The 71,612-nt window shown below is 39.0% G+C and overlaps 5 protein-coding genes across 7 annotated transcripts in view; 2 read left to right on the top strand and 3 right to left on the bottom strand.

The window, feature by feature from the left end:
• Nucleotides 1-3,348, bottom strand: part of zfyve16 (zinc finger, FYVE domain containing 16) — a 21,433-nt gene extending 18,085 nt beyond the window's left edge. The window contains exons 1-3 of the mRNA XM_036594380.1: nt 3,186-3,348; nt 2,244-2,342; nt 1-1,562 (exon numbers count right to left, since the gene is read on the bottom strand). The exon at nt 1-1,562 is cut by the window's left edge and continues 516 nt beyond it. Of these exons, the coding sequence (XP_036450273.1) occupies nt 1-1,562; nt 2,244-2,313 (1,632 nt within the window). The 5' untranslated portion in view covers nt 2,314-2,342; nt 3,186-3,348. The remainder of the gene's footprint in view (nt 1,563-2,243; nt 2,343-3,185) is intronic.
• A 15,317-nt stretch (nt 3,349-18,665) lies between these two features.
• On the top strand, nt 18,666-27,664 carry marveld2a (MARVEL domain containing 2a). Of its 3 annotated transcripts, none has more exons than XM_036594290.1 (8): nt 18,666-18,851; nt 19,429-19,483; nt 20,581-21,752; nt 22,082-22,117; nt 22,219-22,382; nt 22,724-22,895; nt 23,226-23,276; nt 26,898-27,089. In XM_036594290.1, the coding sequence occupies exons 3-8, from the start codon at nt 20,598-20,600 to the stop codon at nt 27,015-27,017; spliced, it is 1,698 nt and encodes a 565-aa protein (XP_036450183.1). In that variant the 5' UTR covers nt 18,666-18,851; nt 19,429-19,483; nt 20,581-20,597; the 3' UTR covers nt 27,018-27,089. The 3 variants fall into 3 exon arrangements, with proteins under 3 accessions (XP_036450183.1, XP_036450184.1, XP_036450182.1); XM_036594289.1 differs by having other exon boundaries at nt 18,667-18,851; nt 19,429-19,516; nt 26,898-27,664; XM_036594291.1 differs by lacking the exon at nt 19,429-19,483.
• A 1,383-nt stretch (nt 27,665-29,047) lies between these two features.
• Nucleotides 29,048-38,275, top strand: oclna (occludin a). Its single transcript, XM_036594292.1, has 9 exons — nt 29,048-29,150; nt 29,491-29,552; nt 29,847-30,471; nt 31,150-31,317; nt 32,660-32,781; nt 33,706-33,888; nt 35,965-36,136; nt 36,398-36,439; nt 37,492-38,275. Exons 2-9 carry the CDS (start codon nt 29,500-29,502, stop codon nt 37,588-37,590), a joined length of 1,464 nt encoding a protein of 487 aa, XP_036450185.1. The 5' UTR covers nt 29,048-29,150; nt 29,491-29,499; the 3' UTR covers nt 37,591-38,275.
• On the bottom strand, nt 37,215-54,416 carry erap1a (endoplasmic reticulum aminopeptidase 1a). Its single transcript, XM_036594287.1, has 19 exons — nt 54,351-54,416; nt 53,660-54,178; nt 51,905-52,043; nt 51,157-51,291; nt 50,949-51,069; nt 49,642-49,796; nt 49,428-49,541; nt 48,683-48,814; nt 47,421-47,552; nt 46,962-47,045; nt 46,622-46,779; nt 46,457-46,536; nt 46,182-46,365; nt 43,348-43,504; nt 42,889-43,073; nt 42,508-42,669; nt 42,245-42,385; nt 41,449-41,530; nt 37,215-39,110 (listed from the first exon to the last, which is right to left on the bottom strand). Exons 1-19 carry the CDS (start codon nt 54,368-54,370, stop codon nt 38,961-38,963), a joined length of 2,850 nt encoding a protein of 949 aa, XP_036450180.1. The 5' UTR covers nt 54,371-54,416; the 3' UTR covers nt 37,215-38,960.
• A 6,814-nt stretch (nt 54,417-61,230) lies between these two features.
• On the bottom strand, nt 61,231-66,363 carry LOC118824587 (transcriptional activator protein Pur-beta). The gene has a single exon (XM_036594854.1). The coding sequence runs from the start codon at nt 66,352-66,354 to the stop codon at nt 65,434-65,436; it is 921 nt and encodes a 306-aa protein (XP_036450747.1). The 5' UTR covers nt 66,355-66,363; the 3' UTR covers nt 61,231-65,433.
• Nucleotides 66,364-71,612: the final 5,249 nt, after the last annotated feature.

Below are 71,612 nucleotides of genomic sequence, written 5' to 3'. Positions count from 1 at the left end.
GGTGTCTGCTTTCAATGGACTACTGTCCTGAGATGAGGAGGAAAAATTGGAACCCTCACCCTCCTCTAAAAACCGAAGAGACCTGTCACTTTCAGGTGATGCAAACGTAGTTACTCGACAACTTTGTAACTCTTCCTCTAAATCCACATTGAACTCTGAAAAGCCATCATCAACAAATTTCTCTGCTGACATCTCAGGGCTGCTTCTCTGTGCCTGACCCATCAAATAAGCATCTAGTTCTTCATCAGTTACCATCATCATATTTTGCTCACTTTCAGGAAGGTAATCACTGGTAAAGACAAACTCTGAGGGGTAATCAGGGCTCCCTGCATAGCTAGGAGACTGGTTACTCTCAGGCAATTCTCTAGTGTTAAGTTTCTCTGGAAGAGATAAGGTGCATTCAAAAATTCTGTCAGAGGGAGGAGTTATAAGGGCTGCTGCCCCTTCTGGATTTGCCATTATTTGTACGAGTTCAGGATCATCCTCGGGGGAGGAATCTGGCTGGCTAAGACATATGGAAGTCCCAACTTCCTCAGAAGGAATAGCAAAGTTCTCTGCCTCTTCAGTGGCTAGTGTCTCTTCGGAGTCAGGGGAAGGTACTCCAGTCTCTTCTTTGGTTTCATGCACTGTTGTCTCTTGAGGTTCCAAAGAGGCCACAAGAGATCCACACATGGATACAGCCATGGGGAGGCAGGAGAGCGAAGATTCCTTTTCTCTGGGAGGAAGGGCTGAGGAACCTTCTTGTTCCCTGTTGATGTTGTCTCCTGAGTGCTGCATGTGTGTTGAGTTAGGCAGGCTTGTACTGACAGCACTGGATAATGTAACGTCCTCTGTTACATTTGAAGAAATTGCGCTGTTGGGGATTATTTCATCTTCTAAAGAGGATTGGGAGTTGCTATGAAGTTCAAAAGAGCCCGATGCCTCTGGACAGCTACTTTGAGGCATCTCCACTTCATTACTCTCTACAGGTTTTAGATCATTTGAAGTATTCTGAGGTTCACTAGTCCTCTCAACAGCTGCAGGCAATATAACATCTAGCAAACTAAGAGCGTTTGAGGAGCCACCGAGATGACCACCAGAGTCCAGTCCCTGCAGCTCATCATGACTGGACTTAAACACATCCCCTGGAAATGATATAACTGGACTATCAAAATCTACCAGCAGCTCATCCTCAAGCTGTTTTTCAGTCAACTCCAGCTGTTTGAAGGCATTGTGACTGTTTGTCTGAGGCAGATTGGCAGATCCTGTATCATTAACAAGGTCACAGACAGGTTTTAAGGATCTATCTGGACAAGGAGGAGTCAAACTTTTGGAAGCTCTGTTGTCAACAGAGGACAGGAGGTCAACACCTGTCAATACCCTCCCTTTTATATTTTGATCTCTTTGGTTCTGGATACTGCTAGGTGTAGATGGAACATAGTGCAGGGCATTGACATCAGGGAGAGCTTGTGAAACCGTGGATGGCTCTGGTATAAAGCATGGTGAAGTCAAGCAGTGATGAGGGTAGATGGTTGGGTCCTGGCATGCAGAATTCACAAATGCAGGTTTGCTCTCTGCCTCCTCTGGAAAGAGAACAAAATTATAGATGATACCATGAAGAAACGGAAATTTACAGTTTCATAAATAAAATTACCTTACTACTTTTTAATTTTAATTTAGGAAGTGCAAAAACATCTAATAACATAAACACTGTAATCAAAAACTTACATTTATTTATTGTTAGGTTTTCATCCATTACTTCCTATTTTACCATAGTATAAAAATGATCAACTCCTTCTGACATCTATCAATAGTAAGAGGGTGACAGCTCACTCAACAAAGACAACTGAGACAAAAAAAACTGTAAAAAAGATTTTGATCTTCATAAATCAGTTTGTAATCAGTCATTGATCTTTCAATGATCCAAAACACAAAATCAAGCTTTTGCTGTGAGTGATCTGAAAATACTATATTATATGTACATATACATATACATATACATATATATATATATATATATATATATATACACATATACATATACACACACACACACATATATATGGTCCAAGATGCCATATTATGTGTTCTCTCACCTATTTCACTACTATAAGAGACTCAGTGCTGTTGTCTTGAAGATCAAAGTACAATTTATTGGTGCAGATAACTGAGACTTAAGTGAAAATGAATTTAATTAAATGAGAAGCAGACTGTTTTTCATTTCCCATAATTAGACTACTAGACAAAAAAAGAAACCCTCTAACCTGAGTTTAATTCAAAGTCATCCAAAAGCTTGTCCAAGTCACACACAGCAGCCTTGAAGTAACTGTCCATCCTAGGGGTACAATATGATTCACTTAACCCTGTGGGAGAGATTGAACAGAGTGCTAGGGTTAGCTATGCTGTCGTTAAGTTAGTTAAAAAGCCTAAAGGAAAACACACAGCTAGCTTAACCATGTAGATACTGCAAATGACAGCTACTTAGCTAGCTAACCTACTTAGCGTTAGTTCTCGCCTAAAGAGGTCAGACTACCATCATTGTTTGTTACTAGCTAGCTAAGTGGCTACTGACGTTCAACTACCAACTGCATAAATGTAAACTATCAAAGCTTCATCACTGGACAAATTTGGCCTTTTTTTGTTCAAACGATCTGACCAACAAGCTTGCTAAACTGAGATAATCTTTTCCTCAATGAGCTAGCCAATCCGCAAGACAGTCCCTTGCTAATGTGTCTGCTAATAATAGAGAACTAGCTATAGTGTGTGATTAATTAACTACAAAATATAGCTAGTCAATAAATTTGCTGACCGTAGCTAGCTAGCTAGATTAGTCAGCTGGCTAAAATATTTCGCTAGCAAGTTTGTTTGCTAACTACTAACTTGGCAACAAACCGTTCAGATAAGCTAGCTATATATTTTATCAACATACATAATCGTTTGTTAAAAAATAACTTGTATGCAGTAGTGGAGGTTGAAGCAACATCTAGCGTTAACCTAGCGTTAGCTAGAGGTTTTTCGGACTGTTAGCCAAGTAGCTACTTTAAAGGTAAAGCAGTCTGGAGTCTCGCTAACAGAGCTACGTTAGCCTGGCTAACTTAACGCTAGCTAACCTAGCTGCTCACCCGCTTGCAATTCAGCTAGCTAGCTAAACATTTACAAAAACAAATCCCAGCAAGACGACTACTCATGGACTGTTAGCCGGCTACCGTGAAATTCCGCATAGTTCAACCGTCGGTCTTCAGGGTGTTATTTCGATTTAGTCGGTAGGTCCTCTTCTAAGCGACGCACTGAAGCTAACAATCCGTTTTTCCATATAAATTCCACAGTTGTCTGTTTTAGTTCTACGGCTTGCGCCGGTGTTCACGTTAGCAGGTTAGCTACACTCTTAAAGGCGCAGTGCCCCTTTCTTTCTCACAAACTCAGACGAACTCAGGAGGTGAGGACACGTCTTTTTCATGAGAACATGAGTATTGCCACAAAACTATTTACAGAACGGAAACAGATGACTAAAAGTTCCAGCGCTGCATTTCCTCTTTAAAGGAATCACATCACTTCACTTAAGTTATAATAACCCATTCGCTGAGAAGTTTAGTAAAATACCAGAGGTGGGTAGGTAGAGCGGCATAAAACCACACTCAGGAAAGAAAGAAAGAAATAAATGGTGACTCAAGTAGCGATCAAAACAAAACGAATCAAAAACGAACACAAAAAATGAGTAGAAGTTGAAAAGTAGCTGGTAACAAAAATTGCAATGAATTGCTATGTGACTTTGTAACTTAACCATCTACCAGCATCTGTCAGCACAGCAAGCAGTCCAGCTGGTGTCACCAACAGAACACAATGAAATTAAACACAAAAAGGGAATTAGAAACTAAATGTGAATGACTAAAGTGGAACTGGGTGAAATGTAGATGTCAAAAACTCTTGAGTATAGGTAAACATAGCATTCACCACTAATAAAAGAGGCAACTTGTGCTTTATTTTCCACCTTCTGTCAGCCACAGTCAAGCTGTACACAAGTGAAGTTTTTCTCTAATAACTCGTTCTCTACACAGCTCACCTCTTGACATTTAGCAGATGCTCATATCCAGAGCGACTTACAAAAACTACTTTGTTGTCTACTCAGAGAATGTTTCCTAGCTAGTACAAATAGGTTAGAGTCCAAACTACCTATGAGCTAAAACACTGCCAGAAACAAAAGCCAATGCTGAAACCCAGCAAGAAAGATATTTCTTTAGAAACAAGAAATAGAATTAAGATAAAGCATAAGTAAAATACAGTGCATTTCAATAAGTGCTTGCTTAAGTGCTGCACAAAGAAATGGGTCTTCTGTTTGCATTTGAAGACAGTTAGGGACAGTGGATGTTCATTCCGGTCAGAGAAGCCTTGAAGCTTATCTTCCATGGGTCTTAAAGTATGGTAGATCAAGCTAAGCTGTACTTGAAGCTTGGAGGCACAAGGTACAGATCAAGTTTTGACCAATTGCCATAAGGTATGGGAGGAGTGGTCCATTTTTGTCTTTGTAGGCATGCATTGGAGTCGTAAATGAGATGCAGGCAGCAACAGGAAGCCAGTGAAGGGAACGCAGCAGTGGAGTGAACTTGTGCTCTCCGAAAAAATGGTACAAAACTGTCCCTCTTGTCACTGAGGTGGTACCCTCAACGGTACATCTCAGTACCTTTAGTCAGGGAAAATAATTGTGCCATAATCCAATGAAATTATATTTTTAACTTGTATTGACTCCACACACCTGGTGTTGTCTTCTGGATCTTTCTATTTTTGTTGTGTTGTAAAACATTACGTTATGAAAAGGTACAAATATGTACAAATATAGGGAAAAAAAATATTTAAGGTGCACAATTGGACCTTAAAACCACTGTTGTACCTTTGAGGGAACATTTATATTGTACTTTGATGGATGAAAAATGTACCTGCCCAGTACCTTTATTTCTAACAGTGTAGAAAGATTGAAGACAAGCCATGCTGCTGCATCGTGGATCAGTTGCAAGGGCCTGATGGCCCACATAGGAAGACCAGCCAGGAACAAGCTGCAATATTTTACTTAAAAACATGGAATGGATAAAGTATGTGTAAATTACTTCAGGGATACATGTGGCCTATGTCATATCATCATTTCACAAATTGGACAAATAAACAACATCCTTAAATGACTGCTCTACCAGACTCACTTGTGTAGTTCTGCACATGGCTATACTAAATGTTCCAGTGTGTTTCTGTACATAGTTATATGATCACATGTAAAAATGTAATGAAACATAAAATTTCAAATCCAATTTGATACAATACAGTAACATTACCATATGATACATTTTCATGATACAGCAAAAATAAAAAGTATCTGAATATGTGCTTTGCATTAATGCTGTGGCAACAGCATAAAAGGTGATAGGTGAAAATCACAAAAAGCACTCTTTTATTTACACTGGCAGAAAAGGTACATGCAACTCAGCTGGGGAGCAGGCAGGTCACTTCTAGCCATACATTTCTTCTGTATGGTAGATACAAGAACACTCAATATCTCACCCACAGCCCATCACAAAATAACACAATCAACTCTCACCCTATTGAAAGTAACTAAACAACAACACAACAACAGCAGCAACAATTGTCTCTTCTAATGGAGGGGACGTGGCACATGCGGCACAGCTTTGCATACCATGCCCCCTGAGCTCCTCTTGGTACGTGGAGCATGTGGTGGACACCGCAATATGTTAATGTTTGCACCATGAGCATAGCTTACATGCATGTGCCCTAGGGGCACAACAGTGCATATATGTTTTAAAGTTTGATACAACTGTCAATTCTGAGGTTACGATTCAATTCGGTTTCCAATATTTTGCATGTTAAAAATGTTAAAAAGTATTCTACAGAGCTAATTATATAGTACCCAGATGGTTTAGCTCAAATAAATACAGGTTCTCCAGTAGAACTTTTTCAATGCCTTCTGCAAAAACACAACCTTTAGCATAAAATAAGCTCCTCCTCCCTCCCTGCCCACTTTACTCTGATATGTTGTATCCAGATGCCTCTCTGACAGTGGTTTTCATGAAAGATGATGCATGAGAGACCCTCAGAACAGACCGTGGAGCGTATTAGTGATGCTCATTGAAGACTAGCAAGGCAGAAAACAACCAAAAGAAACATCAATGCTTGTTGCACACCTGCAAAAAGCACCTGGACAATACCTAAGCCTTTTGGGATAATGATCTATGAATAGACCAGTCCAAAGTCTAATGTTTTGGACAACACAGGTCCCCTATTTGCCATAAAGCAAATTCTGCATTCTACAGTAGGAACATCATACTAGCATTCAGGGTTGGGATAGCTACTGAAAAAATAGTAGTTAGCTACTTTATAGCTACTTTCCCACAATTTGTAGCTATCTACAATTTAGCTACTTTTCCAGAAAAAAGTAGTGGCTACTTTTTAGCTACTTTTTGAAAAGTAGTGCTCTACTTTTTAGGTACTTTCAAAGCGCGATTGTCAGAATGTTTGTGTATCTCCACCTGACACACCAAACAAGCCCAACTGTGAACAAGACACTGCATGTAATCCTGTGCCAGAAAGAAACATTGAAATCTGCAAATATACAAAAAGATCACCAAAACATAAGTTCAAGTGTAACCAACAATCAAACTTATACAAAAAAAGGTGTGATATCCAACAAAAATTTAGGCTAAGTAAAGGCAAAGTCAATCATTCAGGTTTTTCCTAACAAAAATCAACAAAAATAACCAGATACAAACCAGAGAATTTTGTGCAAAGCATTGTCAACTGTGGAAATAAAACTGCTCCAATTCAAACATTTCAGCAAGATATGTACAGACATGATATTCAGAGTCCTTTATTAAACTTAAGCAACACTTTTGCCTCAAAATTCTCATCAGTGACTCTGGCTCTGTTAGGGGTGAGAATCAGGCCTGAATAATCTCTCCACTGCTGCAGAGCTGAACTAGATTTTAGGTAAAATAACATAATCCTCCTTTGCTGTAAAATCGTTATAACACACAGTTGCTTCTCATTCTCCAGCTTCTTGTTCAAATTATTCTGTTCCACTTTAAATGGTGCAGCACTACAATCTGGCGCCTCAGTCACTATTTAAGGTGGAACTGGACAATTCGTACGAGAAGCTGCCGAATGAGAAGCGACTTCAGCCTCATAAAAAGTCGAACATTGAGAGACATTTTACAAGAAACCCGCGGAGAAGTTTCTTGAGATGCGAGAAATGCATATATAACTGAGCTAAAGCTTAAAGCAGAGCAAAGTAAGTGAGTTTTCGTTTATATTATATTTTTATTCTGAAATAGCACATCAGCACATACTGAGTTATTTTTACAGCCAAGATGGTAAAACGGATATTAAATGTTGTGGCTCCCAACTGTCCACGGCTTAGTCAGGTTTGCACAATCGCCACCAGCCCAGTTAACGACCGCGTTCTGTGGTTCAGATTTTGTGCAGATTACCTGAAGCCTGTAGTGAAATTGTAGCAAAAATTATTGCTATAGCTACACAAAAACTTGTAGGTGCTACAGCTATTAGCTACATCTCATAAAACTGTAGCCGCTACAGCTATTAGCTACAAAAATTTGTAGTAAGCTACAAAAAGCAGCGTGCTACTTAGCTACTGCCCCATCCCTGCCAACATTGAAACATGGTGGTGGTAGTGGAAATGTGAGCGGATGTTTTGCTGCCTTGGAACTTGGACAACTTGCTATTATTCAAGGAACCATGAATTCTGTTCTGTATCAGAGAATTCTTAAGCAAAGTATCTGTTCATTTGTTCTGACGCTGAAACATAATTGGGTTATTCAGTGAGAAAATGACCCAAAACTGTAAAACAAATACACTTCTAAAGGGCTAAAACAAAATTAATGTTTTGGAGTGGCCTTCTGACTTGAACCCAAAAAATATGCTGTGGTAGGGCCTAAAACAATCAGTTAGTGCTCAAAAACCCTACCAATATATCTGAATTAAACCAGCTCTGCAATAAAGAGTGCATCAAATTCCTCCACAACAATGTGAAAGATTAAAATCAAATGATAGGAAATGTTGGTTGCATGCTAAAAGTTACGAAACCTGTTCTGTTTGTGTGATATTATCATTTTGTTTAAACATCTAAAAGCATTTACTGTGACGCAGTGATATAGAAAATCACCAAGGGGCAAATAATTTTTCATAGCACTGTACTTTGTTCCAAACTGCAGTTTGGTGGAGGGGAATGTAGGTCATATTACTCATGATCGAAGACTGAACTCATGGCCAAAATGACAGACCTCACCCAAAATGAAAAGTCTAACAGTCTGCTTGCTTTAACTGAGCTTAATGTTTTATTAAAACCTGCTTATTCTTTAACAGTTCCGAGAGTCAAATTTAAATGGCCCATATCCTATATTTTTGTTGCATTTTATTTACGTATGATGCTTTTGAGAGTTTCTTTACCACAAAAAGTCATGATTCATTTTTACATGACACCTTTTCCACCTCTTTTTTTGTTATTTAGAATTAAACAGGCTGATTTTGTTACCTTGTAGCCTTCAAGACAAATATGTAAATTACCTCTGTGCTGATTGGCTGCCGTGTATGGTGTCTCATTTAAAAAGCAGTACAGCTAAACTGCCGTAGGTTGAACAGGCAGTTAAATGTAAATTTACTGGTTTTTTTTTTGCAAAACAATGATATTGGATGCTCAATAATTATACAAAACTCCACAGCTATAGAGTAACCTTTCTGTGTCTGGAATACATTAGTAATCTGAATCTTTAATTCTGGGCTGAAACACAATGTTAAATACAAACATTCTGGGATCATATAGTGCAACAGCTGTTCATATTTCCTTCTACCTCTAAATGAACATGTTGACTATTTTAATCACCAGCAATAGCTGCCCCTAGTAGGCCAATTTTGGCACTGTAACAAGGCAAAGTTCACCAATTTTTCAAATTTTCAGCGTAATTGAACTGTTGACATGTAAACAAGGCTATTCAGAGTGGTTTGGTGTGACAATATGGATTGTAGAAACTTTCTTTACTGGTGGAACTAGGGGTAGCGATGTCTACAACACAAATATAGCATGTATATTTACCATCCAAAATGTCCAGTGAACCTACACGTTTTTATCTCATTTACATTACAGTTTGAAAATGTAATGTTGACAATGGTAGTAGTAAATGATAAATATCTCATCATGTCTCCATATTGTTTAGACCAAAACTTTGTTTTAAAACTATTGTTAAACCATGTCTTGGGCATGAGGCAATGTATTTAACCATTCCATGTGATAACTTTCTGTGAGGGAGCTTTCAGAGTCGTTAAATGTTTTGGACATCTAGTTCCTGTCACCACCACTGTGAACAATTCTGACTCAGTAAGTTTCTGTAGAATTGTAGATTTCACATCTAACCACACTGAATGACTTTGTTTATGTCTTAACCTTTTAATTATGTGGAGAAATTCCGAGGAATACCTGCCAAAACTACTAAAGAAAGCCATAATCAGGACCTGTAACAAACTTGAAGAATGAAGGTTTATAAGAGACAGGCAAAGTAAGCTGAGAATTACTCTTGACAACACACCTTAAACAAATATGACTCTGAAATAGGCACTTCTGAGTAGGACTTCTAACAATAAACCTGTCCACCAGGAGACAAACAACTGTACACTCGCTCACAGAGAAACTGGCCTAAAATGATGTTGACTGGCACTTTGTCTATTTGTGATTTATTTTTACTGGACTACATGATTTTGTGCTTACATTCATTCACCAAAAGAAAAGCAGAATAAGTGCTGTTGGAGATGGCCAAATAATAATACATTAGAATAATAAAAATATCCATTGATTGTTTAATTTTTTTGCATAATTCAACTATTGCAGAGTAAACAAAGTCATTCAGAATGGTTTGACGTGAAATGGTTTATTGGATAGAAACTTACCATCTCAGATGTCTTTACAGTGGTGGTGATAGGAACCAGGGGTTGCAACATCTCCATGCAAATAGAGCTTTGAGAACTTTATTTACTTTCCAAAAGCACCAGTGAACCTACATGTCTTCTGAGTATGTATGTTAATGTAATGTTGCAATGTTAATAATGGTAAAATAGTGGTACATCTAAAAAATAAGTTTTCTTGGGGGGACTATTTTGCCTTACAATGTCCTGCATGTACCTCTCTGCCCTGAATGGATTTTTTAAAATAAATGTGTTTTAGGCCAAAAGTTTTTCTTAAAACTGTTGTAAAACAATGTCTCAAACATCAGGCAGCATATTCATAATTTCATGTAATAGCTTGTGTTTTAGATGCCCTAAAATGCATTTAGGTGTATCAAATGCCTGGTTCCAATCACCAAAATTTTTGAAAAATCTGAGGAATCCCTTCAAGCTTTCCCTTTACTTAAGTGAGCTGTGTAAACTCTCTTCAGATAAATGTTTAAGTGGACAGTAATCTCTAAAAATCTATAATTGTAAATTCAGTTTCAGACCCTAACCTTTCAAGGGTTCTCTACAAGCTTGACACTATAACAATAGAAAAACCCTTTGGGTGCTATATAGAGCTATTTTCAAAAAGGTTTTATATAGAACCATCTATAGCCCATTCTCTATTAATCTGAAGAACCCTTTATGATGGAAAGAATCCTTTAATCATGCAAAGGTTTCTTTGAGTGTCTAAAAAAAAAACCCTTGAAGCACAATCTTTCTAAGAGTGTTCAGTGTGAATAGTGAATGATTAAATGAGTGAAGCATTCCAAATGCAGCGTATGTTACCCAAAATGTTTTTCAGTGACACTGACTTACGTCACAGTATAGCCTCTTAGCTCCAGAGGCTCCAAAACTAAAGAAGCAGACTTCAGACGCCAAATGTGTCTCAGTCATGACTTTCTTTTGTGAACCATTGCTTAGCCAGTGCTGCTGCTAACATGTTATTACACTACTAAACTTCAGTATAGGACCAATCCAACGTCTGACAGTATTGTGCGTGACTGAAGTGATTTTGCAGCACAGGTAGGAAAGCAAGTTGATGCCCCAGTCACGATAAACCTACTTACAGATACCAATATGCCCAGAGTTTCATTAGATTATGCTCCTGGTGCATCATTAGGCTGTGGGGGTGTCCTGTACACTACAGCTACAGGCTGATTTTTCTGAGCTGCAGGTCAACAAGCCTGAGAGCCCAGAGCTGGGATGCCACCAATGTAGGTGGATGAATTACCACATCCAAGCCATAACAAAGAACTGCACGATTATATAAAAGTGACTCATAGGGCTTCAATGATATTTGTAAATTGTTGTCTATCTGTCTGTCTTTTTTAATTCATGAAGAAAAAAGGTGGATAGTAGTCCTGAACAAGAAATAAAACCAGAAACAGTGGACTTCATTGTCTTCCTTATAACTGACATTGAAATTTTGCTAAATTGGAGTCACTGCCTTCAAGTAGCATGTTTTGCTAATTGAATGTATTGATAAACTACACTGCTCAAAAACATAAAGGGAACACTCAAATAACACATCCTAGATCTGAATGAATGAAATATTCTCATTGAATACTTTGTTCTGTACAAAGTTGAATATGCTGACAACAAAATCACACAAAAATCAATGGAAATCAAATTTATTAACCAATGGAGGCCTGGATTTGGAGTCACACACAAAATTAAAGTGGAAAAACACACTACAGGCTGATCCAACTTTGATGTAATGTCCTTAAAACAAGTCAAAATGAGGCTCAGTATTGTGTGTGGCCTCCACGTGCCTGTATGACCTCCCTACAACGCCTGGGCATGCTCCTGATGAGGTGGCGGATGGTCTCCTGAGGGATCTCCTCCCAGACCTGGACTAAAGCATCCGCCAAGTCCTGGACAGTCTGTGGTGCAACGTGACGTTGGTGGATGGAGCGAGACATGATGTCCCAGATGTGCTCAATCGGATTCAGGTCTGTTGAACGGGCGGGCCAGTCCATAGCTTCAATGCCTTCATCTTGCAGGAACTGCTGACACACTCCAGCCACATGAGGTCTAGCATTGTCCTGCATTAGGAGGAACCCAGGGCCAATCGCACCAGCATATGGTCTCACAAGGGGTCTGAGGATCTCATCTCGGTACCTAATGGCAGTCAGGCTACCTCTGGCGAGCACATGGAGGGCTGTGCGGCCCTCCCAAGAAATGCCACCCCACACCATTACTGACCCACTGCCAAACCGGTCATGCTGAAGGATGTTGCAGGCAGCAGATCGCTCTCCACGGCGTCTCCAGACTCTGTCACGTCTGTCACATGTGCTCAGTGTGAACCTGCTTTCATCTGTGAAGAGCACAGGGCGCCAGTGGCGAATTTGCCAATCCTGGTGTTCTCTGGCAAATGCCAAGCATCCTGCACGGTGTTGGGCTGTGAGCACAACCCCCATCTGTGGACGTTGGGCCCTCATACCATCCTCATGGAGTCAGTTTCTAACCGTTTGTGCAGACACATGCACATTTGTGGCCTGCTGGAGATCATTTTGCAGGGCTCTGGCAGTGCTCCTCCTGTTCCTCCTTGCACAAAGGCGGAGGTAGCGGTCCTGCTGCTGGGTTATTGCCCTCCTACGGCCTCCTCCACATCTCCTGGTGTACTGGCCTGTCTCCCTGGTAGCGCCTCCAGGCTCTGGACACTACGCTGACAGACACAGCAAACCTTCTTGCCACAGCTCGCATTGATGTGCCATCCTGGATGAGCTGCACTACCTGAGCCACTTGTGTGGGTTGTAGAGTCCGTCTCATGCTACCACGAGTGTGAAAGCACCACCAACATTCAAAAGTGACCAAAACATCAGCCAGAAAGCATAGGTACTGAGAAGTGGTCTGTGGTCCCCACCTGCAGAACCACTCCTTTATTGAGTGTGTCTTGCTAATCGCCAATGATTTCCACCTGTTGTCTATTCCATTTGCACAACAGCATGTGAAATTGATTGTCAATCAGTGTTGCTTCCTAAGTGGACAGTTTGATTTCACAGAAGTTTGATTTACTTGGAGTTATATTGTGTTGTTTAAGTGTTCCCTTTATTTTTTTGAGCAGTGTATATGACCAAAAGTATGTGGATGCCTCCTAATTACAGAGTTCAGGTACTTCAGCCACACTCATTGCTAAGAGGTGTATAAAATCAAACACTGGTAGTAGAATGGGCGGTATTGAAGAACTTAGGGACTTTAAATGTGGTTCTGTCATAGGATGCCACCTTTGCCAAAAGCCAGTTTGTGAAATTTCTGCACTGCTGGATCTGCTCCAGTCAACTGTAGGTACTATTAGTGTAAAATGGAAGTGTCTAGGAGCAACAACAGCCCTGCCATGAAGCAGTAGACCATACAAACTCACAGAGCAAAGCCACCAAGTGCTGAAGCACATAGCGCATAAAATCACCCATCACTCACCAAACTGCCTCTAGAAGCAACATTAACACAAGAACATTGGCAGCTTTATGAAATGGGTTTTCATGGCCAAGCAGCTGCACATAAGCCTAAGATCACCATGTGCAATGCCAAAAGTCAGCTGGAGTGGTGTAAAGCATGCCACCACTGGACTCTCAAGAGCTGTGATCATGCTCTTTGGAGTGATGAATCATGCTTCACTATGCAGTCTGATGGACAAATCTGGTTTTGGCTGATGCCAGGATAACACTACCTACCGGAATGCATAGTGCCAAAAGTAAAGTTTGGTGGTGGAGGGATAATGGTCAGGAGCTGTTTTTCAGTGTTTGGGCTAGGCCCCTTAGCTTCAGTTCCCAGTTCCAAGGGTAATATTAATGCCATGACACACAAAAGATTTTAAACATTTATTTGCCAAAAGTTGTTATTGTGTGTTGCGCTGGTCTGAGTGGATCAGACACAGCAGTGCTGCTGGAGTTTTTAAACACCTCAGTGTCACTGCTGGACTGAGAATAGTCCACCAATCAAAAATATCCAGCCAACAGCGTCCTGTGGACAGCGTCCTGTGACCACTGATGAAGGAATAGAGGATGACCAACACAAACTGTGCAGCAGCAGATGAGCTATCGTCTCTGACTTTATATCTACAAGGTGGACTGACAAGGTAGGAGTGTCTAATAGAGTGGACAGTGAGTGGACACAGTGTTTAAAAACTCTAGCAGCACTGCTGTGTCTGATCCACTCGTACCAGCACAACACACACTAACACACCACCACCACATCAGTGTTACTGCAGTGGTACCTGCTCTGTGAGGGTCCATGGGGGTCCTGACCACTGAAGAACAGGGTAAAAGGGGGCTAACAAAGTATGCAGAGAAACAGAGGAACTACAGTCTGTAATTGTAGAACTACAAAGTGTACCTATATAGTAAGTGGAGCTGATAAAATAGACAATGAGCATAGAAACAAGAAGGTGGTCATAATGTTATGCCTGATCATTGTATGTGTGTGTGTACATATATATATATATATATATATTATATATATATATATATATATATATATATACACACACATATATATATATATGTGTGTGTGTGTGTGTGTATATATATGCATGTACAACCCCATTTCCAAAAAAGTTGTGACGCTGTGCCAACTGTAAATAAAAACAAAATGCAATGATGTGAAAATCTTGTATTTAAACCCTATAAACCCTATTTGTCATTGACAACAGTACAAAGACAACATATCAAAGGTTGAAACTGAGAAATTTGATTTCTTTTTGAAAAATATATGTCCATTCTGAATTTTATGCCAACAACACGTTCCAAAAACAGTTGGGACAGGGGTAACAAAAGGCTGGTAAAGTTACGTAATACAAAAAAAAACTGGTGGTTGACTAGCAACAGGTCAGTAACATGATTGGGTATAAAAAAGAGCATCTCAGAAGGGCTAAGTCTTTTAGAAGTAAAGATGAGGAGGGGTTCTCCAGTCTGTGAAAGACTGCACGATCGAATAGTGCAACAATTCAAAAATAACGTTTCTCAACATAAAATAGCAAAGACCTTTTGCTTTTCATCATCTACAGTACATAATAACATTAAAAGATTCAGAGAATCTGGAGAAATCTCTGTATACAAGGGACAAGGCCAAAACTTTGGGCCCTCAGGCGGCACTGCATTAAAAACAGACACAATTCCATAGTGGAAATCACTGCATGGGCTCAGGAACACTTCTGAAAACCACTGTCTGTGAAAGCAGTTTGTCTCTGCATCCACAGATGCAAGTTAAAACTTTAAAATGTAAAGATGAAACCATATATAAACAGGATCCAGAAATGCTGCCAGCTTCTCTGGGCCCGAGCTCATTTAAAATGGACCGAGGAGAAGTGGAGAAGTGTCCTGTGGTCTGATGAATCAACATTTAAAATTCTTTTTGGAAATCATGGACACTGTGTCCTCCGGGCTAAAGACCACTCAACTTGTTATCAGTGCACACTTCAAAAAGCCAGTATTCATGATGGTACAGGGGTGCATTACTGTACGTCATGGGTGATGTGCACATCTGTGAAGGCACCATTAATCCTGAATGATATATACAGGTTTTGGCACCATATGCTGCCATCCAGACAACATCTTTTTAATTGAAAGCCTTGATTATTTCAGCAGGACAATGCCAAACCACATTCTGCATGTGTTACAACAGCATTGCTCCGTATTAAAAGAGTCTGGGCGCTAAACTGGTCTGCCTGCAGCCCAGACCTGTCACCACTGATAACATGTGCTGGATTATGATATGAAAAATATGACAAATGAGCCCCCAAACTGTTGAGCAGCTAAAATCCTATACCAAACAAGAACGGGAAAACATTTCACTTTCAAAACTACAGCAGTTGGTCTCCTCAGTTCCCAAACGCTAACAGTGTTGTTAAAAGAAGAGGTGATGAAACACAGTGGTAAACATGCCCCCGTCCCAACTTTTTTGGAATGTGTTGTTGGCATCAAATTCAAAGTGGGCTTATATTTTTCAAAAAACAATAACATTTCTCAGTTTTAACATTTGAAATGTTATGGGGATGTAATATGAACATACACATAATCTTACTATTATTACATATATCACTATATAACACATTATAGATTTACAGATTTAAAAGAGAAAGCTGACTAAAGTGAAGAAACACAATGAGTGCTTCCAGGCAGTGTAATGCATGATAAAATTAAGAAATTGACATCCTTCCAGTTGACCTCAATTTGGACTAAGATAGCAAGAATAAGATCTAAGTGACTTTAAAAACTGGTCCATTTTTGGAGCATGGATGGCAGGAGCTTCAGTCACAAAGGCTTCTCAAATGGCTAGTGTTGCAATAGGAACAGTGTTTAAAATGACATCTCCATTTAGGTCTATGTGACAGAGGCCAGTAATTATTTTGGAATCTGTGGTCGAAAGCACATGTTCAATGACCATAGTGCTTTAGTGCGATATGTAAGGAAAAACAGAAGAGCAACTGTTCCTCAAGTAACTGACTATGTCAATGCAGGAAGCAAGAACAGCCTGCAGACAGCAACATAGAAAGGGATATTATAGTAGGGCTGCAGTGCATAAAACCCTCAGTACAAGGACGAAGGCACATTTGAGAGATCAGTGGTGCCAAAACCATAGGCACTGGTCTACAGAGATATGGAAAAAGTGATATGGTCACATGAGTCATCCTTTACCACATTCTTCACAAGTGGCTGAGTGCTTGTGCAGCAAACACGAAGAGAACAGGCCTGAGTTATTGACCCCTACAATGAGAGGGTCAGTGGCTGTGTTATGCTGTGGGTGGCATTTTTCTTGCATGGTTTGGGTCCACTTGAGGGAAGGGTCACAAACGTATCAGTACAAATCAATATATCAGTACAAAGTTATTCCGACTGATCACCTTTATCCTATGATTAAATATTTCTTCCCTGAGAGGAGTGCTCTCTTCCAGGATGACAATGCACCCATTTACACGGCACAAGATGTCACTAAAAGGTTTGATAAGTGTGAAAATTATATAAATCATATGCTTTGGCCTTTGCAGTCACGAGATTTCAACCCAGTTGAACACCTATGGGAGATGGACTGACCTTAGACCATGTAGATCATTGTCCTGCACTCAAGGCCTAACTGAGCTAAGATGAGAACAGCTGAGATGTAATTTACAAAGACAAGGAAAAACATCACAGCAAATGTAAAAATCTAAACTTAATCATCGAAGACAGTGGCTCCCAAATAAGTCCTCAGCTTTTGTGGTTAAAAGGTATTGTAAGTAGCAAAATTGCAGGACACTGATGACAATGACATTTTTTAATTGTTTTAGGCTTTGAATGGGTAGAAAATGATATACTCCATCAAACACAGGATCTCACCTTTACAGCTCCCACAGGTACATCTTTTGACCACATTTGGAGCCTCAGTTTCTAACACTGGTGAGCATATAGCCAACAGAAGGCTTGAGGCAATGTTGGAAAGTAACTGTTGCTAAGCTAAGAAAATAAGCTGGAGCTTGTCTGAGAACATAATGATTTTGATTGATCATAATACTATGACAGATTTCTTTATGTTTAAAAATGTAGCTTAATAAATACTCTCTCACCTATTGGGGAGGCCTGTGAGCAATGCAGGCATTCCCAGGCCTACACATGACAACATGCCAGCCATGTACTGTCAAATACAGTTTTTCTCAGTAATGTAACACAGTAATGTAACACAGTATTCCTTCCTTCTGTTTTCTTTAAACAGAAGGAAGGATCCTCATAGCAAGGATGTTACCAAAGGGAATCATTAAAAGGACAGAAACTGAGAAATCATGTGTATCATATGCATGTATACTCAATTATTTTAATATTCATTGTATGGACATTTCTTTTAGCCTCTTTGCTAATTTTTAACTATATTGATTTTAAAATTATCAAAATGTCAATCTAAACGTATGGTGCATTAATGAGTATAACTGACATGATGTTACTGTTAAATTAACTTACTTAAACCAATTTTCAAAGATTAAGTGAATAAAACAAAGAACTAATTAACTAACTAAATAACTAACTAAATAAATCTATAAAAGAAACACAGAAAGAAAGAAAGAAAGAAAGAAAGGAAGGACGGGAGGAAGAAAAAAATAGTAAATTGGATTGTGTGTGGAAAATAAGTAGTGGATAAGCAATATTTTCAAAACTCTGCTTAACTGTCGTCAATTGGCCAAAAGTAGCCTCTTACTATCTGGATGGCAATTATAATAATAATTTAAACAAAATCATACATTTATTTTTACTTCATTGGACAGTTAAACAGTTTATCAAACAGTTTTGAATATGCATTTACACATAAGGTCAGTCAGAGAGAGACAGAGAGAGAGAGAGAGAGAGAACCAACACAGGCTGCGTTCTGAGATTAACAGACATCTGCAAGGTGAGAGCTCAAGAGGCAGCATAACCCTTTTTAAAATGAGTATGCCTCCAAAATAGCGAAATCGGTTGACACCTAGGCTAGATTTTTTTCTTTATTTTGTTACCCATTTGTCTATATTGGAAACCGTTAAGCAAATTCCCATTAGAAAGCAAAACCGTTAGGTTTAAATTCTAATGGTTTCTAATGGTACGTTTTCAGCAGGGTAACATTTCACAACACTTTCCACCTGCCGTCCACTGCGCTTACTGCACTCCAAAGGTATCTCAGATCTGTATGAACGTCATCATGACACACCTCTAAATGTAGACACCAAGGCAGACATACACGCGGAATTTAATCAGTTTCAGCACTTCTGAAACCGCCGGCCTGCTTTACTTCCCTCATCAGGTACATCTCCGAGTTTCAGTCTCTGACGTCACAGTCAGGGATAGGCTGGTCACGTGGTGTGAATTTCCAGACCGCTGGCTTCAGGAGAAAAAAATGAACAGAGGCGTAGCCAAACAGTTTGACTTGAGAAAGGAAAGGTAGGACTGCATAAACACATTTAAGTCGCCTTTTCCACGTTCACGTCGTATTTTAAGCAAACGAACCGCTTTAAGCCAGGATTTCTATCAAAGTTTTACCTGTTTATCTGCTCTGAAAGTGACCGGAATGATAAGTTTCGGCTAAGTCGATACAGTGCTGCTACCCGTAGTAATTTGTTTAACGTAACGTGCCTTGCATGCTGGCTTTGGCTGTCTCCCGCTTTTTCTTTCTGTTGACAGACGATAGTAAAGGGCTTTACTTTTTGTTTTGAAGTAAAGATACTCCTGGACTCTTGTATAGTTACACTCTAAATGTTTCAAATGTTGTTTACATTCTTCATGGAACTGTTAGTCATGTCATACGTTGTGTGTGTGTGTGTGTGTGTGTATGTGTGTGTGTGTGTGTGTGTGTATGTTTGGGGGGAAGTCACTTGCTTTACAAACACAAAATGTTCACATGCAGTTACATTTTTCATTGTGAATTCTGTGTTTTTTCATAGGTTTCAAGGTGGGTCTCTTATTAAGTGACGTTATTCCCAGTTTAGGCAAAAAGTTTATAGCCTTTTTGTTCCCTCAGGTCACTGCGTTAATGAATGGCCAGGCAAGGTATGCCCAATGAACTGCAAGCCAATGTAAGTCTTGCTGAGTGACTGCGTGTGAAAGAGGTATTCTGCAAAATGCTGTTTTTTTTCTGGAAATAATTCTGTTTGTTTTATTTTACCAGGCAAATTCTGCTTAACTAAGGAAAAAGAGGTCAATGACCTCTGTCTTTAAGCTCTTGCCACTGAAACAGCTAAACCAAAGACGTCCTCAGATCTGACATAACTTGTATGGGCTTGTTCTATTCGCTGTCTTGGCAGATAAACATTTTTCTAGATTCTGTCTGCCTAGAAGAACTTTGGGTTGTGGCATTTTTCTCTGCAGGCTTGGAATCAACAGCCGTTTTCTCTGTGAGAGACCTGTGGGGTTTGGTTACAGTAGTATCAAAGATCTGTTCATGTTACAGACCTTGACAGCCTGTCCTGGAGAGCAACTGTGTCTGGTATAGGCCTATTGTCTTACAGCTGGTCCTCAGAGCCCATTCCTTTACATTCATCACATTCTGTATAGATTAACTTAAAAATATATGGGGTTTATTTTATTTGGTGTGTTTTTTTTTCTAACTAGATTCTCTTATGCTGCCTTCATGTGGTGTCAGAACATTTGAAATATTATGAGCTTCTGACTGGGGAAGTCCAGATAAATACAAACATGAAGTACCTTTGCAAAATGATTTTTAACTTCCTATCAGTTAAACACTCTGAACAAATGATCATGGTTTGGCAAGTGGAAAATAGAAGCTCCTGAGGAACCTGTGAAGGCAGTATTAGACTCCATCGCTTTCAAAACATCCTGGTGTCATGGGCTGGACTTATTGCTAACTAATCCAATGATCTCTTCCATGGTGAACTTTGGTTTCGCATTATGTCTCTGCTTGCTTCCTTATGGTGTCTAAAGCTTGTTGACTGTCTATTTTTACCAAGGCTTTAGAAATGAGGAAAAATAATGTAGTAACACAACACAGTACAATATTGACACTTTTGTACATTCTCACAGGGCTTAAAATATGTACTGATTAGCACTGCACCTGTGCTATTTTCTAAAATGGTTTAAAAAGGCAAATATTTTCCCTGTTGTAAAAGTAATGAGGTCTATTGTGTGATTTTATTCCGATTTCACGTCTGTCCAGGGCAAACTCTATTCCCCATGTCCTCTGGAAGGGGCTCTCCCGGGCGCTTTGAGCGTGTCGGAAACGCAGACTACTATGATGAAGTGCCTCCAGGCTCCTTACACAGGAGTGAGGGCCTCAATGGTTTAAGGCGTCAGGGGTCATCGGACCTGGCTCTGAGCTCAGACCCTCTTCCACCTCCTCCTCTGCCAGACCAGCCTCCTATCGGGCCTGAGTTTGACCCCAGCGAGAGCGAAGACAACGAGGAACCAGCCGTTGACATCAAACCTGTCCATCGGTTCATCCCAGACTCCTGGAAGAACTTCTTTCGTGGAAGCAACAGGAGCAGCAAGAGTTCAATGCCTGCATCCAATAATTACAACACTACCACTGAGGGTGTCCGGTGCTCTCCTCCTCACTCGCCCTCAGTCCCAGGCTCATACCGAGATCAGTACGGGGGCTCTGGTGGCAGCTATAACTCTCGCAAGGAACGAGAGGCTATGCTATTAGGAGACCATATGGACTCAGTAGATGGTCGCACTGCACACACTGCTATGACCTATAGTGAGAGAGTTGAGGAATACCACCAGCGTTACGCCTACATGAAGTCTTGGGCAGGACTCCTGAGGATTCTTGGTTGCGTCGAGCTGCTGTTAGGGGCAGCAGTTTTTGCCTGTGTGTGTGCATACATTCACAAAGACAATGAGTGGTATAACATGTTCGGATACTCGCAGCCACAGATGTATGGTGGATATAGTGGTGGTTATGGTGGAGGCTATGGAGACACTTATTATACTGGACCAAAGACACCATTTGTTCTTGTTGTGGCTGGTCTGGCATGGATAGTGACTGTTATCATGCTAGTTCTAGGCATGACCATGTACTATCGTGCAATCCTTTTAGACTCAAGTTGGTGGCCTCTAACTGAATTTACAATCAACCTAGTTCTTGCTGTACTTTATATGGCCGCTGGCATTGTGTATGTAAGAGACACAACACGTGGTGGACTTTGTTATTACCCTGTCTTCAATAACGGCATCAATGCAGCTTTCTGTCGCACTGAGGCAGGGCAGACAGCAGCTATCATTTTCCTTTTTGTGGCCATGCTGGTATACCTGATAGGAGCTATTGTGTGCCTAAAGCTGTGGAGGCACGAGGCTGCACGGCGCTACAGAGAGAAATATGGCCATGAGGTAAGGCTGACTTGCTCAAGTGCTTCTAAGCTGCTGGTTTAGTGGATCTGTGTTGGACATCATCAGTTATCTTTATTTATTTCATACTGAATTTCTTTTTTAGTTCATGGATGATTCCTGATAGAAAGTACTTTCCTGCCTTTACATTTATTGTGTGTAGTTTAAGGCACTTTCACAAAAATATCAAATTTCCGAGTACATTCATCGGAGGAAATGAGTAAAATTGATTCAACATGCTGAAAAGTTTAAGCTTAAAATATTTAAAATTGATAAGTTGTTGATATTATATTTTTATTATATTCACGTCTGTTTGTTTTTTTTCTGCTCAGATGCAGCCATCAGACTTGCCAGTGATTCAGTCTTCGGTAACCAGTGCATTGCCATCTTTTTTTCAAATAATGTGTATTTATCGTCTTGTTCCTCATTTGTCACATTCAGATTGTCACTTTTTTCTCTTCTCTTGCAGACAGTGGCTGGACTGAGGATTCCTGAGCCAGCTGTCATCTCCTCTGCAGCACCAGCTGAGAATGCACATTCAGCAGGCCCCACATCTTCCAAGCCCAAGCTGGTTAAAGGGCCTATTCCATCCGGATACATTCCCAAACCTGTGATTGTGCCAGACTACCTATCGTGAGTACTCTTTTTCTGAGGTTATTGAAGGTAGGGCTGGACAATATGACAATATTTGTCATTATCATGATAAATTACATCACAACAAGTCTCAACTTTTCTGTGCATATCGTGGATGTTGTCAGTACTTAAAGAACATTAACCAGCTGTATATTTAGTTACAAAGTGAGCATAACTAGTTCTGTTGAACTGGATTTAGTACAGCACAGGTTGTGAAATGTTGAACAAAATCATTTGTGCTGAAATTTTTTTTTAAGGATGGTTCTTTTTGCTTATACCAACATATCAGATGTCACGTGTATTAATTTTATTGTTTTTGTTTGTTTTTTTTCCACTTGTAGTAAATACCCAGCCATTCGAACAGATGAAGAGCGGGACCAGTATAAAGCTGTTTTTAATGATCAGTACTCTGAATATAAAGAACTGCATGCAGAAGTTAGTGCAGCGCTGAAAAAGTTTGATGAAATGGATAGCATGATGCGCCAGTTGCCTCAACATCCCTCTAATCAGATGGTCTGTAATTCTTTTCACTGATGCTAACGTTGCATACTGTTGAATTTACTTACGTTGTCTAATTTTTCCACACAGCTAGGTTGGAATCCAAACTGTGCAAAATGATTACATATGCTACAAACATTAACAATTACTTGTATGCCTAGTAATTTCAAGGTTACACTTTTTTGAGAAATGTAAGGGAAAAGTAATTTCACCCAGCAGTATTCATTCATGTGTTTTAATGAAAAAGTATGTACGAAGTACAAACTTCAAATACTTAATTTACAGCCTATGTTTTCTCAGCCTGACCTGAACTGTTTTAACATATTTTTTTCTTTGTTCCCTTAGGAAACTGGCCGCATAAACCGTATACTTCAGGATTACCAGCGGAAGAAAAACGTACGTTTTAAAATTTTATTAAGGCTACATAATTTGTTTATGTATGCTCATTTTTTTGTGCCTACTTTTGCAAAGTTGGACAAGCTTTTTTAGAACATTGACAAAAATCCCATTCAACCTAATGAGAAAATGCAGCACACTCCACACATCACTACAGAATTTATTTAGAGTTGCTATAGTTACTTGGGTTTCCAATTTAAAATTCTATAATTTTATGCCACAAGCTGGACTGTGTCATTGTAGCTCAGTGGTTCTCAGTCCTGGTACTGGAGTACTGTTGTCCTGCAGTTTCCCATGCTCAACACACCTGATGCAACTATTGAACTAAATAACAAGCTCTTCCTGATGTGTATTAGGGCAGGGAAAACACCACAACATAAAGGGCGGTGGTACTCCAGGACCAGGATTGAGAACCACTGTTGTAGCTTATTGAAACTCAACAGGTTGAATATGATGACAATGAATTTGCCACCATCAGCGTTAAAATTACTGGGGAGCTGGGTGAACTAAGATACTTGAGCTCCCTTAAAAACAGTAAAATATGAAGTTTAGGAGCTTGCGGACACTGATTTATTAACCATTCCATTATTTACAACAATGTATTTCTACTCTTGCAATGGTTCATGTAATCCAACTCCAAAGAGTCCATCTTTTCTGCATATTTTTGTTCAGGTTCTTCTCCACCAACACACAAGTGTTGCGTTTCCAAGTTGAACATAGAATAATGGCAAGCGCTATTTGAAGTTCTCCTGCGAGGGCTCCTTGGTTTCTGTCCTCTGGTTTAATCTGTGTAGAGAAAGGAAAATATTTTTTTTCTCATGCTTGTGTTTATATGGGTGTGATAGTTGGTACATGCTGTACTGTTTATTATTGCTCAGTGGTCATATTGTTAAGCTTTGGTTGTTGCCTCTGAATTCAGTTTTGGAACAAATACGTGTGTATGTGTGGGGCTTTGAGTTCACATATTTATATTGTAAGCACATGTTGGTCAGTTCACAATTGCAGCGTCCAGGAGCCATAATGTAGAGCTCAACTGATATAGGATTTTTAAGACCAGTGCCAGTTTTGAAGATTTAAATATCTGATCTATTTAATATATCAGTCTTCATTTAGGCAGAACAAGTTAAATGCTATAGTTTAACCACTCATTAATGTTAGTTGTTTTCCATTAATAAACATAGCATTAGCTAGCTTTGTAGGTGACCTAATTTAGCAGTGAACAGTGTTATAAGCTGCTGTAAGCGATATTGTCAGAGAAGTGATTATAGGGAGAAAAGATAGAACCATTACTTGTTTACTCGCTAGAACTGACACACTAACAACATTTACATTCATCCTGATAATCCGTTAATGATCCAAATCGTGTCTCAGTCAGAAAAGAATATGTATATGTATGCACCCCAATCAGAATACACTTGTCTGATTGAGACCATTCTGAATACAATTTCTGTTCAATCAGACCAAACAGGTAATCCTGTAAATAATTAAAAATAAACATACATTAATAATAAACACCTGTATCTGATTATATTCCCAAACGGAAAGTTTAAGTGTATTCTGCATGTGTGCATTTGCGTCATAACGGAAATTTATAACATTCAACATGGCAGGAGCCTGGAACTGATCTGCAGAGGATGCAAAGATTATGCTTCAAACTTTAAAGGACTCGAAAATAGTTAGCAGGATGGATTATCAGTCTACTAAGAATCATGTCTCTGTTGTGGAGTACTCTGCTGATTGCTGCGATTTGTGTCACTCCAAACGTGAGTTGTCAACAGGGAAGTTGCAGGTGGACAAACTATGCAATGACAACACTCATAACATGGTTGAAGGATCTGTCTTTTATCTCTGTACTTCTTCATTAATAGAAATTTGTCGGCCGTTATGTATGCCAGTACTGATTTATCTGCAATTAACTCATATCGGTGGTTAATATCCACATGCCAATTTATTGATTGGGCTCTACTGTTTTGTAGCCTAATGCAAGTAACTGATTTATGTATTATGGTTGTGGGGTAATCTCATATAATACCCTGTTGTATTTGTTGATCTCAGAAGGAAGTGTTTGTTTAGGTGTGAGATGAGCTGGCCAGATTATGTTGTTAATGCTGTTGCTACACCTATGGTACTGTGCAAAAGTTTTAGCTACCTGAGGAAAATTAGAATTGCAAAGCTGTTTATCGGGGCAGTAAGGGTCAGTTTGCTCAGAAACACTAATATTTGAATAAATATAAATAAACCAAATACCCGAAACAGTAGTGATCTTATGTTTGTCTATGAGTTTGTTTAATCATTTCCCGACCTCTCCCCATGGCAGCCCAGTGTTATTTATACTTATCATCCAATACCTGATTTGGGTAATCAGTTCTTCATTGTGTTAAATCAACTGTGCTGGTGATAAAACTTAATAAACACATACAATGGCTGGGTGTTCATTAGAAATCTGGAACCAAAGTTTGTTCTTCAACCTAGCTTACAAGATACCAACTACTTTTTTGTATAAATAATAATTTAAAGATATAATTTTGTATTTTTTTTACTGTGTTTGTTTATTTGCATCTGCACTAATTATATATAATGCTTTTTACCTGCAAAAAAACACTAATTGTCAAAATAAATGGTTGTAAACAATGTGTGCAGTTGCAGGACTTGCAAAGTACTGTATACCAAAATGTTATAGCGTAATTAGGCATGAGTCATTGTGCTAAATAGCCAGTTTCCTCTTACTTTGATGTAGCACTTGATTTGGTTCATGTTATTTAAACAGGCAAATTTAAAATGCCAGTTTGGCTCATTATAGAGCAAATCGTGTTATTTATATTGCAGCTTTGGAATCTGTCATGAACATTCATGATTGTTGCATCCCTGTCAGTAACATATGTGACTAAACAGCTTTTTTTTAGTACTTATGCGTACCATCATAAGTACCACACACTCAATATGTTTGCCAGGGCTAAAACTTGAAAGCAGTACCAAAATTTGGACCCTGTTCAACCCTAACTGTACTATACATTTTTTACGTACTCTCTAATACCCACAACAATAATGTGTGGGGGTACATTAAAAGAGACAAAATCTGGGTAACGTCTTATGTCACACTTTTCTTGGGGGGAATTATCCCAGCAGTTTATAAAGCTTGTCCTGTTTTTTGGTTTGCTTGTTTTTTGTTTTCCAATTTTCTGGTAATATTTGTTCCATTGTCAAGGTCTTATCAAATTTAGGGAAATTGCCAAGTTTATTACCAAGTTTACACATTCAGTTTCAATTACCGTGACATAGGTTAATCTCCTTATGAAAGGTTTTAAATTACCCAGGATGCACTGGTTTACAATATAGTGGTAGATCCCCTGGTATTTTTTGCCTCTTGAATGAGTGCTTTGTGTTGCATAACTGTCTGAATGACCGGAGGAGGAAGGGTGGAATGATAGGAAAAGGGGCTGGCCCACTTTGCTTCCACAAAGGAAATGGCAATACTTACTCAGGCCTTCTTCGCCTTTAGTCCCCTTACACTGCATTATGTACCCTGGGTTTCTGTTATTCGGGCCAAATATTCAGAGCACCGAATCTTAGCATCAAGTTTTATTACAGACATAATAGATTGTTGTTTTTTTTTCCTTACAGGATCCTACATTTCTGGAGAAGAAGGAGAGATGTGATTACCTGAAAAGCAAACTTGCTCACATCAAGCATCGAATTCAAGAGTATGACAAGGTTATGACATGGAATGATGGCTATGGTTGAAATAACTCTTGAGCTGAACACAGTGCATGCTGCAGTAGTCCTTTATTTTCATTTCTGTCTGGAACATCTCATTATACTGTGTGTGCAGCTACAAAGATGTCAGATGATGTGCGTCAAAGACTTTAGAGAAGGGAAGCATGACCAATAATTTTACAAATTTATCCCAATATGCACAAGATTGGGGTACTGACAAAAATAGAATGGTTTCCTTTTCAATCCTGTAATGGAATATTGATGACTAAACTGATCATGCTGCCTGTTTTTATGTTAATTTAATGCTATGGTTGATTATGTTCAACTTATGCACTTGCGTGCAGCTACTGTTAATTTTCTTGTGTTGTTCATTTTTAAAACCACTTTTAAAACTGTGATTTTCCATCATGTATTTCATTGCTTCATCCCAGAAATATGTTGTGCTTAGGTTAGCAATGACAACTAAGCTGCACTTTGATTAAAACTGTAAGATTGGACATTGTCCTCATATTTTCAATTGTCTCATTTTAATATGGTATGTAGACAGAGGGAGTATTTTCTTTTACTGAAAAGAAATGGCTCTCCCCAAATTCTTCTTGTTTAAAAAAAAAAATCTGCTAAGCAAACTTAAATGTGTGGACAGTGTCAAGTGTTTTCTCATGTGTTTATTAATTAAATAAATCCTACTTGTGCATTTGTTTGCATGTAGAAATGTATTTTAAGTGTAACATGAGTTATACGAACCCCACTGTTTGAAGATAAAGCTGCTCTTTGCATCTTGTTAGCTTTCCTTTTCAGAGATGCTAGATTTTGTTACAACAGTGACCATATATAGTAACATTGCACATAGTCTGCAACAGAGTCTTCAAATCTGGACCTTGAGTTCCTGTTCGTGGATATTGTATCACTGGTAGGTATGACACTAAATGGCCTTACGTCAACAGTTAACCAATAAATATGAAATCCACAGCCTGAAACTAGATTCAAGGTCTGGATTTAAAGAGCTTTAGTTTACAGTCATACATTCAAACCACTTATGCAAAATTGATGGCTAATTGCATAATAGTCTAGTGGTCTAAAAAGGAACTGATGAACCAAAAAATGACCTTGCCTGAAATAGCGTACACACACACTGTTTTGTGATGTTGGTAGATGTGCATTTCTTCATTTGGGGTAGTAGAGTGTTTGAGGGGGTTTAGCATGATGACCTAGTTTAATATGTTCATTTAAACCCATTTGTGCTCATATTGGATATTTTGAACTTTTACTTCAAATGTTCTTAGGGCTTTATTGAGCACAAATCTGAAAACAATTGAAATGGGTCTGGCTGCTTTGGCAACAGTGTCCAATTTTGCATTTTCACATGAAAACTAGAAGGAATTTTGGTACCACCTTGTTTGGAACAAGTGAAATTACAATAAAATAAGAGTAAATTGTGGATATATGTGATATTTTGAACTGAGAAATTATTGTAAGTTATTTTTGCAATTTTCTTGTCTTTCAAAAATGATATGAAACATGTAGGTCATGAAAAATTTTCAATGGTGGAATCTGGCTGATTTCTTTACTGTCTTTTCAAGTTTTGGGAAATAAATACGTAAAGAGTACAATAGCTTATTTTAGAACTTGGTAGTTTTAAGGAAGAAAAATCGGATCGTATAGTTATCAGACAAGAAAAAGTAGTATCGTGCCATCACTAGAACATGTACTTTTTTATACTGCAGACCAAAGTATATGACTTCAAATATACTTTTACTCTTTTACTTAAAAGATGTAAAAATGTTTTTCATTATATCCGCTTTACTCGAAGTGCCGATTTCAGACCCATATTCCGACAAGCCCTCTGTGATTGGCTGGTAGCTCTGAGGTGCACGAGCTACAATGAACTACTAACCAATCCTAGTGCAGGAGTGCGGGAAACACTAGCCAATGCCAGAGCGCTAACCCAGGAGGCGGGGCTTGTCGGAATACGGGTGGAGAATAAACAATACTTTGGGTGGGGAGCTGAACACAGGCGGGTTCGGAGGCTGACGCTGACATCTTGATTTGTGGGCGGGGCCAGTTTGGGCGTCGCAACGCTTAAACCACCTGAGGAAGAATATGTAGACCACAGAGCGCGGAACATAGTGACAGGAAGGAGTGAACTCTCCGTCCAAAGAGGTGAGTTTCTTTTAGTTTACATAATAACATCACTTTTAGATGACTCACAATAAGTTACAGGTTTAGAACACGTACATTTATCTTGATGATTTGTTACTTTGCCGTCGAGTCTAAAGGATGTAGTGGCTTTAGGCTTCACAGAACACGAGACTCAAATCACACAATTTAATCAGTTTTTAGTTACAGGGCAAGCTTAAGTTTCACAAAACACATTTCCGTTAAGATGTGAAAACTAGATAATGATGGTGTAAATTCCAGTGTATCTGCGATACTATATCAATTAATAAAGAAAAAAATTCCCTTCCCTTCGTTTTCTCCTCCCTTTGTTTTTCTGCTGTAGAAATCAAGAATGTCTTCCAAGCCGAATGGAAGCCCACCTCCCTATGAGTCCGAAAATGAATAGTAAGTCATTGTAGCCCTGTGTTTTGCTGCTGTTAATTGCATTGCTATTTGTAATGTTTTTTTTGTTGTTGTTGCTTTTGTATAGTCTGCATATTGTGTCCTATCAAACTTATTGCAATGTAAGTGGTCTCACTAAGCCTAGATCACACAATACCTACTTTTAAATAAGTTCAAAACATTCTTCCAATTTGTGTTGACCTTACTTTGAGTTTATTGGTCTTAAGGCAGATTTTGAAGTTGCTCACTTCTTACCAAAACAATTATTTGAAAATGTCTTTTTGAAATGTCTCACAGTAATGTGGTACCCCAACCTGCACACTCCTATTACGCTGACGATGAGTTACAGCACTTCTACCGCTGGACCTCCCCACCAGGTGTCATCAAGATTATGGCGGTCATCTGCATTGTGGTCTGTGTGGGTATTTTTGCCTGTGTGGCCTCCACTTTAGCCTGGGACACTGCTGGAGGGGTGACTGGGTTTTCGGGTGGCTACGGAGGAACATATGGAGGAACCTATGGTGGAGGCTTTGGAAGCTTTGGTGGAGGTTACGGTACCGGCTTCGGCTATGGCGTATTGGGCTCACAGAATGACCCCAGGAAGGCAAAGGGCTTTATGATTGCAATGGCTATCATCACCTTCGCTGTTCTTCTGGCCATGTTCATCATACTGATCTCCCATCGGGCACGCACCAGAAAGTTCTACCTGATCCTCATTATCGTCTCTGCCATCCTGGCCCTGTTCATGCTTATAGCCACAATAGTCTACTTGGTTGCGGTTAACCCAATGGCTCAAACCTCAGGCTCTATGCAATATAATCAGATAATAGCACTTTGTGGCCAGTACCAGGACCCTCAGATTTCAAGTCAACTGTTGGTCAACCAGTACCTGTATCACTACTGTGTGGTGGACCCTCAGGAGGTGAGCACTTTGCCCAGATGCACTTTCTTCTTCATGGTGACTCTCGAAACTATCATGGTGAATCATACAGTGCGCTCTCCCCAATGGCTTGTTTTAGAACTAGTTTATCATTTGGTAGCTTTTCATATTTATGGCAACATTAATTGGCACAATTTTTTTTTTTTTTCATTTGACTGCAATTTTATGGCAACATTTTGATCCATTTTCATGGTCTTAAAAATGTAGAAAAATAACCAAGTTTATGCTTACATATTCAGCTTTCATTTCACTTAAAGTCCCCATGAAAGTATCAGTACTTGAATTTGTGGCAAATGTAAAGAAATAAGGAAGTTTTTTATGCTTACACATTCAGTTTCAATTACCATAACATAGGAATGTATTACAATCAGCATATTCCAGTTATTTTCACCATTAATTGGAGAAATCATAATTTCACAAATAAGGCCAAACATAAAAATTGACTTTTAACCGAACAATAAGTCTTTCAGAAAATCCTTGGGGAGAAATGACGAACTTAAAATGTGTTATCATCAAACATATTTCCAGTTAATCATTGCAGATTTATTCACAAGGTAGATTTTAATCAATGATATTTTTTATTCGAGTTCAACCAAGGAATCATGACGGTCCTGCACTGAATGTCCCATGACCTCTCTCGCTTGTCCTTTACTCTTTCAGGCAGTGGCCATTGTTTTTGGGTTTCTGGTCACTGTGTGCCTCATCATCATCATGGTGTTTGCCATCAAGACCCGTCAGAAAATCAACTATTATGGGAAGGAGAATATTCTGTGGCGTCGAGAGAAATTTGTTGAAGATCCTAACCCTCCCCAAGATGTAGAGGATTGGGTATGTAGGTTTTTTGCCAGTCATCTATGGAGCTGCTCACAAAATCAGTCTTAATCTATTTGATCAGGTTTGGTTTTGATTTGTTGACTATTAGCCATTTAAAAAATATCTTCTACACACCTGATGGGTTTTAAGTGTTTGAAAACGCCATTAGCCTTTGCCTGTAGCTCTGATGGTGAAACAGCAGAGGAATGTTCTTGGATGATGTAGTGAGACCCAGTGGTATATCAGCAGGAACTAGGTTCATTTCCTGAATTGTTGAACCATGAGCCTTTCGAGTTCTGTTCTGAAGGCTGTAGCATGTGTTGAGTTGCTCGTTGATAACGTTGCAGGTGGAAAGACGAGTTTCTGTCTGCAGTGGCAAGTGGGGGAGGGGAAGTCACATACCTGGTTTCTGGGTGTGGTTTGTTGTGACAGTTTCACTCTGATGCTTTGTTGAAACAGTTTGAGCATACTGTGAAAAAATAGGAATATATTATTTTTTAAACCACTTGGACATCATCAAAGGGGCACTCTTGAGTATATAACTCTGGTTGCATTTTTTGATTGTATAGCTTTACATTTTTAGCTAGAAAATGCTATGAATGTATTTTGCAATGCTAATGTTTTATTAAAAACTATTTTTTTTTACCTAACTGAACATATATATGTTCTTTGTTTCATATGAGTTTCACCTGGTAATATTGCCTGTCTGTTTAGAGACAGACAGGTCAAACCAGTATCTGGAAACTATGTTAGGAAAATAGGCCAGAACTTCAGTATAGCACTGCTTTTACCAGTGCTTAGTGTCTGTCTCAGAAGATTCCTTTAAGATTCCCTTTTTCAGGGAAAAGGTTTAAAATAATAATTACTGAATTTTCTGATGTTTTTATATATATATATATATATATATATATATATATATACACACACACACATATACATATATATGTGTATATGTATATGTGTGTGTGTGTATATTATAGCTTATCTAGCTGCTTTTTGAGCAAGTGCAAAGCAGAAGACATGTTGTGACTTGCATCAATCCAAAGGCACAAAACTAGCACACACTAGTCTATGTATGTATGTATGTATGTATGTGTGTGTGTGTGTGTGTGTGTGTGTGTGTGTGTGTGTGTGTGAAAGTATGTATGCATGTCCACAGCAGCTTACAGAAGGCAGGTCATACTTTTTGCTGTTTTATAGTTTGCTTAAAGAATCACACTAAATATTGTTTACAAAAGATAGTGAAGAGGAAGGGATGGATACATAGATACATACTGACATACATAAATACATAAAACTAAACTCACAGTAAACTGAATATTCCCTATCTCTCTGTCTTACTGTCTTTTTCTCTTAGGTGAATAATGTTTCTGGTGCCCCAGAGCCTGCACTGACTGAGTATCCTGAGAAGTTTGGAGGCTCAAGGAACTACCTGGATGACAACAGTTCAATCTATGACAAACCTCCTGCCAGCCTTGTGTGAGTACAGCTCTCTTGTGACATGCAGACACATCCCCATTGTGCATGCATATGTGAGTCTGTGTGTTAACTGTGACTTTACATTAATAATGACATTCTTATTTACTTATCTCCTTAAATTAATTATCAGCTGCACCCAGTCAATACATTTTTTCAAATCTTCACTAGAATTCATTTGTAAATATCCTTTTTTGGAATTTTTTTTTTTCTCCCCAATTTTCTTCCCAATTTAGTCATGGCCATTTCCACCCACTTGATAGGTCTCCTGTCATACAATGCTATCAAGCTTCCTCCAAGCCAGCCACTGCATCTTTTCAAATGTCATTGGACAGATTATTGTGCTTGGAGGAGAATGCTAACTGCAAATTGTATTACGTCAGCTAACAGACATGTTGGCTTGTGTTGCGCTGGGTGATGGACAGCAGGAGGAACAGTCATCCTAGCCCCTCTGAGAGAGTGAGGCCAATAATGCTCTTTTGGACTCCCAGTCACAGGTGGCTGTGAAATTGCCAAGGACCATATTTGCGTTCTCCTGATTATTGGAGCAATGCGTAGACTGCTGCACAACATCTTCAGAAAATGTCTAGACCATTGATATCCTAATTTGACAATGGAATGGCCTAAAATTACTTTTATATGGACCACAGAAAATTAATAACTTTAAGTAAATTATTCTTCAAATACAGTGTGCATTTGCACCACATTTTTACTTTTTAATTTGTATTGTTTGTTGCTTATATGTTGCTCTTTTTTAAACTTAATTTAATTTATACTTAAAGTGAGTTGCCCTGTGCCAGAAGATTCTAGAAATTAGTAAATCCTTGAGGTAGATACAGAGCTATGGAGCATAGTTGATCACAATCATCAGTAAACAGTGAACTGTGGAATGCTATAGTAGAGAACCTGTGTTTTTGGCTGGTTTAGGGGAGTGGAGCATAATATTCCGGTGCAGAATTCGGCTCCCTACTACAGCAGCTCTGACGTGGCCAGTTCAGCAAGTCGGCCCAAGAAAAGACGCGCTGGACGCCCCCGTCGTTCGGATGGAAAGGACTATGACACGGACTATGCATCATCTGGAGACGAGCTGGATGATCAAGACTTCTCTAGGTAAGCTCATGCACCTGGCCTGCAACCCTTGAAATTTGACTGGAACATGTAGCTTGTTTGATGCCAGGGGATCCCATTTTTTAGTGCCGTAGTCCTCAGTTTTGGTCTTGGAGTGCCACTGTCCTGTACATTTTAGAGTACCTTTGATGCAACTAATCTGATTGACTGACTAACAAGACTTTTTTGAGATGAATTGAGTGTGTTAGAGCAAGGAAAACACCATAACATGCAGGGCACTGATGCTCCAGAACTAAAACTGAGAACCACTGTTCTAGTGTAGTGTTTCCTAATGTCCTAATCCTTGTCCTGGAGTACTGTAGCACTCCACATTTTGTTGTTTGCTGTAACACACCCATTTTATGCTTACAAAAGGGTTATGAGTTGATTGTGAGTTTATTTATTATATATTATTATATATTAGTGTGTGTTGTGTACCAGTGAATCAGACACAGCAGTGCTGCTGGAATTTTAAACACTGTGTCGACTCACTGTCCAGTCTGTTAAACACACTTATTTTGTTGGTACACCTTGTAGATGTAAAGTCAGAGACAATAGCTCAGCTGTTGGTCATCCTCTAGTCCTTCAGCAGTGGTCACAGGATGCTGCCTGCAGGACATTACTAGCTGGATATTTTTGTTTGGAAGACTATTCTCAGTCCAACAGTGACACTTGGGTGTTTAAAAACTCCAGCAGTACTGCTATGTCTGATCCACTCATACCATTGTGACACACACCAACATGGTGCCACCACCATGTCAGCATCATTGCAGTGCTGAGAATGGTTCACCACCCAAATAATACCTGCTCAGTGGTGGTCCTGACCATTGAAGAACAGGGTAAAAGTGGGCTGGGCTAAAAAGTATGCAGAATAACATACTAAAGTCTAGTATGGACTACAGTCTGTAATTGTAGAGCTACAAAGTGCACCTATATAGTAAGTGGAGCTGATAAAATGGACAGTGAATGTGGAAACTAGGCGGTGGTTTTAAAGTTAAGGCTACCTAGTCTATAAATTAAGGTTTTTTGTTTATTTTTTGGCACCAAGACAACCCACACATTCACTTTTTCTGGCTTGTAAATACACATAGGTGTTTGGTTGCTTCTGAGTGGTCTCATCTACAGGCGCTTCAGCGCTTCACCAACTCTGTGTTATTAGGTTAAATTTCCTTTAGACAACGTTGTTAATAACTTAAGCTCCATTTAAAATTGCGATTTGAAAATTGCACTCTTTTAAATTCAAATTTGGAATAAAAACGATTGATCTTTCAGCCCTAACCATTTCATTTTTTCCCTGTTCTAACTCACCACAGGAAGGGTTTGTTTTAGTTCAAAAATTGCATCAGGTGTGTTGGGAGTAGAGGAAAATGAGGGCACTGCATTTGATTTTTAGACATTGAATGCAGAATGTATTTTTAATGCATCAGTGACTTGACTGGTTTTATTCAAACTGACACACAGTTAAACTAATTGATCATGAAGAAATAGAGATCAAGTATGGTTCATTTTTATTACTCTGTGATGCATCTTACCTATGGTTCTCAGGCCTCAGCAATGCATAAGGATAAGCAAAAACATAGAGATTAACTGTCTGTATTTACTTGCAAACTAATAGGTCGGATCTAAATTATATTAAAAATATGTGAGAGACTTACTACTATGATAAGTTAGTGAAGGTAAAAATATAAAGTGGGTCATTTATTTAGCCCTAATAAAGGTAAGCATGAAAGTAACAAAGCAGTGTTCCTGACCATTTAAAGAACACCCAAGTAAATTAATTGGTGTGCTTTTGCCACTGCAGTATGAAATCAGCAGAATCAAATTAAAAAAGATAGAATGCCACAAAAATTCTTGTGTGGAATTTAGCAAACGAACTAGGTGTGAAAATGGCCTAAAATGTGGAAAATGTGATATTCCAAGAGCAGAATTGAAAACTACTGCCTAAAGGAATACTCTCTTAACCTAGCTTCTCTCTGCTGTGTCTGTGTCACATGGTTGATCATCGCTGATGATAATTTTGACATATTTGACAAATATTTTTTTTTCACATACAAACTTGTTTCCTTCCCCCTTTCACAGTGAATTTCCACCCATTTCCTATGATGAGGAGAGAGAGAACTATAAGCGCCAGTTTGATAGAGAGCACCAAGAGTACAAGAGCCTACAGGCAGAGATGGATGAGATTAACAAGCGGCTGGCTGAGGTGGATCATGAGCTGGATGAGCTCCAGGAAGGGTCTCCACAGTTCCGGGTAAGAAAGCAAGATTTTCTGGACTGTGTTTTTGTTTTTTTTTTGTTTTTTTTTCATTTATTTTGTTGAGCTGAGTCATGCGTGACATGAAACTCCTTTGTTTACCTGTACATATGTCTTTATCTGATTTGCCCCATGGAGGCTGTACTGGCTGTATAATTGCTCTCATTTTATCGTACCTGATGAACAGAGTCATGATAAATCTGCAAGAAATTGAAGTCTCTTATACTTTTTCACTGACCTGTCATTGTCCTGTAACAGGATGCCATGGATGAGTACAATGCGCTAAAGGACAAAAAGAAGGTAGGAGCAGTTTGAACGTTTCTCACAGTTTTGTGTAAAAGTGCAAAACTGTTTGAGAGCACTTGAAAAAGTGCTGACCCAGTCACTTGTTTTGCTGGAGGAAACCTTTCAAAGTTCTCAAAATTCATAGACAGAGAAGTCTTTCCTTAATAAATAATGCAACTGATGTAAAGAAAATTGTTTAAATACAGTGAGGGAAAATTAAGTATTCAGACACTTTTGTTTGTTATTTAATATACTTCCAGTGCTATATCCATTTCACATTCCACATATTTTTTGACTTTCTACTTATAAATATGAAAAATTCATAAGCGTTAAAAAGGATATGTAAAAAATGTAATTGGTTGGGGGGAAAAAGTATTCAGGGTATTTAAACGTCTTGTGTTCCCCAAGAGTACAGGTCCCTCTGATGGTCTCATAATATCAAAATCCTCCATCAGTTTTAAATGAGATTTAATTCAGGAGTTTGGTTAGGCCATGCAAGCAACTTTTAGAAACCAGGCTTGAGCTACTTGACTTTATGTTTGGAGTTGTCTTGTTGAAATGTCCATCTTCTTCCCACTCTTGGCTGAGACTAAATTCTCCTTTAATATCTCCCGGATCATTGCTCCAATCATCTTTCCTTTGATGACGTATGTTTGCGGAGAAGCAGCATCATAATCACAATGCTCCTAGCTTCATACTTCACTGTGCGTATGATCTTCTTGGGATCATATGCGCAACCCGTCCGACAAGCTGAATCACTGCCAGAGTTCTTTTTGTTTCGTCTGACTAGTTCTCATTTGTCCAAATGCTTGTGTGCAAATTTAATCTTTTTTTTTTTTGGATGCTTCTTTTTTAGCTGAGGAGTTTTGCGTTGTTCATATCTAGAAGTACAAAGTCAAAAGGCATTGTTTTTACATCTATATTGGATATATGCACTAGAAGAATATTAAACATCAAAAGCAAAAGTGTTTCTCCTCACTGTGTGAAATTATAGCGACATTATGTGACATGACCTGTAGACTAATTTACTTTTTTTTGATTTTTTTTTTTTGTTAATGTATCAAAAGAGTGCTGATTACCAGATGAAGAAGAGAAGATGCAAGTATCTCAAGGCCAAGCTAAACCACATCAAGAGGATGGTCAGTGATTATGATGCTCGTGCATGAGGGTCTGGAAAGCCAGGCCATGCTACATTCCAAAGGGACAAAGAGCGTTTGGATAGAGTAGTGTGGCCAAGATCTGGTGTGTTGGTGCAGCATTAGGGCTTGCTGTATGTGAGAGAGGCCATCTTCATTACTGGATATGGGTAAATCCAAGTAGATTTACTTATATTCCTGGTGCCTCGATCATATTTTGTTCTTTGTGCTTTTATTGTTTTTTTAAAGTGGTCAAAGCAGCTTTTGTCAGTATGGGACAAAGTTCACCTCTGAATTTTAGAGAACCATGTGTCTGTTGACATTAGCAACTCCAGTTTCTTATAATGTTACATGTTGTGGTTACAGGGGTTCTTTGAAGAGTATAGAATATTCTAGCTGTTCTAGATTTAAACCAATGCATCATTTTCATCTGTTAACTTATTTATTCGTAATTATATTCCTGTTTTCTGGTGAAACGGCAATGTGCTGTATTTTCACTTAATAGATTTTTTTTTGTTTGGGACTCAGGAAAATCATTTGGGTACAAACTGCTTTAAGTTCATAATGTTTAAGACTGTGAATGTTGTAATGTCATTGTTTTTCAGAATCCGTTTATATCTGTAAATATGCAAATCTTATGTCTTTTCTGAATTTCCTGATGAATGATTGATTTAAAATTTTTATTAGAAAAAATAAAATGTTTTTACAAAATTCATTTAAGGCTTTTCCCCAATTCTTTTATTTTGATGAATTCTGTGCTTTGCACATTGCAAATGTAAAAGACAAAAATGGCAAAATACCAGTTAAGATCAGTAGTTTTGTTACAAACAGTGCAATCTGAAATAAGCAAAAGAAAGTACCTACAGAGTTTTATGGAACATTTTGCACACAAGTAAACTCATGAACTCTCTTGCTGGATGGATGAATTTGTCCAGCTGGGGACTTGTACATACTGCGCTGATGATCAGGTTGACAGGCATACATTAAGGAATATATTTAGGCAGTTGGATCTAGTATTTTAGCATCTGGAGAAACTTCAGTTCAGGGCCTTAACCTAAATTTACATCGCTAGCATATGAGTTGCAGTTCATTGTTCTGACTGGATCTGAGCCATCAGATAAAGGGCAGATGTTTCAGCTTTAGGTTGGTTCTCAAGGTTTTTTTACTGTTCAGACAAGGGAATAACCTGACACAAATAACATGGAAAAAAATCTTATCTCGATGCTTATCAGCTGACATAACATAATAACCTGCGGGATTCTCCAGTTACGTCACATCAAAAGTTGTTCAGCACATTGCATAGTGGAGTCCAAAGGCACTTTTGGATTCCTTCACTTTTGTTACACACTACCATGAGTGTCATGAACTTTGCAGAATCAGCAGTGGTTCCGTGTCCTCAGTCAGGTGCTGTGGCTGTTGAGCCAGTCTGTGAGAAGTGGAACATTCTTCTCCATCCAGCGGATGTTCTCCTCTATGTTCTCCAGGGCCTGCTGGACACTGCGCAATCCTGCACCCATGCCCTGTTCCAGTGAACTAAAGAATAACTGTACCTGTAGAAACGAGGAACATACAATTTTTTTTTCCAAAAGCTAAAAAAAATCAATAATTTAACAAAAGATTTTTATTCCTTGTCCAAAATGTAGTTAATCAGCCAAAACATGACTGGTGTCTAAAATTTGCTTCTTTTATTTTGCACTGGATCTGAGCCTGATGTAGTTAACTAATACGTACAGAAAGCTTATAACTGCTGTTTAGCATTGTGCATACTTGCCTCAAGCCGTGCTGAGTTGTTAAGTAATCTCAAACAGACTTGGTTCAGGGGTTGCACTGTAGAAGTGTATCAAACTTAAAAATGAAAATGTAATATACAAAATGGCAATGTAATCCTGTTTGAATTTAAATTTTCAAATTGCAATTGTAAAAGGAAAACAGGGCCTCTCTTTGCAATTGCATATTCTCACCTACTGCGCTCATTCTGGGTCAAATTCTGGACAGATTTTTCTGATATAATAAGCGGCCACAAGTTGTCATTATTGTCTGTGTTAGCCAACCATAGGCTACAGATAGAGATGACTCCATCATTGAAGTTTATCATCTTATGTACACAGTGAGATTTGGAAATAGTGCTGTGTTTTAATTTATGTTACCAATGTAATGTACTCATAAATGATGTAGTTGTAACTGTGCTGTATCTACACAACCACCTTGTCACAGTGGCTGCTGTACCGTATCAGTACCGTGTTATATTTCAGCTGAATTCAGCAAGAGGGTCTCTAATATCCTGCTTTTTAGAAAATTAATATTACAAAATGGCTGGTATATGTGTATAACACAGTGAGCTGGATCATTTAGCCAGCTGGCAAAAACAGCAGACAGGAGCTTTGTTTGGGATTGTAGCATCAGCTAGCATTAACAATGGCTTTTAGCTAGCTTAATTTTGCAGCCCTCCACAATTCACGCAGTGCATTAGCATGTGAGGTGATGACAAAGCAATATATCAACCTCTGATGCTCACTTTGCAGAAGATATTCCTGCATGGCATTAACTGGAATCTCTATTTTCAGCCTCACTTTCAGCCACCGCTCTCAGTTGATGTAATGTGACTGAAGTTGCAGTGCTGGGCACCAGAATGCAACGGCTGCACTGTTTAAGGTGGACTAGAAAATTTGAAAAAGAAGCTGGCGGGAAGGAAGCCAATTCAGCCTTCTTTTTATCAACCAGATCAACACTTTCTCATGTATAAAGACATTAAGCATCACAAGTGGCTATATTTCTCTTCTTCACCGCATCTGCTAACATAAGAGTATAAGACTATAAACTCTTTGGCCACCATGTTTTCAGACAAAACCTTTTCCACTGAGTGTACCGTTGGCCCCGCCCTAATGGTATGACTGACATGTTGGGATATCTCTATAATTGAAAATGCAGTCTGGTCGAATGCATGTTCAAAAGCATTTTGACACAGAATGAGCGCAGTAGGTGAGAATATGTGACTGCAAAAAGTAGAGGCGCTGTTTTCCTTTTTCATTGGAATTTTGACATCTTTGTAGTTTGGTGTTCACATTGATAATGCAATTTCAAAAACATTATTAGAGAGTGCCAGTGCATATAAGTTAATTATCAATTTGAAACCGTTGTTGCATAATTACATAAGGCAAGAATATGTAGTTATATGTATGCAAATATTTGTCATTAACATGTTAAAAAATTTGAGCGTTCCAGGCTTTTCCATTTTTTTTCTGATTTTGTTAGTGGCTCGCTATTAGGGCACAGCTACAGCAAGACACAGACTGTCTCATGTAAACTGCACGCTAAAATCACAGCTCTGGCTATTCTCGCTTCCATAGACTCGTATGGAAACAAATGAGAAACAAACAGTTGTTTATCGAACTGATTCATGCATTCACTCTCATTTTTGAATTATGGTTGAAACCACAGATAGACAGACAAGATATCCTTGTACTTAATTTTATCTAATGGCAGTTTGTTTTTATTATGGCAATGATGGCGGTTTCTGACACTGTATGACATACCATTACGCATAAAAATGCACAAAAGCATCTAAAAACACAGCTAAAAACAGCTGAGGCAGCCATATTAAGGACTAAATTTTGTTCATATTTTTGTCCATTTTTATTAACAGCAATATGTCAAACTCTCTTGGCTGATTGGCCACATTTGATCTGTAGCTGTACATCTGTCCTCTGTCTACCTTTGACGAATTTTTTTTGCCAAACTACCACTTTAACTAAAACATAGGATAAATGGGGAACATCCCCTGGCAATACTTTTAAGCGCAAGACTGGTCTTAGTACTTGTTTAGTAAACCATAACTATGTAATTCACTGTTTTTAGAATGGTTTGCCTGATATCTGGAAATATGTGTACCTCCACGAGTTTTTCCCTGGTTGAGTACTGATTGGTCACCCCAACAACCATGCGTGAGATAGAGGAAGAACCAAGATCAAACCTACAAGAAAAACACAGCTCATTGTTTCACACTGCACTAATGAAGAAACACTAGCAAGAACCAGCCAAAAATATTTCACTGACAAGTGCCACTGACTACTGGATTTCTCACTAATGACTTTTAAAAAATGCATTTTTCAGTATCACAGGTGCAAAAGGACCGCAGTTGCCCAATTTCAGCATCCAGCAGCATATCACTGCATAACTGACCATTTTCTTAGCACTTCAATTACTGCTTATTTTGGACAAGCTCTCAGTCCTTTAGCAGGGTGCCAGCATTTTTGTGAATATATTTTAAGTATGAACCTCCAGATGTTGTCAAAAGATGTGTACGCGGGGCCTAAAATAGGCACCTGACACCTGGACTGAGAGTGTTGTTTTGACCATTTCCAAAGCCAAAACCATATAAAGAAGTTTTGGATTTGTCTGTGAGGCAGACTTCACCATCAGCTGAACACACTTACCTTAACCAGAGATACCTACATTTGTTCAAAGGTAAGTCTGATTAATTTTATTCTACGTCATGAAACAAACACTGTATAGCACAACTGTAAACTGGATTTCCATGCGGAAACTGATAAAATCTAAATGTTTAAATAAACAACACAAAAACAACTTTGATAAAAGACTCAGTTTTACTTAGTAAGTCAGGACAGTGTTGCTAACATATGGTGATGTTTTTGTTCAAAATGGCCTGTAGTCTGCACAAACTTACTTTTTTACCAGTTTCTGCCAGTTGGACCTCAGGAAGTCCCAGGCCAGTTTGTAGGCTTTTGGGTTTTTACTGACACTAATGACAAGAGATGGTAGCTCATGGGTCTTCAAGATGTCTCCCTCTAAACCCCTCTCTATCAGCCTTGATTCAGAGACAAGGACAAATACACAAGGTTCATACATTAGCGTCCAATTCAGAAAAGGGATTTGGTGGTGATGTTTTCATTCTGTCACAAGAACTGATTTAGACAAATTTGAACGAACCACTTTAGCTTGTCTGTCAGCGGGCTGTAGGACAGCGCTGCTTTGATTTGACTCTTCTCAGAAGGATACAAGGTTTGACGGTACTTTTCCAAGAGGAAGTCCCAGCCTTTCTCTGTCCGTGCCCCCTCAGTGTAAACCACCAAACGAACGTCAGCAGGCAACCTGGAGGATGGAAAAGAATTAGTCTCAGCCTCAGAAGCTCTACCCACAGAGCTACACAGACTGGCTAAAGAGGGACCAAGACCAGTATTCCTTGGCTATAGTGAGTCTTGGATGACAACCAGAATTCTGGCTTGTGAGACTAGAACACAGTGTAAAAAAAGCCAAGACCCAAGGGTGAAGAAAGTACGTGTCATTAGGGGTGAAACAGGACATCCTGACCTCATCTTGCCATCTGACTCCTTCCACTTCTGGAAGAGCTCCTGGGCAGTGCGGACGCAGGGTTCGTAGCGGCGTACACAGGCAAAAAGTAGCAAATAGTTGCGCAACATCCTCTCTGACACTGAGCCTTCATCACTCCATCTCTGGGCATCAATCAGTCTCTGGAACAGATTCACTAAGTAGCTCTGCAAACAGAGTTACACCGGGCACAGTTTAACAAATAACAGTCCTTAGTGTATTGTTAAAGAAATAATGAATGCTAAAATGCTACTAATGAATGAAAGCTAGTGGACTCAAATTAGCTTTCACTCACTGTTAGCTATGTTAGCTTTTTTGTATGATATGCAGGAATGAAAGAATCAGGTATTATATTACTGTTTAGTCATTTTCTATTTTCCTTAAAAGTGATTCAGAAACTATAAATGTTTCTGTATCATCAGGTTTTCTTGAACTACCCACCTTCAGCTGGTGCTCTAGTGCTGCCATATCTCTCTTCTCCATGAGTTTGTAGAGAGGCACCAGTTCACTGAAGCCCTGCATCACTGGCATGATCTCAGTCTCGTACCTCAGATACAGGCTCAGACTCAGGGCCTTGTTCAGAGGGACCTTTCCAATGCTGAGATAAATGAGACATCACATTTCTTAGTAGGAATGCATTGTCTGAGTACTTTTATACTGTATAAGCCACTTTAGTGCAAACCCTGTGTTCACACTGGGGAATGCAATCACAATACAAAAAAGTAAATACATTGAGTGACAGAAGAAACATATTCATCAGATTACAGGAACATTATAAAAATAATGTGGTAATAAGCAGGATTTCACTGAAACACTCAAAGTTATTTTCTTATTTGTGTTCATCTCTATGAACTACATTTGTCAAGGTAGTCGCCACAGCACAGAGGGAGAGAGGAGTCAGCTCTCTTTGGCTCTACTGATGGGAGGCCGAACACTGTGGCAAGGCAAGTGTTAAACTTGAAAATACAAAAGAAAAAAGTCTCACCACAAACAGTATGTTTACTTTAGCAACAATCTTAAGCTATAACTGACAGATGACAAGTGAAGCTGTTGTTACCACTGGGAATGATGCAGGTCTGTATTCTATTTTCAAATAAACATAAAGCGCCATATGTATTGTGTCTGTGCCTTTCTGTTTGTCTTGTGTTAGGAGGTCATCTTGCTTAAATTGTTTTTCTCTGGCATTTATTTAATTATAATTATAATAATATATTATAATACATGTAGTACAAAAGTAATGGGAAGTAAACTGATTATGTACTTTTGGTCTACGAATCCTTTAGATTATATATATATATATATATATAGAAGACCATTTACATACACAAAAAGCTATATAACTCCAAAGGAAAAGCAAAAACCAAAAAAGCATAATAGGTCCCCTTCATGTATCCATCAGATTGAGTTTCAATTTATACAATCAGTGTATTATGGAGTGTGGAATATTAAACACAGTTTGCAGTCAGATTGCCATTTGTCACAACTGCCAATGTTATTTACAAATAAAAAGGCCAGATTTTTTATTTTTTTTTTTTGAAAATTGTGGTTATGGAGGCTACACAGACACAATTCAATGAGGAGGTACTACATAGTAGGGCTGGGCGATACTGCAAAAAAGTAAAATCTCGATTATTTTTAAATTTATTGACGAATCTCGATTCCGATTTTTTTTTTTGGTTCTTGCATAATGCCATCGGAAAAAGACAATTTCTTTTTTGCACTTTAACAGACCGCAGAAGTGCAAAAATAGTAACAGCATCACCTATAATTATTAAATTGTGCAAATAGTGGTTACTTTTAAATATCCTTTCAAGGGACTCAAACTGTGCAAGCACAACAAAATTTGTAACAAAAAATATAATAATTAAAGCATAAAAGATTATGATTATAAATCATAAAAGATTAAGATTATCTTAATTAGTGATATTCGTTTAAGAATGGCAAGCAGCTTCCTTAAAGCTCACAAGCATTTCTCACTTTAAATAATGTGCAAGCATGACCTCCTTACATTAAGAAAAGTGCAAACCACAAGGTTCTTTACAGGTTTCTTGAAAGGAACACAAGCCTATCTACTGTTTCAGGCTTAAGAGACGCCATTTGAAAGGTAAAGGCCTCAGCAGACTTCTTACGGAGACTATGTCAATTGCTTAGAAAACAAACAACCGTAGACGTCGCGCGGAGGCTTCATTCGCCGTGTCACGCACGTGGCAGCTGAGCGAACTCGGTTGTATTTAGCCTCTGATTGGTCGGTAAAAAAAAGCCGTCTATGAAACAAAGATGGACAACTCTGTTAGGACTGTGAAAGAATCGTTTTCCAGCAGTCATGAAACTTATCATAAAATGTCACAGCGTCACGTGGAGCATCCGCGACAGGCAACACGAAACCGCAGAAAGTATGCGAGTTTATAAGCTCGCGAAGGGGTTTTCGGCTTCGCACAACCCTCGAGAAGTTCGTTTCGCAAGAAGTACTGAGGCCTTCACAATGTCGCACTGAAAACCCGCTCATTTCATCGCACTGTTTCACTCATTGCTCCCATTCCACTGGGTGTTTGTGTCCTAAGTGCTGGAACAGATTCGTCGTACTGCTACATTTGGTTGCAACTGTCTTTCGACACAACTTACACTTTACGTGAATTTGTTCAACATCTGACTTTTCAAATCGGTACCAGTTCCAAACCACTGAGCTGATGTTTCCACCTTTCTTTGGTACGAGCTCACTCCTCTGCTAAGCGCCGCCGCCTCCATCTTGGAGTGTTTGTGTGTGTTTTTTTCCTACCGCGCGCGGCTGAGGTCAGCGGACAGACCTGTGAGAGTTTTTTTTTTTATTTAAGATGCTTTTTTCGTTCGTCTTGAAAATTTGAATAGTTCTTTTTGGTATTTTAATTAAAGTACAAGCAATGTAAATATGTACAAACTCGTTCGTCACATTTCTAACATAGTGTGAAATCGTTAATTCGAATTAACCTAATTAATCGTGAAAATCGTCCAGCACTACTACATAGTAATTTGTCATTTCTGTTCACAATTTAAGACAATACTACCCTACAAAAAATATGCTACAGATAGTAAAGTATATAGCCCATAGTGTTCAGATTTAGACATAGGGATTCTCTTAAAATTAATTAATGGAAGAATTAATGGAAGATTTAATTTACATGTTCAATGCAGAGTCAGAATTGTGCACAGGCATTATTAATGCTGCTGAGGGGCATGCTCAGAGGCATGAAATTGTGCATAGGTCACATTTTCAAGCCAAATATGGAAAAGGCTCTCACCTGACCAGCTGGAAGATGTTGTGGATGAGACTGGCTCGGTCATTTCCGCTGAACACTGCGTGATTCCGCTGAAGCTGTCTGATCAAAGCATCCCAGCCCCCAGCCTCGTAATGGACAATATAATACCCTCGCATGTCCACGTTAAATTTAATCCACTCTACTTCCGCTGGCAGATATAACACATCTGGAAGTGACAGAGCTCAGCTTTAACAATGGAAAAGGAAGAGTTAAAGAAATAATTTTCTATGTTTCACTCCAGTTGGCACAGTACAAACCTTTTCTATTTTTTAGCAGAAAGCGCTGGACAGAGCTTGAGCTGCTGGTGATGTAGGTCAAAGGCACTTGCCAAAGGAAACTTGTTTAAGAGGTACAAGAAAATAAACATTATAATACTGTAGTTTCAGTAGAAAAAAAAAGTATACAATGTATTATTAACCTACCTTGAATTCTTTGCAGGATCTGCCCCTTTGAGGTACCTCTCCTGTTTCAGGTAGACCTCTCGACCTTTAACCTCCACACTAATGATGGGAAAACCCTCCTGCAGTGTCCAGGTATCCATGATAGCCTTCACGTTCAGGTCGTCGTCCATATACCATTTCTGTTAATACAGTTTTAATTCCATGGTAAGAATGAAAAGATTTTAATGAATAAAATCACCTACTAATTGAATAGTTATGACATTATGTGTTACAGATAGTCTTTTGCAGCCAAAAGAAGAAACATTATTTAATCAAACTTTATTTTGTGATGTCCTCTTCAAAGTACGTAAGAGTAACATACAGAGGCAGACATTCTGGACTTGCTGTCTGAACAGAATCCATCTGCTTTGAGTCTTCCAGAGTCTAAATCATCTGACTGACAGATCTGAAAAAAAGCCATATTATTAGTGGGATTATTATTGACTGATGGTTTATATACATGTAAAGAGGAACAACAGAGACTGGATGACACCCTGCTGAGTGCAATCAATGCATTCAAATCACTGAAAGCAACAATGTTTAATTACACCTACAGGTAATCAAATCCCAGATCCAAACACTTCAATTACGCATATTCATTTGGACTGTCAAGCCATGCAATTCAGATGAGAACGCACTACCAATCGGGCCTAATGAGCACATGCATGGGGCTTCAGCCAATAACTTAGAACTCAGTAACTTAGATTTGGATGAGGTCTCCTGAGGTTTGTGCCCAGAATTTTAGGATTATTAATCAGTCTCTGAATGCAGAACAACTTACGTTTGTCAGACTGTACCAGAGATCAGCATTTACAGTGTTCTGGTAGCTGTGATTCTTCAGGTAGCGTATAATACCCATCTTAAAGGCTTCTGGGCTCAGGAAATCTCTCAGCATGTTCAAAACACAGGCTCCCTTAAGAAGGTATGTAAATAAATATTATGATTATATTACAGTCAGGTCCATAAATATTAAGACCTTGACAAAATCTTTGTTATTTTAGCTGTCTACCATAGCACATTTGAGATTACATTAAAATTACATAATAAATATGAGCTCAAAGTGCAGACCTTCAGCTTTAATTTGAGGATATTTACATCTAAATCAGGAAAGTGGTGTAGGAATTACATATTTTATACACAGTCCTCCATTTTTAAGGGCTCAAAAGTAATTTGACAATTGACAGATAGGCTTTTTCATAACTCAGTGTGTGTTATTCCTTTATTACTTCACGTACAAGTGAACAGATAAAAGGTCTTAAGCTGATTTTAAGAGTTGCATTTGCATGTGTTATCTTTTGCTGTTAACTCTCAATATGAAGTTCAAAGAGCTGTCACTACCACTGAGGCAAGCCATCACAAGGCTGAAAAATCAAAACAAGCCCATCTAAGAGACAGCAAAATCAACTATTTAGTACATTGTTTAAAAATAAAGAATGCACTGGTGACCTCGGAAATGCCAAAAGGCCCAGGAGACCACAGAAGAAAACTGTGGTCAATGACAGAAGAATTCCTTGCCTTTTCTTCACAATTGTTGGCCAGATCAAGAACACTATCCAAGACATGAAATCAAAACTGTAGATAAAACGTCCCAAAAACAAGCACAAACTGAACACATCTACAGTAAAGGCCTAGCATCACATCAGAGTATCACCAGAGAATAAACTCAGCATGTGGTAATGTTTATGGGTTTGAGAGTTCAGGCAGTCATTGATTGCAAAGCATTTGAAGTAATAATAATGACAGTTAAAGATATTATTATGTTTGTTTGTCCAATTACTTTTTTGCCTCTAAAATAAGAGGGGCTGTGTATGAAAATGGTTGTAATTCCTACACCATTCACCTACACCAATTTGAATGTAAATGTACTTGAGCTCACGAGCATGATGTAATTTCCCCTTCAGTGTGCTGTGATAGATAGCAAAAATAATAACTTTTTCGACATCCAAATATGGTTGGCAATGCATATGAACAGAATATAAATGTATGTGATAAAAGAAATAGCACAAATGTTTATGGAAGAAGACAAGACAATTGCTTCTGTACCTTCTGATAGGACACATCATCAAACATTTCCCTAATTTGAGCCGGATTCTCCACAGGGGTAGAGATGGGATGGGATGAGCTCAAAGAATCCACCCCCATGGCTGTGAAACACTTCTCCAAGAAATAGTCATTCTAAAGCAGAAAAACAAGGATTTTTGTAAATAAATCAATAAAATCAATAAAAAGCCCATATCCTACATTTTTCTTGTATTTTTTTCCACTTTTATGGGAAATCTACCAAAAACCTAATTCAAATGAATTCATTTTAACATTATTATTTTTCACTTACGAATAAACAGGCTGGTTTTTTTTAGAGTCTTTAAGACTGATTTATGTAAATGACACCTGTTCTGAATGGCCCCGCAACCCAGCAGGATAAGCGGTTTTAGAAAATGTGTGTGTGTGTTCTAATTGGCTGCCCTGTATTGTGTAGAATTCAAAGAGCAGTACAGCCTGACACACTCCTTATAACTTCAATTTGAATGGGTGGAGCTAAACTGCTGTAGGCTAAAGGCAGTTGCACTTTTCATGAAAAACAAATCAACTAAAAATAAGCTGTTTCTGCATCCTAGTTTCCATATATGGCCTAGATAGCCTGGGGGTTGAATAGTACATTTTGAAACTTTCACAGAGTTTTCATACTATAGCAAACTCTTTTATTTTATAAAAGCAAAGAAAATTCAGTTTTCCATCATTCAAACTTTTAAAGTTTCTCAATGCAGTGATAAAAACCACTCAGCCTCACCACTTGTAGCTCGGGATAGGTAATATTCACAGAGACAAACTCCATGAACTTGGCAAAGCCCTCATTTAACCACAGGTCATTCCACCACTGCATCGTCACCAGGTTACCAAACCACTGGGAAAAAGAGGTGTGTAGGGAGAGCAGGGGTCAACAAAACATGGCTGTGAAAAGTGTGCTTTAGATCAAGACAAGCAGAAAATCCCAGATACACAACCTGATGGGCAAGCTCATGGGCAATGACCTTGGTGATGCCCAGTTTGTCAGAGGTGGAAGACCGTTCAGGATCAAAGAGCAGCCCTGACTCTCTGTACGTGGTCAAGCCCCAGTTCTCCATAGCACCTGACTGAAAATCTGGGATTGCTGCAAGATCTGGGAATAACAGTTTAATATGCCAGTTGATATAAAATTAAAAGTGATAGTTTTGTGTACATATCTGCTGATGCTGATACATAAACATTTACAAAATATACAATTTGAGACTGGATCCATCTGGATTAGCATTACAGAGAAATGTCTTTATTTATTACAAGTGTAGTAAAATAAAAAAATGCAGACAAGTACTTCTGTAGTACAATAAATACATCATGTAATATCAGTCTGAAATATTACTCAAATCTAAATATCTGTAAAATGCCAGGATTTATTTCAAAGCAAATATCTGCTGGCACAGATATCATTCCAGTATCATCATGCAAGCCCTAAATAATTTATTTTAACATCCTAAAGAGAATTAAAGGTGTGGTCAGTCATTTTAAGTCAAAATACTTTTTATAATATTTGCTGAAATGATCTTCACATTCTGGCAATATATGCTCAGAGGGAAAATAAACTCTCTGTGGCTGTCTCAGACTCTGTAAATGGGGGAAAAAACAAATAACGTGGACCACCAACATCCAACCAATCAGGAGGTCTCTACATGCCAATCTAGTGTGTGCAGAGCACTAGCACATCCATGCTATCTAGCTAGATACACAACTGAGCTGTGATACTGAAGCACTGTGACAGCTGGTTAATTCTTCTAAGAAAAAAGTCATAGAAACACCAAACCCAACGAAGACAACCTACAGCAGCTTATTCTGCCAAACAAACTAAGAAAAAAAGAGACAACAGAAACTGATCTAGAGCAAGTGGTGAAGAGAGCTAAGGGTTTTCAAGGTCATGAAGCGTGGCCCCGACCTGTGGCGCTCTTTTGCATTTGCATATTTTGCATAGCACATGTGAAGCTAACAGCAAAGTGTCCGCTGGGTTTCATGGGACTTCAAAAAAGGTAATATAAGGTAGATATGTAGCTCAATTTACTTTGGTGGGCACCAATGTTCAGGTGTACTAGCATAGGCAGCACGAGTGCTGCTGAGCTACAAAACAGCTAGCTTTATCTCGCTGTTGCCAAAACGGATGACCTCACCTTTAAGGCCTACAATATGCAGCCTCATAAAAGTCCAAGAGTGTTACTACCAGTTTGACGGCCTATTTCGCCTGACTGATTATTTCTGGAACAGTGTCCACAAAATTGTTACTCACCTTGTTTGGGAAGTGGATAGGGGATGTCAAAGTAATCATCATAAAAGTCAAGCAGCGTAACTGCTGTGTTGAGGGCATATTCCGCCTGACTGATCTTCTCTGGAACTGTATACACTGATATCTACACAAGGAACATTTTGTCATAAAAAACGCTAATTAGCAGCAGTCAATTAAAGCAGCATTACAAGAGGTGGCAAAATAAGCATACCTCAACTCCATGCTGGCTTCTCTTACTGATGGAAAGGAAGTCACAGACTATGAAGGCCACTAGATAAGTGCTCATCTTCACAGTCACATCATAGTGATCCTCCAATAAGCCACCTGCAAGCTCCACGGTTTTCAGCTTCAAGAAAAACAACAATTGTACCAAAGTAAACATATATAAAGTATTAATACACAATATGTCCTGAAGTATCCAGCCCTTCTAATTAGTTAATTCAGCTACTTCAGCCGGCACCCACTGCTGACTCAGGCATTCAGTTGTGCACACCCAGCTTGTATAATCTCAACTGAAAAGTTTTGCCAATAGAATGGGAATGCTCTGCAGCAGCCACACATGAGCCTAAGATCACCATGCCCAATGCCAAGCATCAGCTATAGGAGAAAAAAGCCCCCCAGCATCGGACTGTGAAGCAGCAGAACTATGTTCTCTGAAGTAAAAAAGAGCTCTATCCAGTATCTCTGACATGAGCTGGAGATTGGTGATTCAAAACTAATCACCCAATATCCAGACCTGACATCACTAATATTCTAGTATAAAGTCTTCCCAAAAGAATTGAGGATTGAGAATTGAGTCCCTATTAATATGTTGGATATGCAACATATTAATATTATTTATTATTGGGTAATTATAAATTATTGATATGTTAGATAAGCAGGTGTACACAAACTCTTGGACATATAGTGTATATCTGGTGTTGACTCATGACATTATCTTGATGGAATAAAGGCAATACCTTAGGCATATTGGAAATAGAAATGTGCCTTGGCTCTCGGCGAACACGAATAGAGAAGTTGGCTTTAAAAGCCGGTTCATCAAAGCAGGGGAACGCAGCTCGAGCATGCGTGGGCTCAAACTGGGTGGATGCCAATGCCCTGAAATAGACATAAATCAATGATTCATTTATGCATTAAAATCACCCCAAGGATTACTAAGAGTCAAAGCCCTAATTTCATTGACACTGATTACTGCAAATCCAGTTTCAGAATAAATTAGACCCAACAGTCATTCTTCACCGGAACTAATACAAGAACTAAATATTAATCTATGCACAAAATCAGTATACCCTAAGTTTACAATTTACTACACTGTTACAACCTAAATAAATTACTTCAAGTGGTAAAAAGCAATTTCAATAGTATTACTCAACTGAAATAAATATGCTTTGAATAAAACAAAACTTCAAAAACATGTAAATCAACTTCTGTCCTGTTATTTTTACAGTGTAGGTACAACTACTTTGTTCCTACACTCATAGATGTACAGTTACTTACTGTACTCTTTACTGTTGCTGTTAAACAACACAGCAGTTTCAGAATCTTACAGAATGTGTAGCGCAAGAGTATAAGGCACAAAGCACTGCTGGACTTTTTAAACATTTTAGTGTTGGTGCTGGGTTATGATTAGTCTGCCAAACAGTATTATCCAACCAACAGTGGTCCTGTAGTCAGAAACTGACAACTGATGAAACTGAGAATGACTAATAAGTTGTGGAGAAAAAAAGTAAACTTCAGTCTCAATTGTACACCCCCACATGGAAAAAATATGGACGTCTTTTTATGTACTTGAAATACATTTCAAGTACACTGCAGTTCATGCTGAAATACATTCCAAACACTAAAATGTATTTCAGAATATACTGCCATATCAACCAAATATATTTTGAAAATAAATTTATTTTAATATGTATGTGAAAATATTACATATATAAATGTACCATACAAAAATAAATGTATGCAAATGTATTCATCAAATACACTTGAACATGTATGAAAATAGCCAAAATAGTTGTCTAATACACTTGACTGTTTGGAATACCTTTTGAAATTTATTTGTATTCTAGTAACTAAATTTTAAGTAAATGAACCTTTCACATGGCAAAGCAAGCGTTGTAGGTGCTGTCTTTCCACATATGTACATGAATACATAAGTACAATGCAAAACACAGAAGTCAGTATTATTTTGTTATATCTGTAACCTTTGTGAAAACCACATACAATTAAAAAATATATAATGACAAATAGAAATAATTGTATTTAAAATTAATGTCTAACAAATACACTGTCAGTTTTCATTCATTGCAAAAAAAAATATTTGATGAATATACCTGGAAAATACATTTAAAATATATCAAAAACATATATTTAACAACTACATTTTAGGCCATTTTCATACATTGCAAAAATATATTTGATAAATACATTTGCAATATATTTGTTTTCCATATGGGCCTACAAGGTGTAATAATAATGTACGTGTGTCAGTAAGTGTACATAGTGTTTCTGGTCACGGTGGTGATATCTGGTCAGTGACAGTCTGATGGTGGTCTCCGCTGATGGACGAGGAAGATTGTGGCTGACAAAATGTAATTTTAATTGTACACCTACAAAGTGCACCTGTATGATGTCTCTTATAAAAGGGCCCGTTAAGGTAGATTCAAGGTGGCTGAACTGACAACTCAGCGTACTGAAAATGCAAGTTGTCGTCTTACCTGATTTCCCCACTGCGTGTGGTGTACGTCCCTTTATAAAAGCCATGGAAAGTGTCAGAGAGGTTAGCTGAGAAATCCAACTGTATTACATGTAGTCCCCTAGTAAACATCAGACTTTCAGAAGAGACCGCAATCTGCTCAAAATATTCAGACTCTTGGAGCTGAAGGAGATGGGGATGCCTGGATCCTAAAAGAAGTGCTTTGGAGATGTGGAGGTTCTTGCTGTTAAGAAAGATGTGTTTGGTTTCCTGCTGGACCTCCAACTGGATCTGTACGCTTCCAGTGAAGTTGAGGAAAGTCAGGTTTGGATGGATCAGGAGGTCGTAGTGAAGTGGCCTAACACTGTCTGGCAGTCTCATCTTGAATGGCAAACTGGTAAATGTAGTGTTTCCAGTATCCTTGGCCTCAAGAGGAGGGACGAGGGAAAGCAAAAGGAGAAGGCTGAACTGCAACATTACTCTGTTATGCTGTTTTCTAAGAGGAGAAACAGAGGGACCATCGACAGCTCTCTCTCGAAATCTGCAAGAGATACAATGTTTTATTAGGTTAACATGAACTACAGGAATGTCTACTTAAAACGCTGTCTATGCTATTTGAACGGCACAGGAAGGAACGACAAGTCTTACTAATGTAGCGTATGGCATTATAACCGGCTTGCCGTGTTGTTTTTTATTGAAAAGAATGAACAAACCTGAATGTAAACGCGGACATCCCTGTTGTGCTAACTGAAAGTGAAAGTAAGCTCTGCTTCCTCCAGAAACGTGGCGGCTAGACGGCGGCTAGGTAGGAATGGCGGCTAAATCCTACCGAGGTTGTCAGTATTCGGGAACTCTTAAAGATTGTGAAAGATTGTGTATTCGGGAACTCTTAAAGAAGTGTAAAGCGTAATTCGAATTTTTTCCCCTGCAGAAAACTAAAAAAAAACCAAAAACAACCAGAGGTTTTAGTTATGGAAACAGCGCCATCTGTCGTTAAAGTATGGAAACGTGTAGTATGTGATGGTGCCACCTTGAGTTGTTGTAGGTGTTAATACGCTGTGAAAATACACTTCGATGATTTGATATCCTGTTTATTAGAAAAACATTCTGTGGGAGTGCTGTCTCACTGCATATGTACATGGTTAATGAAAAGTACCTTTTAGTTATCTATCTATCTATCTATCTATCTATCTATCTATGGCGGGATTATGTCTGTTGCCAAAACTGCTTTACACAGAAAACAGAAAATGTAATACTGACTAATGCAAATTTTTGAGTGAACCACAACAATGCATTAAAAACGTTACTTAATGTTGTGCGGACTGAGGAACCAGCATATTATGAATGTTGCATTTAATATATCTTTAAGCTAAAATTTAGCCATGTTTTATGTTCATGTTTGCTTGATTCAAAATGACTGAATTCTCCCATCATTGCTTCAAAATATAATTTGAGAACTACATACCACAATATCAAAAATACATTGCAATATAATCAGTCAATCAATCAATCAATCAATCAAAAAGAGTATTTTGCTTTTTTTGGTATTTGCTCATGACACAGTGTCAAACGTTAAGGCCCACTGACACTCAAAATGACACTAAATATGGATGAAACAAATTGATACAGTATAATAGAGTGATATTTGGAGTTAAACAACAGTATTGATACATGGAGACCCAACTATCGATATTTCATTGTTTCATATTTGGTATAATAGCATGTATTACACTCATTGTTTGACTAATACATTAAAAAAATGCATTTCTGTCTTAATCCATGAAATGCTGCTGTTAAGACCAATGTTTCTGTTTTGGTCTCAGTTTTATTAAAAGGATGATATGGCAAAAAATCAAACACAGTTTTTCACTTACCCCAGATGTAGTCAAACAGACAGGACATGTTTTGTGTCCAAATTGTGCCTCTTTAGTTTAGTGCTGGATCTAAACGTAAGTCTAACAATGCTAACAGACACTAGAAGTCTATAGACACCCAAATCTTTTCCATAAATACAAATCCAAAACTTCATTAAAGTTGTGCAGAGTTGTTGGCTAGTTTAGGACACATTAAGACTTACGACTGACTTGTGACTATTAAAAATTTACAGAACTTTTCTAAAAGCAGTGGACAGCCCTTTCACACAACGGGTGATAAATTCTCCCTGAATCTGACTCCCCTTCATGTTCACGTGCGTCACACAGACATATGGACTCCTGATTATGTTCCTGATTTCTGTCATTTCTATTCACCATTTGACAGAACACCTGTTGTTTAAAATGGCTAAAAGCTTCTAGTGTTTGTTTGCAAGGTTAGCCTAGTAGCTCCAGCGCTACACTAAAGAAGCAAAATGTATACAACAAACATGTCTTGGTTGATTGATTACATCTGGGAAGTGGAAAATTGTATAAATAAGATTTACCAAACAGTTCCTTTAAGAACAGATAGCACAGTGGATTACACACCTGCCCTTAATGAGGAAAAAAAGGGATTGATCCTACCATTTAAACAGAAATCAGAACTACTACAATCTGTTAATAAAGCTCCTGAAACGTGTAACTACTAACATGACGTTCACATGCCAGTGTAAAAGCTTTTGTTTAATATGTGAAGACAAAGGCTGAGTTGAATGCTACTTTGTCTACTTTACAAATAAGAGCATCTGCTAAATTTGTAAATGTAAGGATAAAGCTTTTTGAATGTTGATTTGGTTATTTCATAGTTCTGATTTACTTTGGTAAAATGATTTATATAAGATGAACAAAGTGCAAGCTTCATTAGATCAAATAAAATTTTCTTTTGGGGAAATCATTGCAGTCGCAATATATCAAAATATCAAACATTGCAGTACTTGCAATAATAAGCATATCACAAATCTTTAAATAGCCCAATAGAATCGTATCATGTCTCAAGTATTGTATCGTATGGGCTGTAGTGATTCCCACATCTACTAAATGGCTACTGAAGGACTGTCTGAATATTTTATGCATATGAGAATTTTACATGACTAAGTACATGTGTATGAGAAATGTTCATGAGCAATATTTGTCAGCGGAGAGCAGATTGCTATAATTAGCACTATAAGTTCAAATCCCATTGAGTAAAGTCATAACACCATGCTGAGCTTTTTCCACCAAGCTTCCAAGAAATTGGTCTGCCTGTTTTACTGGAAAAACAGCATCCAGTGGATGGCTGTGTAGTAAACAGACAGAGCATGTTTTTACATAAAACCTTAAAAAGGACACTTCTAGGGCTTGGTCGTGAGCTGAGAATAGCCTACTGTAACGTATGGATAATCAAAGTGGTAAAACCCAGAGGTAAAGCACCTCTCGCTTCATGGCAATTGCAGCATTAAAATCAATCAGTAGCTTGCTTCATTCAGTGTATCTCCTAAAGCACAAATTCCAATTTGAATACTTGTCATTGCCCAGTCCACCAGGACCAAAGGCAAACAGGATTACTCATCCAAAAAAAAAAGGATTACACAGCAACATTGTGAGCCCAATCATTTTGCTGAGTCTCAAACTGCTGCCAGATCAGATCTGTTGCTGTCTGCCCAGACAGCTTGTAACAGACACATAACAATAATCTGCATGTAATTCACCTTTGGTTTTTCTCCCATTTGAAAAGGTAATTGTATATACACTATATCCAAAAGTTTGAAGACACCTGCTCAATGTTTCTTCTGAAATCAAGGCTATTAATAGTGTGTTTGTCCTCCCTTTACTGCAGCAACAATCTCTATTCTTCTGTTAAGGCTTTACTGTAGATGTTAGAACATTGCTGCAAGGATTTGATTGGATTCAGCCATGAGAGCATTAGTGAGGTCAGGTACTGATGTTGGATGATTAGTTCTGGATCACAAACACCACTCAAACTTCCAAAGGAACTGGGTTGAGCTCAGTCACACCACAGAACACTGTTTCACTGGTCCACAGCCCAATGCTGGGTGGCTTTATAACCCTCTTACCAATGCTTGGCATTTGGCATTGTGATCACTGGATCATTTGTGGCCATTCCAGATTGTCCCATTCTATTGGCGATCATTTTTTATGGAAATTATACCAGCTGTGTGTGTGCAATTGATCCCCTGTGTCAGCAATGGCTGCACCTAAAAGTGCTGAATTTACTAGTATAGAATGGCTGTCAGGACACTTTTGGACATAGAGTAAGTAACAGAACATGAGAGTGATTGTGTTATGATGAATAATACCATGACTGAGATGACATTCGCGCTAGTACACAACCTTGAGTGTTCTATTGTTTTTATACAACAGTTTTGGAAAGTAAAAAAAAAACATTGTTTCAAATACATGCTTTTAATATTGACAGTTTCTTTCACCAGAATAGTAGTTCCATGTTGCATCCATCCCATATAGAAAATAATGCATCTATATTTCTTTACATCCAAAGTATATGTGCAATATATGTTAATATACATGGGATGTCATGGCACAGAAAATGCAGAATAACATATGTACGTAATACAACACATTAAGTGCAATACATATCGATATACCGTCTTATGCAAACGTTTCAACACCTCCATTAAATTACGTTTTGTTCATTTTCTAAGTGAAACTCAATATGTTAAAGTGTGCAGAAGTGTGTTCTCGATAGAGGATGTGTACTTATTTTCAATTATAAAGTCAACAAATAATTTGAGGTGCCTAAACTTTTGTACATGACTGTATGTGGTGACGTAGCACCAAAATGTCAAACAAAGAAAAATATATGTACATATGTTTCCTCATATTCATATACGTTCACTGAGCAGTTTATTAGGAACACTATACTAATAGTGGGTAGGGTATCCCTCTCAGAACAGACTTAATTCTTTGTGGCATGCATTCCACTCCTTTGTGATTCTGGACCATGTTGACATGATTGCATCATGCAATTCCTGCAGATTTTTAGGTGCACTTTTTTCTGCAAATCTCCCCATTCAACAACATCCTGAAGATATTCTAATGGATTGAGACCAGGTGACTAGGAACACCACTGAAGAACACTGCACTCATTGTCATGTTCATGAAACCACTTTGAGACAACTTTTGCTTTGCGACATGAAGCATTATCATGCTGAAAGCAATGAGATGGGTAAATTCTGGCCATGAAGGGATGCACATGGTCAGCAACAATGCTCAAATTGTCTGTGACATTCAAGCGATTATTGATTGGTAGTGACAGGCCCAAAGTGTGCTGAGAAAACATTCCCCACACCATTCCCCACCCTGCCTTACTCTTGGGGCTTGAGCCTGGTTTTCCTGTAAAGCTGCATTGTGACAACACCAGTTGTAAAAAGCACTGTATAAATAAACTTGACTTGACATTACACCATCTCCACCAGCCTAGACTGTTGACTCAAGGCAGGTTGGGTTCATGGATTCATGCTGTTGGCACCAAATTCTGACCCTACTATCTCTGTGCCTCAGCAAAACTGAGATTAATCAGATCAGGCTACTTTTTTCCAGTCTTTAACTGTCCAGTATATATATATATATATATATATATATAAAATGACACAGACAGAATTCTTTTCAACTAATCAGACTGTATGGTTGTTTTTTTTCAGCATATTACACTATGTATGGGAAAACAGCACGCCGAGTTTGTGATGCAGTCTTAATTGCAGGTTTGGGATTTCACGTATGACCCTGTATATGCAAGAAGCACAAGAACCATATTATATATATGTGTGTGTGTGTGTCTTTCACATACATATAATATTCATATTTAATACTTAATGGATAAGGGAAATATTTCATTTTAATGATGATATGAATAGAAATGAATGTCCATGTCTGAGTACTGCATGATTCCAAAGACTCTCTACTATTGCTAGTTTAGTTTTTAAGAAGTGATCTGTTGTAGTTCTTTCAAAGACTGATCCCCCCCCCCCAAGTCCTCCTGCAGTTTCACATGCGCAGAATGATGCTGCATGTCTCAGTGTTGCCATGCACATTCAGTGCACATGGCAACACACAGGCTAAATATAGCTCGGCAGCCCAGCAGTGCACTGAGCTCAGGGTTTCTTCCTGTGAACACAGGATTCCTCCATCATGCAACACCCCCCCACTACCCACCCCCGCCTCCCCCGCCATCTGCATTTGCTGGGGTAGTAGTTTTACTCCCATTCACAGACTCCAGGGAACTTGATCTGGTTGCCAGTGGTTGCAGAGCGTTACAACGTTAGGAAGGAATACTTTCTAATCTCTATCTGCTCACTAACTTCTACTGTAAGTCTGTTTTGAGTCATTGGGTTTTCTGTTCTTTTCTATGAACAGAGAAATGCTTCAAAGTTATTATGCATGAAAACTGAAGGTACGCTATCAAAGCACCAGATAGATATTAGGCTGAGGAGTATTCCTATAAGATTTTCTTGCTCTAAAGAGAGTAATGGTAGCAGCCTCACTCTCGTTCTCTGTCTTGCTTGTATAACGTACATAAGAGAAACCTCATTCTGAGACCATAACTATGAACTACCATGATTCATCTGTTTTGAACTCTGAGCACATTCAGCTTGTGGTCATCAGACTGCTTTCCACAAATTTATTCAACTAGTGAAAGCAACGTCCTTCAAATGTTACATATAATGGCACTATAAGTGCAAGTGCAAAAGTCAACAAGTAGGCCCTTCTAGTATCTTGATACTGTGATTTTGCTCCTCACTGGTCAAAGCTGTGAAAAACTCAAACTCCAACCTAACCCCCAAATCACCAAAACCCACGCTTTCACTGATGCCCACATGGTAGGCACACAGATACAAGAAAGGCTCTGTGTTAGCGTTTAGATCTTAACGTAATGCCAGCATGGCGCTCTTCATGTGTGAACTAATCCCAGTGTGATTTGGCATCAGGCCCAGTGTGGTGTTACATGCCCACCAGCCCTCAGTGCTTCCACTGGTTCACTGTGCAGCCCTTATGGGTGATGGCAGTAGGGGCGAAGGTCACTGAGGCCATCTGAGGAGATTGGAGGGTCAGCCGGGGCACAGTGCCCAACATCTTCTGGTGGACATGTGAGAAAAGCATACAAGTCACCAGCAAATACAAAAGATGCAATCTTACATTTGATTTCTTAACTACACTCTTAAAAATAAAGCGTTTTTTAAACAATGCCATAGAACAAGGGTGCCTAATCTTATCTGCCTGCAGGCTTTCGTTCCATCTAAACAGTAGTACGCCTGGTTCTACTAGTTTATTCAGTTAGTTTCAATGTTTAAACAATTGATGAGGTGTGCTCCTGCTTGGTTGAAATGAAAACATGCAGCCCCTTGGCTCTTTGCAGATAAGACTGGACAACGGTACATTTGGATCTCCAACGCACTATATTTTTAAATATACTATATTTATAACTTTTTTTAAGTTTAAAGAACCTCTACATATCGTATAGATGATACTAATTAAAGTTTTTTCCTACAAGTGTAAATCCAAGCCAAGAACCATTTAGGACCCCTTATTTTTCAGGAGTGTTGTTCATTTCTTATCTACTGAAATGACTTATCCTATTGGATTTTGAACACAGATAATGAAACCAAAAACTGCAATGTCAGTCATAAACATGGCAAGAAAAAAACAGCAGCAACTGGAACATATGATCGTTTTCCATCAATTATAATTGCCTTTATTCTGTTACAAACATACATAGCATTTTCTAAATATAGAATTGTAAATCTCGATTTTGAAAAACTGGGTAGGCATGGGGAAATGGTTGGCCACCCAGCATGTGGTGTGTAGGAGGCAGGCTGCGATTAGGGGCTTGATGGGGAACCAGCAGAAATGGAGTAACTGAGTCTTCGAGATAGAAACTTCCTGTTGCAGGAATATTGATCTAGTCTGCCTCCTAACCACTTCAGCATCAACAGTGAAGGGAGGTATACGATGAGTGTGTAGAGATACATTTGAGAATGCCTAAAACCTGAGTAGAAACCAGACATGGGCTTGCTGTTCACATTTAGAATCTCTACTAACATCAGATCAACTGAAAAATAACTATTTCTTAGCCTTGAGAAAGAATGTTCCATGAATTGGCGGAGTCCAAACTTGCATGTCCAAAACAGTCTGTGAAGAAACTGTTAAGACTTGGAAAATTACCTGAAATAGCAAAACAGTTAACAGAAATCATCAACAGTGGTATTGTCTCTAGTGAGGAATAAAGAAACGGCTTCAACATATGGAAACGGCTTACAGAGCTTGCACACTGCCCGGTCTTGAGACAAAGGAAGACAAATGAACCAACTATGGTAAAGAAACTGGCAAAAAACATAGTCACAAGCCCATCAATTGGTGTGTGTATTGCCTCCCATCATCACCACTTCCATTCTAACAATGTGACATTACATGGGTTTTTAACGAGCTCCCTAACTAGTATAGCATCTGAAATTAACTGTAGTGCATACAATTGACTGTAATTAGCAGAATGCCTGTTTCTACTGTTTGGCAGAGGTCTTGCAGCATAACCCAAATGTGTTACTTTAAAAGCAGCAATGCTTAAAAAGCAACCAGCAAGACTCCCTCTGAACTGCACTGATAATTCAGACATCTTACTGTGTCGACTTGGGTCTTAAAAAAATAGGTTCACATAGACTGATAAAACTGCATTAGTTCAGTTACATACATTACTACAACCACAGAGAAGTCACAGGTCCACAGAATGATCACGTTTCCTTTCTTGCATTCAAAAAGGATCAGCAAGGCTGGCTTAGAGGGGAAAAATAGCAGTCAGTCTCTGGACGGTGGCTCCCCTTGAGGGGGGGTGGGGGGGTGGGGGGGCAAAAAACAAACAAAAGAGTGGCCCAGCAGCTGAGAAGAGAGTAGAAGCATCTTGCCAAAAGCTGCTGGTGCTGTCACACGTTCATTTGGTTTGCCCCAGCTTAAAAAAAATAAATACATAAAATCTCACATCTACCCACTGCACCTTACTGTGCTGTGCTATGTCAATTTTTCAACAAATGGCAAAGAGCTCATTCTGAACTAATGTCAGCTGCAAGCCCCTCTCAGTTGGAAGGTATGGCAAGATGGCAAGAACAGCTTTACAGTTTCACTGTGTGTTTTGCACAGCCTTATTGATGCAGTTAAGGTTTCAGAAGGCGTGCATGTGGTACGTATGTGTGTGTGTGCAGCAGCCTCGACAATCAAGCCCTTGTATCTTTCTGCACTTGAGAGCTAACGGCACAGCTGAATCAGTCAGCCACCAGGGCAGGAATGCTTGCTTGCCCATGCCTCTCACATAGCCAGCCTGCTAAGTCAGCTCACTGCTGCAAGGGAACAGCTGCTGCAATTGTAGATTCGGAGAGAAGCCGAATGGACGGGGCACAGAGAACAGAGCAAAGACAGCAGGGGTACCAATGCCCAGATCGGCACACATGACCACATTCAGTAACTGACAAGCAGAGGAGTGCCAAAATGTTGACAGATCAATGTTGCCTCTGCCTCTATTTGCCTGTCAGAAACCATGCTCTGCTCACCGTTGAACTTGACTGCATCTTCTGCATAAAGCGAACGTGTTCATTCATCACTGAAAAGGATCTCGATCATTTACAGCAGAATACACAATGACAAAGAGCTGCCATTTAACATGAAACAGTACAAGTCAGTAGGGATGATGAAAGGTGGTTTTTTATATATATATATATATATATATATATATATATATGAATACAAAAAACACTGCTGACCCCCCTGCCCAAAGAGCAGAAAAAAAAGAATATCAAGACTTACATCACTCTCAATAAACTATGCACCGTGTTTGCTGGGATTTCGGCTCTTCTTCTTAAAGTGCGACAATGAAATGTATAAAAGAAATGAACATAACACACCTTAACTATTCACGGCCATACACCACTGGTCTACTATTGTAACTCACACATTCCTTGCAAGAAAAGAACATACATGATGAGATCTTCTAGAACTCCTAGACAACTGGTAAATTATGAAGCATGATTAAGAAAGGAGTTGACATCTTTGTTTGCTTGCCCATTATATTCATGTTCTGGAGAAAAGACAGTAACAAAACACTGTAGCATCAGTAGTGCTACATAAACTATGTTTATAAAACTTAATAAATTAAACAAAAGGCAATGTGGGACAGGCATACACAACAACATAATAAAGGACCACTTGACAGACTCGAGTGCCATTTCATATCACTGTGTCAAATTAAAGGGCATGTATAATCTGTTCAATGAATGAAAACTAGTGTTGCCAGTTAGCATGACATCATGCTAACCAGCAACATGAATTTTCAATCATTGTTAGCCATGATGGCGTTTCCAGGTTGAACTACCCCGTTAAATAGAGTAATTTAAACAAAAAAAATGTAAAAAGCTAATAAAGAATGAATACAATGTAAACGCAGACAATGTGCAAGAAGTAAGGGATGAGATTTACGTAATCCGAAATAAACTGTCAAGATACATCATATTTACGTTCTTTACTTATATAGATGCTATACTCCAACACTTTTTGGAAAACAAATACACTGGACAGTCTTCAAATCCCATATTTTTACTTTTTTAAAAAATTAGCCTCTTAGGCTTTAATAATTCTGCAATACACATATAACTTCTATTATTTTATGTATTAAAAATATGCTGGTTTGTTCAGTAATTCTGTCATAAAGAATAATCTGTCTTTATATTTTTTCTAAACAAAAAATGAAAAAGGGAAGAAAAGAAAAACATTCATCTATGCACTTTTTGACCTTTAAATAAAAAAGGAGTGTGGTTTCATTGCAGTGCCTCAGCTGTTCTGTCCTATCTAGAGGGAGGAAATGACAAATTAATTCCAATGTACTCATGGAGATTTGGACCCGAGTTGGAAAAGACAATGCTCTCATGAACTGTTTTCACATCACTGCAGTTAGCAGTGAGTGTTCATTGTCTCAGTGTCAATGATAAGTTTAGATGCATTTGATACATTTTACACACTTATTATCCATTAGGCCTATACCTTTTCTGCATTCTTTGCAAGTCTTACTCAATAGACAAAGGTTCCTGTCATGTTTGTGTTTTCCATGATCTGGCCATCATATCACTAAACCAATTAATCAATTTTCATATATCAGGCTAAACAATTAGTCTTCAGATTGATTTGTGATGGTGGGCGTTTCTAAAGGTTCCTATGGCTTGTCAGGTAGCGCCCATTTAGACAACAGCCTATAAGAATTGAATAAATGAACAAAGTTTGACAGCGTGACAGCATTGTTAAATTCCCCCGGTCCACTCCGACAGACTATCACAGTCTTGGCCACAGTCAAGACTATATTGTGGTCTATGACCACCACTGAGACTATATTATGGTCAAGGCTATATTATGGTCTATGGCCGCCATTGAGACTATAGTGAACGCCAGTCTACTCTCCCACTTTGCTTTTGAACTATACTGAACAATGCGCACACTTTTCAGTTGCTTGGGTTCATGTGTGCTGACTGCCTCTGAGATTCAGCAGCATTAGTGTTTGCCATTACAAAAGTTTAAATGTCACTTCAGACAATTAAACTTGCTGGTTTAGGACAAGGGCAGCTTCAGTAATAAATCCTACCTCTCAACTCATGTAACAACCTCTCGCCCCATGGCTTTAGACGGGTTTTCTCTCCAAAAATCCCCCAAACCTCATCACATAAACTTCACAGACCTTATTATCTAGTATTTTCTGTCAAATGAACATCACGCCACAATATTTTAGTAGGCTATTGTTTTAAGTCCGATTCGTCATGCACTTTTTTGTCGCGGTCGTTTCTGCAATCTCGTAACAACTTCTAGGAGCAGAATCTCATCCGAGCTCTGTAGCTGACTGGGATCAGTCGTCGTCCACGTCCTCGCCCTCTGATTCCTCTCTCCTCTCGTACATTTTATCCCGTTGTCTCTCCTGGATCTCCTTCATCTCCTCGGCGTAGCGGCAGAAAGCGCCGCCGAATTTACTCCAGGCTTTAAAAGGGATCGTGATGGAGTTCCGGTAGCTCGGCTTTACCTCGCTCACGCGCAGGAACACGCCGTATTTGTTGGCCCCAACGTCAAAAAAGAACCTTTTGGAGTCCACCATGATGGACGTGCCCTCGGGGAGCTCACCGTACCCCCCGGCCGCCGTGCCGCCGCTCAGCTCCTCGTCGTCGCCGCCATAGTCGTCGATTAGCTTGGCCAAGGCATCGCGAAACTCGATCAAGCCCTGCGCGGGCAGCGCGATAGTCTGGCCCGCCTGCAGGCCGCCGCCGGGGCCTGTCACGCCAAAGCCGGGGCCTCGATTCACGGTCTGCCGGATCCGCAGGAACCGCCCCCGCTGGTTCTCCTTTAGGTCGAGGTAGTATTTGCGGTTCTCCCGCACCAGAAACTCGCTTTTCAGCGCTCGCCGCGGGCCGCTATCGTCGCCACCGGATGACTGGGCGATTTGCTCCGGGGTGCTGGGCCCCAGCTGGGCGTAATGCTCGATGAAGTCGCCGAGGTAGTCACGGAACTCGGCCGCAACCGACATGGAGAGAGTCAGGCGGCTCTTGGAGCCCCCGGCGCCCACCTCTGCTATCTTGATGAACCTGCCCTTTGAGTTCTGCTTGACGTCCAGATAAAAGCGCTTGTTTTGGATGTCAAGGCGCTTGGACGCCAGTTCCTGGGTCTCCTGCTCCCGTTGGAAGTGCTGGAAGCCCCCGCTACCACCGCCGCCACCGCCTCCTCCCCCTCCACCGCTGCTGCCACCGCCGCGCTCGCTCCCGCTGTCTCCATCCGCCATCTTCACCGCCACCAGCCAACTTCTCCCTGCGTACGGCGGACAGAGAACGCCGACGACGTCACCCTTCTCGAGGTCGAATCGCTGCAATCCCATTGGCCACGCGCCTGTCAGTGACAGACATTCGATGCCGCTCATAGGTCACAGCTCCTGTTGCTCGTAATTCAGGGGCGGGTCGGTGGTCTGCGATTGGTTTTAACTATTCTGACAGCACTTCCTGTAATTGCGCTCGGCCACTTCTGAAGGAGAAATGCCCCTCTAAGGTCTGTTGCAGGACCAGCTTCCATTCTCCAAAGCGTTACAGTTAAACAGTCGTTGTCGAAGCGAAAACTGATCACAGATCAGCCTGTTCAATGTAAAGTGCCTTCTACACTGCTGGTGTAGCGGCTGAGTGAATGACGTAGGTATGTCAGGAAAGTCCTGTTATTCACACCATCCCACCATATTGTGAAGATCCCAGTATAATATTACTGAAGTATAACAATAAAATTATTTGCTCTCGAATGTAATATTATATTTATGCGAAACTGTTTAGGGTAAAGGGTACATAGGCAGACTTTTTTAAATGATACTTTTATGAATATTATTAATTTATAGTTCATACTCCATTTCGATACAACTTTGCCATATGAACAACCAGCAAACATAAAAAAGGCATGGAAGATTTCTGTCATATTTATATAGCCATAACATTATGACCACCTCCTTGTTTCTACACTAATTGTCAATTTTATCAACTCCACTTACTATATAGGTGCACTTTGTAGTTCTACAGTTACAGACTGTAGTCCATCTGTTTCTCTGCATGCTTTGTCAGCCCCCTTTTACCTTGTTCTTCAGTGGTCAGGACCTCCATAGACCCTCACAGAGCAGGTACTATTTGGATGGTGGATCATTCTCAGCACTGCTGTAACACTGACATGGTGGTGGTGTGTTAGTGTGTGTTGTGCTGGTACGAGTGGATCAGACACAGCAGTGCCTCTGGAGTTTTTAAACACTGTGTCCACTCACTGTCCACTCTGTTAGACACTCCTACCTTGTCAGTCCACCTTGTAGATGTAAAGTCAGAGACGATAGCACATCTGCTGCTACACAGTTTGTGTTGGTCATCCTCTAGTCCTTCATCAGTGGTCACAGGACACTGCCCACAGGACGTTGTTGGCTGGATATTTTTGGTTGGTGGACTATTCTCAGTCCAGCAGTGACACTGAGGTGTTTAAAAACTCCAGCAGCACTGCTGTGTCTGATCCACTCAGACCAGCGCAACACACACTAACACACCATCACCACGTCAGTGTTACTGCAGTGCTGAGAATGATCCACCACCCAAATAGTACCTGCTCTGTGAGGGTCCATGGGGGTCCTGACCACTGAAGAACACGGTAAAAGGGGGCTAACAAAGTATGCAGAGAAACAGATGGACTACAGTCTGTAACTGTAGAACTACAAAGTGCACCTATATAGTAAGTGGAGCTGATAAAATGGACAATTAGTGTAGAAACAAGGACATAATGGTCATAATGTTATGCCTGATCTGTGTATCTATGAAAATACTAATCATATAGGTTTCATACGTTACAGTTTCACCTTTAACTGTAAGTCATACATGTCACACAATCAGTTAAGAGAGGATACATATTTTCCTAAACTGTAATAATATTTGTCGATTTTCTGCCCACATCCTAAAAGGGGCATCCAACTCAAGCAAGCATCAACTTTGCCAGGTCAGTTAGTCACTTAGAAGAAGCATTTGGTTTATTGCATATTTGTGTGAATTCAATTAGCCATGAAATTAGGACTGTGAAAATTATAAAGAAGGAAAACCGAAGTGGATTGCAGAATTTTAGGGCAGGACCAGATCTACCACATTCCCTTCCCCAACATGGAAGACATTTTAGTTTTAGACACATGCTTTTATTTCATCCCAAATTTGAAGCATAATGGTTATTTGACATTTTGGTTTTTTTAAAAAGTGCAAGGGAACAAACTAAATGTTATATTAAAATATTTATATTAAAACAGAAATGAGCATTTTATTTCAGCATGCCATCCGGTGGTTACTCCAAATGGAATGTACAGTGGCAAGAAAAAGTATGTGAACCTTTTGAAATGACTGGCTTTTATGTATCAAGCCATCCTAAAATATGGTGTGGCTTTCATCAAGTTACAATAAAGAACAAACACAGTCTGTTTAAACCAATAACAATAAACAAAACAATTATGTGTTGTTCTTGTCCATATTGAATACGACATTCAAACATCAACAGTGTAGGCTGGAAAAAGTATATGAACCCCTAGGCTAATTACATCAACAAAAGCTAATTGGAGTCCCATCAGTGAAAATAGATTGGTGAGCTACTTTGTTTAAAAAAAACACTCAAACATTTTGAGTTTGCTATTTAAAAGAAGCATCTGCTGATGTGAAGCGTGCCTCACAAAAAAACGAACAATAATTGCTGTTTTGCATAAAGTTGGAACAGGTTCCAAAGTAATCTCAAAGAGTTTGGTGTTCATCAGTCTACAATATCACTCCAAAGACACAACACAGAATGTGCAATGAGGTAAAAAAGAACCTTAGAGTAACAGCTGAAGTCTTGAAGGAGTCACTGGAACTGGTTAACATCTCTGTTCATGAGTGTGCCATACGAAAAAACATTGAAAAAGCATGATGTCCATGTCAGGATACCATGGAAGAAGCTGTTGCTCTCCAAAAAAAAAAAACATTGCTGCATGCCTGAAGTTTGCTAAGAAGCACATGACACTCAAAAGTGCTACTGGGAAAATGTTTTGTAGACTGATGAAAGTAAGCTTGAATTTTTTGGGAAGAAAACAGCACTTCATAAAAAAAGACATAAAAAGGGCACCAGCATGAAAACATCATCCCAGCGGTGAAGTATGGTGGAATGAGCACCATGATTTGGCGCTGCTTTGCTGCCTCTGGGTCTGGACAGATTGCCATCAAGGGAAAAATGAATTCCCAGGTTTAATAAGGTATCCTACATCATGTCAGAGTAGCTGCCCACCAGCTAAAGCTTGGCAGAGGCTTGGTGGTGCAGCAGGACAATGACCCTAAACATGGAAATAAATCTACTACAGGATGGCATTAAAAAAAATAAATCCACCTTGTGGAATGGCCCAGTCAGAGCCCAGACCTCAACCCAATAGAGATGCTGTGGAATAATCTCTAGAAAGCCGTTCACACCAGACATCCAAAGAATATGGCTGAGCTGAAGCAGTTCTGGAAGTAAGAATGGTCCAAAATTCCTATTGAACTTTGTGCAGGTCTGATCTGCAGCTACTGGAAGTGCTTGCTTGAGATTACTGTTGCCTAAGAAGGTTTGACCAGCTATTAAATTCAAGAATTGTTTTACTTTTCCCACCAGCGCTGTGAATGTTTAGTTGGTGTGCAAAATAAAGACATGAAAATTTCTAATTGTTTGTGTGTTATTAGCACATTATTTTTGTGCTAATAACATTAAAATTGTGTTTTTGTTGACAGACCTTCAGCTAGCTAGCTAGATAGATAGATAGTTAGATCGATACTGTCTGTATTACTTTACATCACTTTTGCTTTTTATCTTATCATTTGTAGTTTTTGTACCTTTTGTATCTTGGACTTGGATGCAGTACCTAGTACTTACCACATGAAGTCACTCTAGGACTTTTATAAACTCTAAAACAGCTTACTGAAGCAGCTATGACAGTATATGGACCTCTGTGATCAAATCAAATGTAATCTGTTTCTTTGAATTATATTATTTTTCAAGCCAATTTGCTTTTATAGTATTAGTAAAAATAAATAGGCCTCTATTCCATCCTTTCACCATTTCCATTCACATTTCATCAGCACACCAAACATCAATCCGTTAAAAAAATCCACACCAAACACATAAACAGAATGTATCACTGGTGCCTGAGGAAAACCTCGTATGTCAGTTTATGACATAATTTGAAAGTACCTGTTGTCCTTTACATTGTGTGTTTTTTCCTTCTTCTGTGAAGTTATCATTTTGGCGTTACAAGGTTTTGCTCCGACAGCAGCGATATACTATTACAAAACCAAGTAAACCTTGGTTCAACCATATACATGTTTTTTTTTTCTTTTCTCTGTAGTCCTTAGTCTTTTTTGGCTTACACACAATCTAAAACTTCAGCAGATATTTGACACTGCTGCATAATAACTTTACATCAACCCCAACAAATATAGCGATGGCACATTTCTCATTAAATTTCCATTTCATCCATTCAAATTGGATACTTCAATTAACACTAATGGCACTCATCTATCTGTCCCTATCCTTTTTTTCATTCATCAATCTTCCCATTAAAACCCATTGATTTTGTAAATACTTGAATTTTCAAAGTACGGCCATCAAACATGGTTGAACAATTAAACCACTGACCCAAAACATGTCACTGTGGTGCTCCATACTCATAAAAACACTTCTCTACCTCATCCCAGATTGCAAGCATACATCAGTCTGCTGGCTTAATACACACCATGACTGTATGCCACTGCTGGTCCATCCAGAATATTGGCCTGCATGCAAGGCCTAACTAGTTTCTAGTACAGTTTTAAATGCACATGGCCTTTAAAAAAAACAAAAAAACAAAAAGAAACCTAGGCCTATTATAAAATGATGTTGTAGAAAACATTATTGCTGAAATTATGCTACATTGGTTATATTTGTCTTGATTGTATAATGAACTGCCTGCTTGGAGGCAGCAATGAACCGCTAAGAGACATTGTGTGCTGTTCTAAAGTGTTGCTCCAGGTGACAACGGACATTCAACAGTCAGCACACAGATGCAGAAACTTCCCTGACACAGTAAAATGTACATCTCTTTGCTAGTTTATTTTAAAAGTATAGCTATGTTTAGTATATTTCAGTATTGAGGCATCCCCATAAAGTAAGACACAGGAGACAATGAATGTACCCCTACAAGTGCTGTTCAATAAAACCCAGTACAAAAGCGCACATACAAAGACCTCACCTCGTGAAGGAGGTCACCACTGGCCATAGGATTTTCCTTCACGATGACCAACCCTCAACACAAAACACCCACTCACCCCGACACAGAATAACGTAATAGGTACATAATTAACTAACAAATAGCGATATCAACAAAAAGAAGTCTCTTTTTAAGAGGGCACACAACTACCATGAAAATCTGTGCCTGGTCGCTCACATGACCACGTCTCCTGAGCTCCTCGGAGCCAGCGCCAGCCAGTAGTGGGTCGCTACAGTATTTATGGTAAA

Source organism: Colossoma macropomum, unplaced genomic scaffold, assembly GCF_904425465.1.
Source record: "Colossoma macropomum unplaced genomic scaffold, Colossoma_macropomum, whole genome shotgun sequence".
Classification (NCBI taxonomy): domain Eukaryota; kingdom Metazoa; phylum Chordata; class Actinopteri; order Characiformes; family Serrasalmidae; genus Colossoma; species Colossoma macropomum.
The sequence above is the reverse complement of the archived record's forward strand: the minus strand, read 5'-3'. Positions and strand labels throughout refer to the sequence as shown.

What these genes read in the sequence shown, in the direction of transcription:
- oclna (XM_036594292.1), top strand. Translation starts at nt 29,500, where the DNA reads ATGTCTTCCAAGCCGAATGGAAGCCCACCTCCCTATGAGTCCGAAAAT. An exon ending in AAACCTCCTGCCAGCCTTGT is followed by an intron (nt 32,782 to 33,705) that starts GTGAGTACAGCT and finishes TGGCTGGTTTAG; the next exon opens with GGGAGTGGAGCATAATATTC. An exon ending in GATGATCAAGACTTCTCTAG is followed by an intron (nt 33,889 to 35,964) that starts GTAAGCTCATGC and finishes CCCCTTTCACAG; the next exon opens with TGAATTTCCACCCATTTCCT.
- LOC118824587 (XM_036594854.1), bottom strand. Translation starts at nt 66,354, where the DNA reads ATGGCGGATGGAGACAGCGGGAGCGAGCGCGGCGGTGGCAGCAGCGGT.
- erap1a (XM_036594287.1), bottom strand. Translation starts at nt 54,370, where the DNA reads ATGTCCGCGTTTACATTCAG. An exon ending in AGTCCAGAATGTCTGCCTCT is followed by an intron (nt 46,780 to 46,961) that starts GTATGTTACTCT and finishes CTGTATTAACAG; the next exon opens with AAATGGTATATGGACGACGA. An exon ending in CCAGGGAAAAACTCGTGGAG is followed by an intron (nt 39,111 to 41,448) that starts GTACACATATTT and finishes TCGTTTCTACAG; the next exon opens with GTACAGTTATTCTTTAGTTC.
- marveld2a (XM_036594289.1), top strand. Translation starts at nt 20,598, where the DNA reads ATGTCCTCTGGAAGGGGCTCTCCCGGGCGCTTTGAGCGTGTCGGAAAC. An exon ending in GAGAGAAATATGGCCATGAG is followed by an intron (nt 21,753 to 22,081) that starts GTAAGGCTGACT and finishes TTTTCTGCTCAG; the next exon opens with ATGCAGCCATCAGACTTGCC. An exon ending in TGCCAGTGATTCAGTCTTCG is followed by an intron (nt 22,118 to 22,218) that starts GTAACCAGTGCA and finishes CTTCTCTTGCAG; the next exon opens with ACAGTGGCTGGACTGAGGAT.